Raw genomic sequence first — 72,089 nt, 5'->3', positions numbered from 1 at the left:
CTCTCCCTGGCTTTCGGCCCACTCTTTCTTTTCCCTCCCGTGTGGCCCAGCTTCCCTTCTCCTTCTCAGCCTGTTTGACCAGTTGGCCAATTCCCCACAGCTCGGCTCCGCTCTTCCTCTCTTGCAGCCCATTCCAACAGGCCATGTTATAGTAGGATGGCCCAGTCAAGCCACGTCGCCCGTGCTCTCCTCTCTCCCGCTTGGTTTCGCTGATGAGCCAGCCCCACATGTCAGCCGCATCATCTTCCATCTCGTGATCATCTCCTTCATGGACTTTCTCCACGCCGGGAGTTCACAACCGACCCGATGCCACCCCAACTCCGACTTGGCATGCGCTCCAAGCTATTTTGCTCCCATAAATACCAAGCCCAGTGTTCTGCTGCCTCCATCAAGTCACTGAAGCCACCTCGCCTCATCCCAGCTCGCAGCACTGCCACTAGCCCTAGCCGCTAACACCGAGTTCAATCCTGTGGGATTCCCTAGAATTGAACTTATACCTTGTCTCCTATGGGATATGCATTAGGTAGCTTTGCTAGTGCTCAACTAACCCATGATCTTGTAACTTGACTAATAGTATATGCAATAAACATTAAAATATGACTTTTTAGCAACTTGGAAACAGGGGACTTGAGTGTTTAACTGCTTTCTTAATGCTTCAAATTCCTCTCTCCAAGGACTTATCTGTAAGTGATCATTTGGGACTTATAGTACAACTATGAGGGACACATGGCTCTAGCTTTAGCTCAGTATGAGGACCTTTTATAGCTTTGTTAAAGGTTACCTTTATTGGTGTAAGAATGGCTTGACGAATCGGGTATAGTGCGGCCTCTATGCCCTTGAGTATAGGCTGCGCGTCATTGTGCCATCGAGAAGGGAGGCTCTACTTCTGTTTGCTGAGTGAATCTAATGGCCCTAACTTGTTAGACGAACCTTTGAAAGGCTTCATAGTGAACCCTGCCTGCTCACCTTGAAAGTGTTTTGGGAGTTATAAATCTAGGCATATGGGATCATGACTCACAGTGAAAGTGTACAACCTCTGCAGAGTGTAAAACTGATATATCAGTCATGCTCACGGTCATGAGCGGCTTTGGAACCCTTATAGAATAGATGATTACTAAGAATTATCCATTTATGCTATTCATTATTAATGTTTACATTGATCATGTGTTTTACTATGGGATTAAAACAACTTGTTGCTACTCTTATGCTAAAATTGTGACAATTAAAAGCTGAATGTTGTTAAACCTGTGTCAAGCCTTTTGAGCCTCATGAACCCATGTTACACTTGTTGAGTACGACACATACTTACGCTTGTTTATTTTTATTATTTGGATAAAAGTCCTGGATGGATAACAGATGGCTATGGTAATGACGACTTTCCTAAGGATTACTAGACTTGTGGTCAACCAGTTGTCGTCCCTGTGATATGGAGCTTCCACGAGAGATTTTTCTTTATACTTCCGCTATATTTATGTGAAGACTCTATCTTATTATACGTGATGTAATAAACACTTGTGATGAAACTATCTATAATTTGTCGATTTATGTGTGTGGCTGATCTCTGGGCGCACATAAGATTATGCATCCTATTTTATCCTTAAAATCGGGTGTAACAGATTGGTATCAGAGCCATGTTGACTGTAGGACGCAAGCCTAGTTAGCAATGGTCATTCTAGCCTCTTTTGCTTCACTCATTTCATGCTTACTACTCCAATCTTGTTATTTGCTAAATTTTATGCTTCTTTTGTCTCACTCTGTTATGAATTTTTTTGTTCTATTCTAACTAAATCTAATTCTGTAGATGCCTCGTTCCAACAAGACCACCCGCATTAGCTATAGAGGACCATGATTCACTGAAGGAAATCATCCACCAAGTGTGGGGTGGACCAAGGAGTTCTATTTCAAGCATGGGCATGACACGGCCTACTTCCATTCCCTACTCATGATAGTGCTTGTATGCTGCTACTTTGACTTGTGTCCCGCTGTGTAATATCATTGCACCAAGTACCGGCACCCCCATGAAGCTACATACTGGAAGACAGACTTGTTTGTCACTGCTTGGGATGAAGCTAGGAAGGCTCATAGGGTGGAAACCAGTCACACTCACCTTGTGAGTCGTGCTACTATAGAGGAAAGTATGAAGGATGTAGCTTATGAAGCTTGTATGATATACCGTGCCCGACAATTTGAGAAAATGAAGGAAGATCCATTCAGGTTCCTTCCTCATTGTGACCCTAAAAAAGAAGGATGGGAGATGAAGGAGCCTCAAGGTCATGATACGACTGCAAAGGCAATGGTCCATTTTGCTAGGGAGATACTCTAGAAGAATGATGTCCTTAAGGAAGAATTGGAAAAGGAAAAGAAGGCTCGCAAACGAGTTGCAAGGCAACTTGATGAGTATAGGACCCAACTCAAGATGCCCAAGATCAATGAGAAGCTACCCAGAGTTCGTCACCATAGGAGTTTAGAGTCCCTTATGTAATAAAGACGTTAGTAGCACGGGTCAAGTTGAGTCATGTTGAGTTTAGTAGTGTGGTGTGAACTTTGGTGTGCCTAGTTGATTTATTATTATGTTTATGTGTGAGTTGAATTTTGTAATGAGTGCTAGAACTTTGTGGGCATGTCTGCAAGTTCCATGGTGAAGAATATTAAAGTTTGAGTCAATAAAAAATAGTTGGGTTTGGTACATCTTGTTCTCTCAAATCTATTTTTGGAGCAGTCTGCCCTTATCTCAATTCCCATCTAAATCTAGTTGACCAAAAATTATGAAATTTTTATGGGAATAACTAGACTTAAGTATCTTTCTAATGCCTCTATAATCACCCCTATATCTGATCTGGTTTGAGAGATATGGCTGCTTTAAGTTAAAGTTTCTGCACAGTCTAGAATCTAGAATAGTTTCGGTTGTGTCCTATTTTTGATTAAACTAACGATAGAATCTAGGCATGTGATCTGAATTAAAGTTCTAGATAATTTCTTAAGCTTTCCATCCATGTAAATAATGCCTCTTTTGGATATCCGAAACTCAAGATATGACTTTTTACTGAGCTGCTAATGTTGGAACTCGTCCAGAAAATTTTCAGAATGTATTCTATATCTCTATAAGTGTATATAACATGGAAATCTCTAAATTCTAAATATTTGTGTTGGTTGTCAGATGGCTAGAAGAGGAATAGGCCGAGGTCATGGAGGTGTTCCCCCACATCCACCACCACCGCCACCACCGAATATTGAGCAACTCCTAGTAGTGCAGACACAGCTTATTCAAGCTCTGGTGTAGAATCAGCAGAATCAACCAATTGGTGAAGCACCGCATGACAAGCATGGTGAATTCTTGAATGGATGCCCCACGATGTTTTCTCATGTCATTGATCCATTGTAAGTAGATGATTAGCTTCGTGCAGGGGAAAAGCAACTCAACATAGCGTAGTACGACGACTAGCAGAAGGTGTTGTATGCGTCAAGACAACTCTAGGGAGAAGCTCAAGACTGGTGAGAGACATTTAAGTATGGACGTCCCACTAATGCTCCTCCTATCACCTGGTAGGAATTTAGAGAGAATTTTAGATCTTACCATATACCTAAAGGATTGATAGAGCTGAAGTAGGAGGAATTTAGGGCTCTAAAATAGGGATTTATGTCTGTAACTGAGTATCGTGACAAATTTGCTCAGTTGTCACATTACGCTCCGAAGGAGGTGGCTGATGATGCTAATAAGCAATGTCACTTTCTCAAGGGTTTGTATGATGGTCTGCAACTCCAGCTTATGTCCAATACATACCCTAATTTCCAAATGCTTGTGAATCGCGCTATTGTTGTTGACAATAAGCACAAAGAGATGGAGGCTAAGAAGAGCAAGCTTTAGGGATAGGCCTTTGGGAGTAATATTCGTCTACGCACTAATCCATAGCAAAGCTTCCAACAAAGGCACCCAAGGCCACCTAATCAGTGGAATCACAACCCGAACCAGTAGCGTCCTATGAAGAACAGTGCCCTCAATAGCAGAATGGCCAGAAGACACCACAACAGGGAGCGCCTAACAACACTCCTATGAAGAACAGTGCCCCGAGCACCCCCAACAAGTGTTTTTGTTGTGGAAAAGAGGGTCACCTATCATATAACTGCCCTGAGAAGCCAAACCAGTAGACCCCATAGAGGCAGAATAGTTATTAGAAGTCAGCACCCAACACAGGAAAGGTGAATCATGTGTCTACAGAGACGACACTTGTGGAACCAGAAGTCATGATTGGTATATTTGATATCAATTCCACTCCTACCACTGTTCTTTTTTATTCTAGAGCTTCGCATTCTTTTATATCACAAGCATTTGTTAAAACGCATAGCATACCCTAATGTGCCATAAAAGGTCCCATATTAGTAAACTCACTAGGAGGTAGTATCCAAGCTTCTTATCGTTGTCTTCCAACTATTCTATCCTTAAGGGGTGTAGAGTTCAAAGCGAGCCCCATTGTGTTGAGAACATCTGGCATTGATGTGATTTTAGGTATGGATTGGATGACGCAACAACAAGATTCTAGGTATGGATTGGATGATTCAATATCAGGAGAAGGTAGTTGTTGTAACCACACCAAATGGGGATAGAATCAATGTCGATGTTGTAGTGCAGAAGCAGCCGATAGCCATAGTGAACCAGCTTGATGACAGCACCAACAAGGAAGACCCAATAGTGGATGAGTTTCTAGATGTGTTTCTCGATGACTTGCCAGGTATGCCACCTGACTGTGACATAGTTTATTATTGAATTATTACCTGGAACTGCACCTATAGCTAAGCGTCCATATAGAATGGGGGTTAATGAATTAGAGGAACTTAAGAAATAAATAAAGGAGTTACAGGAGAAAGGTTTCATTCATCCTAGTTCGTCACATTGTGGAGCACCGGTTATATTTGTTGACAAGAAGGATGGTACCCAGAGGATGTGTGTTGATTATCGGTCACTAAATGAGGTTACTATCAAGAACAAGTACTTGCTACCTAGAATTGATGACCTATTTGATCAGTTGAGAGGTGCTTGTGTTTTCTCTAAGATTGATCTTCTTTCTGGTTATCATAAGCTGAAGATTCATGCAACTGACATACCCAAGATAGCTTTTACTACGAGGTATGATTTGTATGAGTACACTTGTCGACACAGAATTTTTGCCTCCGTGCCGAGGACACACATAGCAAGCCAGAAGGGTCCACTCGATGGAGCAGATTCGCCTAGCTTCAACACAAGGGTGGTTGATCCTATGCAATCCTCCCGAGATGTGCTAGTCAATTTGACCCTGCAATTGATAAGGAGAGAAAGCTTATCAGTAATTAATGGCAGAATGTGATGGTGTTGCTAGACAGTCCCGAATGTGTGGCTCTGAGAGCCGATATGAAAGGAAATCGACTAAATAGCTGATTCCAGCATGTTCACAAGAATAAATCGATTAAAGCTCATGGGGTTGTATAAGAAGGATTGGTTATCATTCAGGATAAATGTTATTTAGGTAAATATTAATCAATGACAATAAGATATCAATGATGATTGGTTTATACTGAGCCAATGATTACAAGTAATCGAACTCCTTTTATTTAAAGAAACAACTCAACACCTCTTAACCATTTAATAAAGTTAAATCTAATGAACATGTTAGATCTCATCTATCGCCATGACCAGTGGGGCATGAGGCAGAATCATGCAGGCCGTAGAAACAACAATAGACTCGATGACCCTAACTCATTACTAATATCAGTGGGGCATAAGGCAAAATTATGTAGGCCATAATACCATAACAAGATCATGGGGCTAACGCATCTTTCAACTTATCTCTACGTCAATAATCTCGTAGTGTGAACTATTCGTGAAAGCATTCGATATCGGCTAAACAGCCGATTCAGGCATAGCGCACAGTTAAGGTCATGCCTTCTCAGGAACAGGTCTACTAACTAACGATCCCCACTCCATGGTGCCAATAGTGGGGTGAGAGGCAGAATCCCACAGGCCATGATGACGGGCCATGGAACTGTTTTCATTAACTAATAGATCTACTCAAGATCGGACATGCCTTAACTGCATGCTATGCACGATTAAGATTGACGCAAAACAGCCGATAAAAACATAACTCATCGCTTAAGAGGTAGATTAGATTAGTTTTAGATTAGCAAATGATGAGTTAAACAAGATATAAGGCCAATCCAGATCAATCTCAATCGGGCAGAGTGATATTGCTGTAATTAGATAAACAATGAAAGCAATAAGCAATATCGGTAACTTAATGAATCTACCAAAGACTGCCACACTAAGGTAGAGCCGATAACTTGACCTTGATCTAATTCAAGCAGTGGGATGCGAGGTAGAATCACACAGGCCATACTTGAATTAGACAAGAATCGATAACTAGCCTATACTAGAGTCGCAGTGGGGGTTGGCCAGATCGATGCAGCCATACGAACAGAGGTATAAACCATGACGGTACTTATAGACAAGCAGTGGAGGTCGACCGGATCGATGCAGCCGTACTCGCTGAAGAAATCGTCAAGATCTACTCTACTCCTACTCCTAAGGGGTGGCCAGAGCCAAAAATAATAATCGACTTTGTATTTGATTGATTGTTGTCTTACAATAGTCGGGGTTTGGTATTTATACCCGGAGCCTAAAAATGAATCCTACTCGAGTATGACTTAATACAATTCTTTGGCATGAAGGAAATATTCCTATCTTAAGATAACCTAGACTCCAATCTTTCCCCTTTTGTAGAGTCTGATATCTATCTTCTTGGCGCCAATCATATCCTATCATCGTCATCTGCTGACATCATTCGAAGAGAATGGATCTAGTGTTGCATTCAATCTAGTAGATATCAATCTTTACTCTATCGATTCCTTGATTGACATAATTCTGGAAGCCTGCGAGTTCCTACGCTCTTCTCCAAAATTTTGGTGTAAACACATGCCCCCAATTTTGGGATAAAATGATTTTATCCCAAAAATTACGGTTCACTGGTTTACCACGCTGCAACTGCACCATCCGAAATATATGCGTGACTCCTGACTCCCTGACCTGAGTTCTATATAACATCCCTACATTATATTTTGTAACTTACTCGGCCTGTTCGCCCTCTTATTTCTTCTTAAGCCTACTTCAATAGCCGATGCCGTCATTGCCGAGGCCTCAAACCCTAGTAGATCATCTGTTCCAACGAGCCGTCGTCCAAGCAATCTTTGCTAGATCCAAACTAGTTTTTGAACACGATGGCGACCATTGACCACGTCCCTAAGGTATGTCCCCTAGTTCTCCAGTTTCCATGTATCAGCTGCCACCCCATATCTTCTTTCTTCTTGAATTTATTTTATCTGATTTCTAGGAAATGAGGAACGAGATCTTGATTCCATCAGCTGTTGTCCCTAATGCTTGCTTTCTCGGGCCTATAGATGATTTTGATCCATCTGATTTTATCCACTAAGAAACCAACCAGATACCTTTTAAACAATCTATAGTGGATTCATCCTCTTGGAACAAAACTTCCTTCAAAAACTAGCCTAATGCACCTAAAGGATGGAGAGATTGGTTCTATAGGGTATCTGTGAAAAAAGGCAGAGACTGGGAGCTTTATGATATGAATCAATGCTTAACACTTTCGTTGTCCGAAATGGAGAGGAATGATTCACTTTTGATCTTTGCTTCTTATTTTTGGTCTAATGCTCTGAATGCTTTCATTTTTTGTCACGGCCCAATGACCATCACTCTGGCCGACGTATACATGCTGACCGGCCTTAGGATTACTAGATTGGTACAACCTTATGAGTATTTAAGTGCCGGTTCCAAGAGATTGGCCAAAATTGCAGACTATACCGGATGGGCAAGTTACATTCTGAATCATATTGAAGATGGACCAGCCATCAGTGAAAGGGAATACGTGGCCTTTTTGAACATGTGGTTGGAAAGATTCATTTTCTATGGATCATCTTGTGGTCCAACCTATAATCACAAACTCATGGCGGAGCACCTAGCATTAGGCAAGAATAACCCTCTCAGAAAATATCTACTAGGAGCTGCTTATCATCTGATGTACCAGGTGGCTGTCCAATTACTGAAGAATGAGCTGATACAGACTATCAGCAGTACTTGGTGGCTGATACAATTATTGCTCAATTTGTCCATGCAAAAGACTATAAAGCCTAACCTCAGAGACTTGAGCTTTCCCTCCTCTAATTTTGGTGAGGAATATAGAGGCAAAGAAGGAAGAACTCAACGGTGTACAAACTATGGCGAGCTTGTATCGGCCATAATAATCAACTCCGATGCTGGCCACCTCTTCAAAAAAAATTACAAAGGGTTTGATATGGCCGTCCTGACCTGGCTACCTTATAATGAGGAGGATGAACTGATTTTTCCTTTCAGCTTCTGATTTGAATCTGGCTGTTCGGACAAAACAGCGGCTGCGATCTTCAATTCTTTTATTAAGCCCTGTGTCCTTCCAGCCAAATTTCATAACGGTTGTGGTAAAATGATTAAAGGCTCCTCCATCTTAGGCAATCCTCCAACCTATGAGTTTTACAATCCTTCATTTATGGCCCATCAGTTTAGCTTCAGTCAACTCCCCCCTTGTCTGTTCTTCAAGAACACTCTAAAGCCGAGGGAAGATATCGGTGATGTGCTAGAAACTTCCAGAGTCTTCCAATTGGGATCAGACCTTCCTTCTTTTTCCTTGCACGACTAGGTTAGGTCTAGCTTTTCTTCTAATCTCTTTGACTCCTGGTGGCAAGAATGGTATTCCCATCTATTCTGTGGGTCGGTCTATCCTCTGTGCATAGCCCTAGACGGGGAATTTGCTTCTGACAGTGAGGTAACCCCTTTATTCTCTTTTTGGAGAAATTACTTGGTGAATCTTCTTGCCAACTGTCCTAACCGATCCTTCTAGGATATTGAATTCGATCCTCCAAGCCAGGATAGGAGAGGGTGCCCGATAGATTACCAGCCATCAAGCCCAGTTTCAAGGATGGGATCAACTGCACCTTCTTTGAAGAAGTTGATGAAACCCATGCTGCTCCCATGATCATGACATGTCCATCTCCTAAGCGCAAAGTGGTTCCAAGGGCACCTCAGAAAGCCACTACTGGAAAAAGACTTCGTAGGACAAGACCATCAGCTGCTTAGGTGAACGATTCACACTTTCCTCAAACTGATGTTCAATTTTTTATCCCATTTTTCTTCACAGTTGTTGAGCATCACATCTCAGTCTACTTTGGGCGCGGGACAGCTATCTCAAGCACTTGATCCATCACCAACCAAACCTTCATCTCAGGAGAAGCTGATTTTAGTAGAGGCAACTAATGCTTTCATGATGGCAGAAAATGTGAGTTTTATCCTTGATATCCGTTGGAGTACTTTCCTTTTAATTTCTTGATTTGTCCGGCTTTCCAACCTTTATTTAATCATTTGTCACACTAGACATCTTCTGAGGAAATGCCCGTGCAAGAGTAGGGGTCTGGCAGTTCACCTATTGACAACGATCCCATTGACGTTGAGAATAGTCCCATTGTTGATACTCATACTACCGATTCTCCAACTCGGCACACATCTGATAGTAAGGAAATCATATTCTTGGCCTATTCTTCTGCAATAAACATGAATAAAAATCTCCTCTTGCCATTACTGATATCAGCGCCGAGAATCTAAAGCCAATTCAACTAGATGCTATTGGTGCATCACCAACTGTTTCCCCTCTTCTGATAGAGGCTACTATAGAGAAGGTACTGTATCTTTTCACCATCCATTTTTGCGACAAACTGATTCAAACCTCTTAATCAAGATTTCCCCTATATATAGGCACCCAATCCTCCAACACAGAGTTGTTCTTTCAATCTTGAAGAGTATTTTGATGAAGATGAAATCAGATCATTCGCCGCCTCTTCTGCTGAATCCTTGCCAGAGGAGACCAGAAATCAACTAAAAGATATACTGCCTATATTTGAGAAGAACATAGTCGATTTGGTCAAGGATACTGAATCAATGCAATGAGTCTTCTTGGCTATTCAGGGTGATCCATCCCCAGCTCTCTCCAAGGTCCTATCATATTTGCCTATTTTTGAAGATTAGGCCTTGAAGGTGAAAACAATCTAGAGGAACTTTCCAACCATGAAGCCTTGCTGGCTCAAAGGGACTCCAACAGGCAAGAGGTCAAAGAACTGACATAGTCGATTGATGCTTTGAAGAACTCTTCCCTCGGGACTGATCCAGAGTTGTCTCAATTGGAAGCCAAACGTGTAGAGCTTGAGAGGGAGCTAGAAAACGTGAAGGCCGCCATTGATCATCGCAAGTCTACTTTGGCTCAAATACCTGATGCCATCAAACAGAAAAAATAGGAATTGTTGGCCAAAGTGAAAGAAAGTAGAACTATCCATAGCAGCTTAGAGAACGCCCCTAGAAAAACTGAAGAACACGAGCACAAGATTGCAGAGGCTAATGTTGTCCGGCTTGCAATACTGAAAATCATTCAGGATGTTCTGAACATGTAATCCATAGGTCGACATATATATCTTATGTATGATAACTATATCTGTCTTGTTGTATTTCTTTCTTTGGCCGAGGAGCCGATGTGAAAACAGCCTATCCCAGATTTATGATCTTGATCTTAATTGAATCTGAAAACATGGCTTTTATTGAGAGAACCTCTCAACTTTCTATCTTCAGTCGCCTAACACCGCATTTTTATCGGTATTTAGCGAGGCGGTGCTTCGCTTTTTATTAATTGCGGTTGCCTTTTGTACTTCCTCGAGGCGTCCATCTCTTCGCTCCGTGGCTTCAAATATCAGCCGATGGCTCCGGCCTCGAACACATCTATACTTGCAACCACTCCTGTTCCTTTGCACTTCTCCGCCTTCGCAACCCTATAGCGGTTTTCTCCCTTTCCAATAGATCCAAGCAACTTCATTGCCGGTGAGGACAACCGTGGCAAGCGCGCGGCGGAGGAGACTCTAGAGGAGAACATGGCGGTGAGCCAGCGCCTCCGACACATGAGGTGAGATTGGTGCCTTCCGCTTATGGCGACAATTTGCAACTTTTTGTTCATAGGGGTGAACTCTTGTTCCTAGGTTTGTCATGAACGATAGGCTTCATCCTCTTCCTAGGGCTAGTGAACCTTCTGATGCCGTGTCCTCTGTGCCATCCTCATCGTCGGATTCCTCTGATTTGTACAACGGCAACGATGCTCGGCGTTTCCTCCGGGAGTGGAGGGTGGCTCAAAACCTCTACTCCGAGGCGACTTGAGAGAATGGCCAACTCGAGATCTGTCTTGGGGCTTCTCAGGCCGCTCTTCATGCAGCTGAGGAGGAGGCTAGTGTCGTCCGAGTGTGGCTAGCTAAGTCTGACGCCATGGTTGCGGGTAAGATAAATTCTAGGAATGCCTCATTCTGATTCCATTATTTCTATCTTGATAGTCCTTTGTTCCTATGACTGTCAGCCCTGACAGTGCTGTTAGAGTCCCTCCAACTGGCAGCGAACATAGCCATGGACATCATCAATGCGCGGGGTTCTCGTATTGACGCTCATCACCAAGACATCCCGGCCCATGTTCGGGAGATCGCCCTCCACGGTGTTCATCATGGTCCGGCGGTGGCGCTGACCGTGGCGCAAGTCCAAACTAGGTATGAGCTCTATGCCATGGAGACTGGTTTCCCAATGGGTGATGGCCCTGAGGAGCATGAAGACCTGCTCGAAGAATTCACCACGGCCGCAGAGGCCATAGTAGACATCACATCCGCTCAAGATGTAGTGAACAAGGTCTTTGATTAGTTTGTTCTTAGGGTAATCCATTGAACAAAGACCCCTATTCTTCTATGGATATGCTTCAATGCAATGCCTTCGTATATGATTGTGAATGTTTCTTGCTCTTTTTGTTTTTTGCTCTATAGGCGATACATATCATATCGGCTTTTACTGTCTTTGAAGATTTTTACTCTTTAAACTAGAGGCGATACCCTCCTGGTACCGGCTATTGGAGCCAAGAACGAATCGGCTATCAAATTCAGATGTCAGAATAACATCTCTTCATGCATTTTTCATTCCAAAGATCAAACGATCGATCAATCCGAGTCAAGCATCCTATTAAGTGAAATAGAACTTCTCTTAAGAAATCCATTAACTCTGAATCACACTTACACTTTAATTCAGCATTCACATACGTCGGCCTGAACCCATTTCCAAGACTCAATGTTTATTTTCCCTTAACTCAATGGCCGATGCAACGCCACGATTACTGATTAAAACAAACTTTCAGAGCCGATTGCTTGAACCGGCCGTTGGCCATCATTATTAATCCTGATGAAGCCTCCTTCCCATGTTTTGCCAGAAAGGCATTCGAAGTCTCCTAATTCCCAAAACACTGGATCAGCTGTTGTGATGCTCACAGTCTCATCAGCGCGAACCACCTCGACATCATCCCCATGCCATTGAATCAAACATTGATGCATGGTTGATGGCACGCAATAGTTTGCGTGAATCCAGTCACGACCGAGGAGTAAACTATATGAGCCTTTTCCATCAATGACAAAGAACGTGGTGAGCAGAGTTTTACTCCCGATTATTAACTCGACGTTTATTGCCCCCCCGGGTCTTAGATGTATTCCCTCCGAAGTCTCTAAGCATCATGTTGGTCTCAAGCAAATGTCCTGGTCCCTTGCCAAGCTTACAAAAAGTAGTGTAAGGCATAAGATTGACAGAAGCACCTCCGTCCACTAACATTTTGTTCATCGGCTTCCCATCAACAAAACCTTTCATGTATAAAGCCTTCAAGTGCCGATGTTTGACTAGCTTATCAAATATCGCTTGGTGTGTAACTATCAACTTGGCAACCATCTCTTCATACTCTGATTCATCGAAGTCTGAGTAAACTTCCTGATCCACCGAAGCTCTGAACTCTGATGGAAACAAAAAAGCCATTTGGATACTAGCTGATGGTTGTTTCTTATCAGCTATTTGTTTCGTACACCACACTTGAGTTTTACCGGATGGCTGAGCCTGTTCCATCTCCTTATTCCTTAGGTGTTGCACTCTTCTCTTCTGGCTTCTTGTTAAACCTCCAGGGCACCATTAGCCTTCCTATCAAACATGTTCCCTCTGGTTGTTTCCTTCTTCATGATCAGCCCAGTCTTGGTCAAAAACTCTCTTTCCCAGCTAATCTTGAATACTTTTATTTTTTAAGCGCCGATCCATGTTATTATGATGATATGCATTCTGAGCATGGATAGATAGGCGGTTGATTTGAGATTGCCTAAACTCCAAATATTGATTACTGCATTCTGGACAGTCATGTCTGGTAGACAATTTCAAACCTTCATTCCAGCAGTATCTGGAGAAAGGACAATTCCAGTGTGATTCAGCTTGCTTTCTTTCATACTTTTCTTCTTCTAGTTGACACTGGTATTCTTGATCCTCTAACCATTGCTAATGATCTTTTTCCTTCTGCCGCCGCCACTTATTCAATAAGATCCGAGATGTGACTCGCGGCCTCGTCGCTCCATCCTTTGATGTTCCCCCCTTGTCATATGGGTTCTTCTGCTGATCATGATGTTTTTAACCTCTTTGTATTCATCAGCCGATATTTGCATCTTTAGATCGACTGTTCCATCTTTTCTTGATTTGGCCGATGTTAGGACCTTAGTTTTTCATTTGAATATACCAACATCAACCATATTTTGATCTCCTGGGAAAGGATTATCATCAACTTTCATCTTCCGAGGTGTATCGAACTTGAGTCTCCCTTGCTGAATAGCCCTCTGTATAGCTGCCGGAAAATTCTGCACTCATTAGTGGAATGAGAAGTAGCATTATGGAACTTGCAGAACTTCTTATTCTTCAACTGTTCAGGGGGCAACACAACATAATTGTCCGACAATTTGATCTGGCCCTTTTCAAGTAAAAAGTCAAAGAGCTTGTCCGATTTTGTGACATCAAAGTCATAGCTTTTCTCGACTCCTCTTTCCCAAGGATTTGGCACCATTACCATCTTCTTGCTCCAATTCCATTCAGCTGCAGCAACCTCTTCTTCTTCATCTTCATAGCCGTCATCTGCTGAGTATGGATCATAAGCTTCAGCTACGGTGGTATTCTTCTGGAATCGAGTGTCTCTGCACATACTTTGGAATTGGCTGTTGAGCGCTGCTACTCGTTGAGCCAATTGACCCAAGTTGTCAAATTCTTATCCTAGCAGTTTTTTCTTCCACATTGGCAGCATTCCTTGGACAGCTAGAGCAGCTAGCTGATCATCGGCCCAATTCAATGAGAAGCACAAATTTCTAGTCTCTCCGAATCTCTGAAAAAACTCAGTGCCCGATTCATTAGTCCTCTATCTCATGGTTGTCAGATCGGTAATCTTCTTTTCTCCAGTCCCAGTGTAAAAATATGTATGAAACTTCTCCAGGTTAGCCCTCTCCACCAAATGATTTGAGACCAAAACCTTCCCCCTTAGTAGAGCAATTTTTGAGAGGTGTCCAAGGCCTCTCCACCTTTCTTTCACGGGTTGAAGTAAGTGATCCAAGGAGAAAGAAGGTGTTGTAGCTGTTTTACATGTGGGTCATTTGCAGGGGCGGCTGGTGATTAAGCCGCCCCTATAAATCGGAGCTATATATGGGGGCATTTGTAGGGGCGGCTGGTGATTGAGCCGCCCCTATAAATCGGAGCTATATATAGGGGGGATTTGTAGGGGCGGCTCAATCACCAGCCGCTCCTACAAATAGCAACTCCAGGGGCGGCTGGTGATTGAGCCGCCCCTACAAATCAGACCCCATTTGTAGGGGCGGCTTGTATCACCAGCCGCCCTTGCTATTCTATTTGTAGGGGTGGCTAGTGTCTGGGCACCCGAGCATGTCACTGTAGGGGCGGCTCTATCACCAGTACAAAAAATTCGAACCGTTGCTAAAAATTGTTTTTTACGTAGTGATCTGAGCATACATTTTAGCGTCAACGAAAAATCGAAGTGGGACTGCAAACTGAAAGATGGGCCGCCTACTCTTGATGTTTTTCTGGTGCTGAGAACTATTTGCTAACCACCAGCAGCTGGTGGTCGATCTGATTATATCATTTATGAAAGGTTTGGTAAACACTAATTTCAGCTGGTGGCAGCTAGTTGTCCCGGTCAGTCTCACATTAAGTACAGACTTGTTTCGGTGGAATCTCACAAAGAATGGCTTTTTCACGGTCCGGTCTATGTGTCTATGATTAAGCAAGGAGTTCTGCCGAAAAAAAACCCAATTTGGAAATTAAGGGTACAGTTGAAAATCAAGATTTTTCTGTGGTACTTAATAAAGGGAGTTACACTTATTAAAGATAATTTAGCAAAAAGAAATTGGCAAGCAGATATCAAATGTTGTTTCTGTAGTGCTGTTGAGACTATCCAGCATTTGTTTTTTGATTGCCATTTTGCGAGATTTGTTTGGAATGCGGTGCACACTACCTTTGGAATTCAAGCACCCGCTAGTTTAATATGTTTGGTTCTGAATGGCATTGGTCCTAGGCTTCGAAACGTGATTATGTTGGGGGCTGTGGCAATCTATTGGGCTTTATGATTGAATAGGAAAGTCTAATACATATTTAAAGATAATCTTTAGGGTGACTTACTGTATCCAACCATTGTCCCTGCTGCATTAAGAAGGAGGAGCATTCGTCGTGTTTGCGGAGACTTGGAGACAATGATAATGGTGGTCTTTGCAAAGTTTGGTTGGTGCTTCTGGAATCGAATTGAAGTGTAGCTATTAGTTCCTTTCTGGTCATTTGGTCGCTCATCTTAGATGGGCTTAAACTTTAATTTGTTGTTTTTTATTCCCCGCTTGGTTGTAAGCACTTGAGCCTTATGGCTTGGTTTTGTAGTTGATGCTCAGCCGTGCCAACGGCCGATTTCTGACAGAATGGTTCTAGTTTTTCATACATGTTCGAATTGAATAATTTCTTAGAAGAACATCACCAGTGATCCCCCAAATATAAGCAATGGACATTAATTTTCTCCGTGGCAACAAACTTTTTTGTTTACTAGCAGCCATGCTTGATATGAAGATTAGTCAATGGAAACTGATGATATGCCCAGATAGGAATATTACTATTTTGCCTACACCATTATATGGCAGATTTCGTGCATGCCTTAGGTTTTTATTTCAGTTTTCCTTATCTCCTCTGCGGTTCCACTCCGATTAGGAAACAAAAAAATTCCATATCAAGTTGCATCACAAAATCTTCAGGATAATGTACATTGTTTTCATCAAATAATTAGGTGACACAATATGATGTCACCACCCATCATATGTACAAACATATCATTAAATATTTCTATAAAGTTAATTCCATCTTACTAGCAATAGTATTTTTTATTTCATTTTTTTCACGTTCCTTTTATACCTATGATCCATGCAATGAAGAAATGCCCTGCAATGTAACTTTGATCCATGTCATGAAGCAACGCGCGGGGTATATAATTGATGACTGCCTTATGAGTTATGACCACCTCGTATGTAACTGGCATGAGAGTCATGATGGTACAGACGCCGGTACGATACCTTCCATATATATTTCTGATTTTGGCAACTACTTTAACTACACGCAAGGAGCACTATTGGAGCACGATATATTATACACATTTCCGATCCTACAGGTGCCTGAATGTGAAGATGAAGTGATGAACTAACATGTTGGAGAGCAGTGTTAGAGAGTAACTCTCGGCATGAGGCCTGCTATACTTAGCTCCCTCATAGCCTATATGTAAATACCGTCTATCACCGTTCAATGCATTAAGTATTACCCAAAATACTGTCTATCATGGTATCACGAGAAATTACGATCCCGTAACCTAGCTTCCGCAAAACTAGTGCTGCGCCGCCGCCGCTCCTCACGAGCGCGCCGCCGCCGGCCGTCCCCGCGAACGTGCGCGCCTCCAGCGCCTGCGCGACGTACCTGTACCCCGCCGTCGCAGAGGTCCCCTTGCCGGCTTCCCGTCCATAACTCCGCGTGACGCGCCGCAGTCTGCTCCGCTGCGTCGAAGGCGGCTGATCTGCTCCAGTCCGTTCGTACGTCGTCGACACCGCCCGTCCTCGACGCCTCGGTCCGCGCCTGATCCCGCCGGCTCACCCCCGACGCGCCTAATCCCGCCGGTTCCCGTGCCCCAGCCCGGTCCCTGCCTCTACATCGTCCATGGCAGAAACCGAGGCCGAGCGCCAGGCCTGCGAGGCGCGCGAGGAGCACGAGCGCGAGGCCGAGGCTGCCCGTCTCCGTCAGGTCACCGCCAAACGCGCCAAGGCCCTCGACGAGTTCGAGGCGAAGCACGCCGACTCCCACAGCGCCGCCATCGCCATCAACAACATCAAGGTCCTCGTCCCGGTCGTCTTGGATCGCGCCGCGAACAACTACAATCGCTGGCGCTCCCTCTTCCTCGTCGTCCTGGGCAAGTACATCCTCACCGATCACGTTCTCACCGATGTGGTGAACGCCGATCGGCCGGCCTGGCTGCAAATGGACTGCACCGTACTCACGTGGATCTACGGCACGATCAACGCCGATCTCCAGCAGTCCACCATGCTGAAGAACCCCAACGCCCGCGCCGCCTGGCTCCATCTCGAGGACGAATTCCTCGGCCAGCGCGAGTCGCGCGCGCTGCTACTGTCCGCCGAGTTCCGCACCGTGAAACAAGGCGCGTCCTCCATCACAGACTTTTGCCGCAAGCTGGAGGCCACGGCGGCCAACCTCAAGGACTTCGGCGATCCGGTAGGCGACCGGACCCTTGTCCTCACGCTACTGCGGGTCCTCAGCGACAAGTTTCGCCCCATGGTGACCAACATCAAGCTGCGCCAACCGTTCCCTACCTTCACCGAGGCCCGCACGCTACTTCTTCTGGAGGAGATCGACCTCGATGACGTCGCCGGCTCCGCCAACCCGCCAGCTCCGCCACTGCCGGCTCTCCTCACCGACTCCGGGTCCGGCGGTCGTGGCCCTCCCTGTGGCCGCGGCCCGACTGGTGGCGCGCCTGGCCAAGGCGGCAACCCCGGTGGTCACGGAAACCCTGGCGGTGGCTAGGGCAACCGCCAGCGCCGGTGCGGCCGCGGTGGCCGGCAGCAGCAGCAGCCCAAGCAGCCCGGCGGTCCACCATCTGGTGGCCAGCATCCACCCCTATTCCTCTACAACACGTTGGGGGGCACGGTTCAGTTCTGGCCGAACCCCCCACAACCCAGTGGCGGACATGGCGGTCACTATCGCCCGCCACAGCAGGCCCTCACGATGGTGCCCCAGCCGCAGCAGCAGCCCCACTTCCAGGCACCGTACGGGTACGGGACCGGATACGGGGCTCCCTCCCAACTCGGCCCTCCTCCAGGCTTTGGCTATGGGCAGCCGGTGCCTCCACCACAGCAGCAGCAGCCATGGAGCCCGATGCACGGCGGGTCCTTCGACACGTCGTCACTCGCCAGCAACTTCAGCACCATGACGCTGACACCGCCTGGCCCGAGCGATTGGTATGTTGACTCTGGTGCTGGCGCCCACATGGTCAACAATGCTGGTATAATTTCCTCCTCTCACCCTCCCTTGTCATCAAGTCCTTCCTCTATCATTGTCGGTAATGGAGCTACGCTTCCCGTTACCTCCGTAGGATCTCACTCTTTTATCACACTGCGACGTCCTTTAATTCTTTCTAATGTTCTAGTTTCCCCTAGCATTATTAAGAATTTAATTTCCATTCGTCGGTTTACCACTGATAACAACTGTTCCATCGAGTTTGATCCTTTCGGCCTTTCTGTGAAGGACCTCCAGACACGGAGCGTGATCGCCAGGTGCAATAGCACGGGAGATCTCTACCCATTCTTCTCGCCAGCATCCACCAGCACCACCACCCTCACTGCTACCGCCGGCTCCACCACCCTATGGCATCGCCGTCTCGGTCACGTCGGTCACGAGGCCTTGTCCAAGCTCATTAGTTCACATGCTATTTCATGTAATAAGCGCGATGACACTCATATTTGCCATGCCTGTCAGCTAGGCCGCCATGTGCGTCTTCCTTTTAGCATGTCAAATTCCCGTGCACCTCGCCCCTTTGATTTAATACACTGTGATCTTTGGACATCTCCAATTGTTAGTGTTTCTGGCTATAAATATTATCTTGTCATTCTTGATGATTGCACTCACTTCAGCTGGACTTTTCCTTTACGCCTCAAATCCGACACCTTTACTACTCTCACTAATTTCTTCTCGTATGTGCGCACGCAGTTCGACTCCTCCATCAAGGCAGTTCTGTGTGATAATGGCCGTGAATTCGACCATTCCTCGGCCCGCACGTTCTTCCTCACTCACGGGGTCGTTCTTCGCCTTTCGTGCCCATACACCTCCTAGCAGAATGGGCGGGCTGAGCGCATTCTACGCACCATTAACAACATTGTGCGCTCACTCCTGTTTCAGGCCAGTCTACCCTCAGTTTATTGGGCGGACTCACTCCACACTGCCACCTACCTCCTTAACCGCCACCCCACAAAAACCCTAGACGGCCGAACACCCTACCTCGCCCTCCATGGCACGCAGCCCTCTTACACTCACCTTTGTGTTTTTGGCTGTGCTTGCTATCCTAACCTGTCATCCACAGCTCCACATAAGCTCTCACCACGCTCCTCCATGTGTGTCTTCCTGGGGTACTCCTCCGATCACAAGGGCTATCGGTGTCTTGACCTCCATTCTAACCGCATTATCATCTCTAGACATGTCGTCTTCGATGAAGCGGTGTTTCCCTTCGCCGATATGTCCACCTCGCCCCAGGATCCCACCACACTTGATTTTTTGGACAGCGCTGATGATTCCTCTTTTCCCTATGGGTCAAGAGCTGTGTATGCAGGTTCACGCCTTCCTGGCGGCATAGATGCCACCCCTGGCAGTCTCGGCGGCAGTAGTGGCGCGCTGGCACACAGCCCCCCACCGGCTGGTGCCTCGGCAGCGCCCTCTCCCACGCCGGCCACGGCTGCCCCTGACAGCGTGCCTTCTACCGGGCCGGCCGGCACTGCTGCCCCTGCGGACGCCCCATCCCAGGTCGTTGCCAGCGGCGCCGGCCGCACCACCGCTATGGTGCCCCAGGCGATTATTCCTATCGCCAATGCGCATGGTATGCGCACACGTGGCAAGGACGGCATACGGCAACCTGTTGATCGCCTGAATCTTCAGGCGGGTATGCTATCTCCAGTGCCATCTTCGGTTCACTCTGCACTTGCGGATCCGGCGTGGCGCGCGGCTATGCAGAAGGAGTTTGATGCCCTGCAAGCAAATGACACTTGGTCCCTAGTTCCTCGGCCTCCTGGTGTCAACCTTGTTACAGGCAAGTGGATTTTTTGTCACAAGTTCAAGTCAGACGGCTCTCTTGACCGCTATAAGGCTCGATGGGTCATTCGTGGTTTCACACAGCGTCTGGGCATTGACTATGATGAAACTTTTAGTCCTGTGGTCAAGCCAGCAACAGTTCGGGCCGTTCTCACTCTGGCACTCTCTCATTCATGGCCTATTCACCAGCTCGATGTGAAGAATGCATTCCTCCATGGCACCTTGAATGAGACTGTCTACTGTGCACAGCCGACTGGTTTTGCTAACACCTCTAGACCTGACCTTGTATGCCGCCTGAACAAGTCCCTGTATGGATTGAAGCAAGCTCCCCGCGCCTGGCACCATCGATTTGCCTCTTACCTCTTCTCTCTTGGTTTTGTTGAGGCAAAGTCTGATACTTCAGTGTTCATATATCGTAATGGCTCCGATATGGCTATCTTGCTTCTCTATGTTGATGACATCGTCTTGACAGCTTCCTCTTTGAGTCTTCTTCAGTGGATCATTGCTGCTCTCCGCCGGGAATTCTCTATGACGGACATGGGACCTCTTCATCATTTCCTTGGAGTCAGTGTTCAGCGCCAACATGACAGTTTGTTCCTCTCACAGTGTCAGTATATGCTGGATATTCTGGACCGTGCTGGTATGCTCAACTGTAAGCCTTGCAGTACTCCTATGGATACTCAAGCCAAGCTGTCTGCTGATGGTGTTGCCGTGGCCGACCCCACCTTCTACCGCAGCATCGCCGGCGCCTTACAGTACCTCACCTTTACCCGTCCAGATATCGCCTACGCTGTTCAGCAGGTCTGCTTGTATATGCATGATCCTCGGGAGCCTCATCTTGGTGCTATGAAGCGGATTCTTCGCTATCTTTAGGGTACTTTGGACCTTGGTCTTCACCTTTACCGGACCTCACTGGCTGATCTTATTGTCTACACGGATGCTGATTGGGCGGGATGTCCTGACACGCGCAAGTCCACCTCTGGTTATGCCGTGTTCCTCGGGGACAATCTCATCTCCCGGTCATCCAAGCGTCAGCCCACTGTATCAAGGTCCAGTGCAGAGGCGGAGTATAGAGCCGTGGCGAATGGTGTTGCCGAAGCCTGCTGGTTGCGCCAACTTCTGCAGGAGCTCCATCATCCTCTTCGCCGCGCCACTGTGGTCTACTGTGATAATGTCAGTGCAGTCTACCTCTCCAATAACCTAGTCCAGCATTAGTGAACGAAGCATATTGAGATTGATCTACACTTCGTCAGAGAGCGAGTCACCCTCGGTGAGGTCCGCGTCCTGCATGTTCCCACTACGTCACAGTACGCCGATGTCTTCACCAAAGGTTTGCCGACATCAGTCTTCACAGAGTTTAGGTCCAGTCTCAATGTACGCGGTGCTCCAAGTTTCGACTGTGGGAGAGTGTTGGAGAGCAATGTTAGAGAGTAACTCTCGGCATGAGGCCTGCTATACTTAGCTCCCTCATAGCCTATATGTAAACACCGTCTATCACCGTTCAATGCATTAAGTATTACCCAAAATACTGTCTATCATAACAGAAAGAGAGAAGGTATTGGTTCTTAAGAATGAGGATGACTACGTGTATTTAGATTAGGTGGATGATGTTTATCGCCTGAAAAGAAATATATAAACGGGAGTACGGGACCGCATACTAGAAGATATGGGTTGTTCTGAGTATCCATTTAAGCGTCAACCAGAAATTGAAGTGGGACTGCAAACTGAAAGATGGGCCGCCTACCCTTGATGTTTTTGTGGGGCTGAGTATTTGCCAACCACCAACAGCTGGTTGTCGATCTGCTATATTGTATCTCTCCGCGCGCATTGCAGTTGTTTTTTTATGAGACAGGAGGGATTTCCCCCTACTGAGAAATTTTATTAAAATGAGATAGTACAAAGATTACAATTAAAGAAAGCCTTCTAGCCATGGTTCAAAAAGCGGTAAGAAAGCTCCATTCACTTCTTTGTATAATTAATATAACAAAGGCTACTATTTGACTGACAATGGCTTTACACTTTGCAGTGCAGGTTAGTTGGAGGTTCCGAAAGATATAATCATTTCAGAATGTCCAAATGCTCCGGCACATTAAGACGATTACTTCCATGTAAAAATGTACTGATAGCTGTTGTTTGAAGTAAACCAGTAAGGGTTATCAGTGCTTGGGATTTGGAGGCCCAGACGCGTGCATTGCTGTTGAACAAACAATGGATTAGCTTAGCCTCGTTCTTCGCGTGACACAGTGACTGGGAGGACTCTTTGATTTTCTCTTCTTAAGACAAACTTACGCCACTTGCCGCCGTCCTTTCAGTTCATTTCAAGTACACCTCTTGCAATATAAAAGGCGAAGACAGCAGGGGTGGAATGAGAACTGAACTGACCGAGAAGCAAACACAATGAAAGGAGACTCCATCATGAGTGAGGCGGAGGAGTCGAGCCTGCCTCTTCTTCCTCTTCTCCATGGCACGTCTTCACAGGTCACTGCTTAGCTTAATACTATCTCATCACTTTGTTGTCAATCTTTGTTACTTTGCTTGTGCCGTTTTGTATTTGTTTATTTTTGCATCGAGGTTACCGGTGTTTGACAAAGTGTGTACAAGCTTAACCTCGCTCTGTTTGTCTGTCATCGATAGATCCATACAGTTGTTTGGCAGTTCATGTTGACAAATAAACAAAACAGGTTTGGAACGATGAACAAAAGGTTGTACCCATTGTTCTAGAACAAGGAAAGACTCTTTGTTTTGTTCTATGGGTAACCACAGAAACTTCTTTCTTGAAAACTGATTTAGTATGCTGAATACCCCCAAAGAAAAGGAACATCCAATTTCCTTTTGATGCTCTCAAGAACAACAAAATTATCATGGCATGTTGCATCTGAGTGGAGTGCTTAACAAAGACCAGTTATCTTGAGCAAAATCACACACAAGAAACAGCTGTTCTATGGCCTCTTCAGCTCCTTGAGAGCAGATGACACAAGCATGTAAGAATGATCTAAACCATGTTCCTTTATTTAAGACTATTTTTAGTGGTGAGCCTGTGTTTCATAAGTAGCTGAAAGAACCAAATACAACCTTATGTTTATATTGACATGAGTATTTCCAAAACCACTTAGAACCCAAATGTGTCTCTGGATGCCATACCCTATCAAACAATTGTATATGCTCTAGTAGGGGAGTAAATTTGAGGCCCCTGACTGTATGTCCACCAATAATAATTATGTTGGTGTTATACCTCATAAAATGTTTTCAATATCCTTCAATTGAATAAATGTCTGTTTATAAAGGCAAATAAAACAAATTCAGAAGATCTATTCTTCCCTAGACTTCCTGAAGAGTAATGCGTTGATCGTTAGCGAAGTAAAAAGATATGGATGAGTTTGGTAGTGGACTCTATTCTCCCAAAGATCTCCACAGAACAGCATATTTTGCCATCTTGCAAAACCACCGAAACAATTCATTTTAGATTTATCCAAAAGCTTTAATAGGCCACGTAAAAAAAGAGAACCTTTTTTTACAGACTTGGTAGTTTACCATTCCTTTGTTGTTTTACCCATATACACTCAATCTAGGGAATCTCCTGTTTCAAAAAATGTATGTAACTGCTTCATTTGCAGAGCCTCATTTTATGGGTGCAAATCTAACACTTCTAAACCACATTGTCTTTTGGCTTGTAAATCATGGGCCATGCTGCCTTGGAGGATCTTTCGTTAATCTTTAGCTTTAGCGAAAGAAAAAGATGTGGACGAGTCTGGCCCAGCAGACTCTATTCTCCCAAAGATATTCCTAGAAAAGCATATGCAAAATCGTATTTCCAAACTTAATTATACTTTAAGTTCCATTTGAAAATGTATAACACTAAAATTTTGTGTAAATATGTATTTAGATGTTAGGAAGAAAATAAATTTTCTATACACAATACATACCAAACGAGACCCCTCCCCCGAGTGCTCCCTACGGGGGACTCAAGGGCTAGCTGGCGCCACCCAGCGCACCTCCCCATCACCACTTCCCCGGCCATCGTTGCCGCCCTCCAGAGCATGGCAGCGACGGCCAGCGGTGGCCGCAAAAACGGGTAACCATCGCAGCCCACTTCCTTCTCGCCCTACAATCACCCCCCCCCCCCACTCCTCCACCACCCCCTCTACCCTACCTTCTCCGGCGAGTCTCCGGCGGGTTGTTGGCCAGCCGGCGGGGCGGATCCAGGTCCCAAGAGGCCGGATCTACTCTTTCCCTCCACAGATCTACGCATTCGCGCAGGGACTCATCGAGTCCACCATGCGCCCGCAACCGGCCTCATGCTGGCCGACGTTGGCCTGCTGGCTGAGCCAGCTACAACGACTCTCCCCCTCATGCGCTAGTGTTGGCATGACAGCTCCGGCCTATCCTCTTTCGTGGAGCATGCGACCGACCTCGTGCTGGCCGGCGTGGGCCTACTGGTCGCTTCTGGCTGTGGCGGCTGGATCTGCTCATAGGGGTGCCAGGGCCGGCCAGCACCTACCGATGTCGCGGCTAGGATCCAGGCCCGCAACGGATTTGTTGGCAACCGGTCTCCCCTAGTCGTACGATGGTCGGAGTCCCCTCACCCTCTCTTAACTCCTGCCCATTGGCTGTTGTCCAGATCCGGCCGGCCAGAGGCTGGTGCGGCTAAGGCTGGCCTGGGCTACTTAGCGGCTATTGGAACTGTGGCCGCCTACCCACAGTAGGCAAGCAGAGTTGGACTCACCCCTTGTGGCTGTGGCTAGGGCCAGGGCGGTAGGAACTTCTGGGTCCCACGCATGCCAGCGCTATGGCGTTGCTGCGGTCATGGCGCCTGTGCCAACCTCTGATGGCGTGCATGGCGGTCGGGGCCTTTGGCTAGCTGTCTGTGGGGTGCCCCAGCGGCCATGCTCGAACAATTTCTTGGGTGAGAAGTCTGCACGGCTCCTTGCTTTGGGCCGGCGGCAGTGGTACAACATGTGCCATTTACCTTCTTGAAGGCGTCGTTGAAGTTCCTATTCGTCGCGCAAGTCATTGGGGGGTTCTAGGATTAAAGTCCTTCTCGTGCTATTCGATCAACGTTGTTGGCATCTATGGATGTCATCCCCTTCTTGGAGGCTTCGTTGGATCACTTCTGCTGCAGTCCTGTTTCGATCACCGGAGTTGCTCCTCGCTGCGTTGTGCCCGTGTGCGCTTTAGCTTTGTCTTTGCATTGGTCTGTCCAGCTAGGATGTTTGGTGTTGCCACAGTCATCTAGATCTTCGTAGCAGATTCTTGGCCGATTGCGCTCTTATCGGCAGATGCTTTGCCATCGTTTACTTGGGTGGACGCTTTGCCACCGAAGTCGCTCCCCTCTCGTGGATGCTTTGCCGCGTGGTCGTGGGCGGATGCTTTGCCGTCGTGCTACCGGTTGATCTTGTTCGGGCGGATACTTTGCCGCCATAGTTGTCTCTTCTCGATAGATACTTTTGCACCGTGGCTTCATCTCCCTTGCTGGTAGTCTTTTGTGTTGTTTTTTCCTTGCAGGTCCAGTTGGTTAGGTTGTGGCGGAGGGCCCTCTCCCTACCATGTTTGTTTCTTTTGGGTATTTTATTCTTAACCACTATCTCTGTGGTTCGTGTGATCCCATAGTTGCATTGTGTAAGCTGTTCTTTCGGCACTCTAACTTCTTTTTATGAAATACACATGAAGTTGTGTTCTCGAAAAAAAATTGTCTACAGACAAGTTGTTTGCTTTCTGGGGGCATCTTTGTTTATGTCATACTTTTGATGGCAATTAATAATAAGCACAGGGCATCTTTGTTTATGTCATACTTTTATGGCAATTAATAATAAGCACAAGTATGGTATTGCTTAGATATGTAGAAAAGACAAATCAACTATAGTATTCAAATATATTAAAAAATCTCAAACAGGAATTCCATAAAAAAAGTTATGTCTCTGTTTTCTGTTGCATAAAAAAGAAACCTAAGATGTCTACCGTTTTTCCTTTTTGACCATTAACAGAAAGAATGTATACCGATTCAGGTTTAAGTCCGAGTGTACAGTGTTTATGTTGGTAAAGCCATTTTAAGTCACTTCTAGATCAGTAGACAGGCATATCAACTTTTAAACCGGACCCGCTTAATGTCCTTGTGTAATGATTAAGGCCCCATTCGCGTGCACTTAAACCTGGCTTGATCCACTTATTTTTTTATCCGGAACAATGTTTTTCTCTCACAAATTTCTCCAGCATTCCTCCAAACCATCCAGATTCCTCCAGAATTTAGACAAGCGAATAGGCCCTAAGTCATGATATGTTGTCAGTATTGCATTGGTCCGAGTCATTTCAGCTCTCAGGGCGTGATTGATTGCTTTGGTGAGTGGGAGCTGGGATGGAGAGCCGGTCTAGAATGGTGAGATGCATGCTCAAACCGTGCACTCAGTCATGTTTGGTTGTCTTTGTTGTTGGTCCAGTATGAGATAAGATCTTATTTGGTTGCATGCATGGATGAGAGTGAGTGTATGACACATGGGTCTCTGCACCATGCCTAAATCAAGCCATCCTGTATGGAGAGGGAAGTGGAAATTGAGAAGATGAAGTCGTGTGGGATGGAGGAGGGTAGATGAATGAAAGGATACAGGTGAAAGGTGCGAGGAGGACAACCAAACATACTGCATGAATGAGCTCAGACATCAAAACGGTGCGGAGACGGTCCGATTCGGCCTACCAATCACACCCTCAGTGTTCGGTTCTACTAGCTTCCAGCTGAGCATGGATGCACGTAGGGCGTAGGCTCAGTTGATTGAGAAAGGACCGGAGAAGTGACGAGCCATCGGACAGCCTGAGACCCTAGAGAGTAGAGACAAAGGCAACTTTGATTTGCCCTACCAATATCTTACAATTACTATAAATAGAGGTTCCACCACTGTCACATAGGGTTTGTAGGGGTGGCTCAAGATCATTTATAGGGACGGTTTGGCCAGCCGCCCCTACCAAACCGTCTTTACAAATCATGCATTCATAGGGGCGGTTCCCAGACCGCCCCTATAAATCGATTTGTAGGGTGTTTGAAGGGCGGTTCAGTTTAGAACCGCCCCTACAGTATATTTTTCCGCAAAAAAATAAATTTATAATTCAAATTCGACCAGAACATTGCGAGTGAGCCCTGTTTGTTTCCGCGTATTCCCGCGTTCGCGTTGCGAGTGAGCGAGGAAAGCGAGATAATCCCGCCGAATGCCCCGCGACCAATGCGCGACTAGGAATCGCCCGCGGCATGGAACACGCGAAACTTAACTACGACCCATGATTCCAAATGTGCCAATGGGGAAGCATGCTTGTATGAGGTCTATGCTCGTTGGGAGAACACGCGAGTACCAATCATGAAACCTTCTCATTCCAAGTGGTAGGCGCTGGATGTCCCGGTTTGGTAGGAAGGGCTTGCCTCTTTCATATGTTTTCGAGCAATCCTTTGACCATTTTATGGCATCGATATTTGGATACTACTTTGCTGTTTGGTGGAGTTTGCTAGTGATGGCCTCCTTAGAAGCCCATGATGGGACTTTTTTTAACTTGGTTCTCAGGCTTGAACTGGTCATGGGCATACCACTTGTGCACCGACAAGACGTCTTTCATCAGAACATAAATTGACCTTATAGTGATTGGATGCTTCTTTTGAAGTTCCCATTAAGGCACGTCCTCATCTTCTTGTGCATCACCTTATTTAGGAGGCACTCGTTATTCATGCATCGGCTGCGCTTGTTGAGAAGATTGTGGCATCTCATCATGCACTTGCTTGGTATGAGCTGGAGAAGGTTGTGGCTTATCAGGCACATGCTCGCTAGGAGGCGGGGAAGAATATGGCATCTCAGGAATGTGGTGGTAATGAGATAGTGAAAATATCTCCCTGTCCTCAACAACTCGCTCCAAATTTGGGAGAGGGGGAGGTGGCGAAGAAGTAGTCCATATAATGCCCCATTTGTGCCAGAGGGTGAACTGCACCATAATGTCTCCGCGTAACACCAACCCCTCGGGAGTTGCGTAGTCTATTCTCCACTGCATGAACTCGGGCTTCACGGTATGCACCTCGACCCTAGTGTAGTCCGGCAGTATCTTATTATTGTGGTGTAAGCCACCGGGAGGATATGCCACACCCGTTGCCACCTCCATCACAATGTTCTGCCGTCCTCTGAGAAGCACCAAGGTGCAACTAGTTGGTTCTCGTATGCGATCGATGAGGGTTGTGGCTGTAGTGGAACCTTGGCTGCTAGGAACTTTTGGAGGGCTGCAAACTAATGCCAGTTCTCTCGGCGACATCATTAATGTTCATGGCTCCGTAGACAGTCCTTGCTCCTCCAGCACCTTCGCAACTAGAGCCTTTACTTGGAGCTCAAGATTAGTCTCCCGGTCTCTGCCATGTTTCTTGTACATGTGCCTGTCCTCTTCGAATCTGTGCTTCCAAGTCATCCTTTTCCCTAGCCCCGTGGTGCAACCTGTGAGCTCCTTGTTTCCTAAGCCAAGGCTAAGCTCGTCCCTCTCTCTGGAAGGATTGAATGAGCCCTTCTCCTTGTCTTCAACATATTTCAGTATCCTTGATACTGCCTCTTGGGTCTCTGGCTTATCGAACTTAAGATTACCGCCGGATGATTTTGTACTCCTTGCATATATCCAATTCCTTGAGTGTACCTTCAAATTTGTCACATCGATAATCCCAGCAGCTGTGGCCTCTTCATCCATCTTCCTAAACTGTTCTTCCTTGGCATAGTAGCCACCGAGGCCTAGATGATGGTGGTGTTTGTTCCTTTTTGCCGGCTCGGTGTTATGGGCACTGAGCTCCAATGCCTTCGATGAAGTTTTCTAAGCCACGAGCTCTTCCCATTGACTAGGAGTTATGTTGCCAAACTCGTTGAAGGGAGTTAACCCCTTTTGGATATACTTCTTGTTGAGCTTCGACCTCCAACGTCAGAATGACTCTCCTATGATCCTAAAAGCATTTTTTACCAGTTCGTGCTTACCCTCCGAAAATCTAAAATTAAGCTTCAGCTGCCTATCCCATAGTTCATCCTTTTTCTTCTCTGGTACCCCTTTCTAGTTAGGGATTGTTAGGTTCAATTTATCTCTTACTAGGGCCCTAATGGCATTACAAAATCGTCCTCTTAAGTCCTTTGGCTCAAGGATCTCCCCAGCGGGCCCGACCTCCATTATCACATAGCATGCCTTATCTGGATATTGATTTGCTTTTCTATCCCCTTGTTTCCTCTTAGGCTTAGTAGTCGTGGTTGTGTCTTGAAGTTGTGGAGCAGAGGCCTCAATGTCCGTCTCTGTGGCTGTTGCCTCTACTCTCCTTTCCTCTACTCTGTCTTGTCCAGTGAGATGTCACGGACGTCAACATCATCTTTTCTGAGTTTTAGGAGGGACCTATATATATGATAGGTCAAAGTGTTAGCCGAGGTAACGCAACTAAAGCTTTAGCAAAATTTACAAGCTAACGCTTTTTCCCTACCTCCTCGTTCAGGTCAAAATCCTTGTCCAAATATTCCTCCGTTGGCCTCCTTCTGGCTTCACGTGGGAAAGGATCCTCGGGACTTACATATCCCTCTTTTGAGTCCTCCTTCTCATCATCTTCTTCTTCGCCTTTAGTAGCCTCTCCTGCTCTTCCTTCTGTTTCCCCTTCCTCCTCGTCACACTGCTCTTGAGTAAGCATCACTTCTAGATCCTTTTCTAACTTGTTATTGAACTACTCCTGAGTAAGCTGGTCCTCTAGTGCTTGCTCCTCATAGGTTGGCTGCTCATCATGCTCGAGGCATCAGGTTGCACTGTCTGGTGTCTGCGACATTATTTCACGCTTTGTTCTAATAGATGCAAGAAAGTGTGCTTTAGGTACGCAAGAAGGTATAAGAAATCAAAAAGGTCTTAGAAACGAGTAGTAGCAGTAGTAGAGGCCTCAGAAACATGTCAATCATCATCTGATCTTGAACTTGGAGCATCAAGGCATCATAACAGAGAAGAGAGGAGAAGGTAATGTAGGGGCGGCTACTAATGATGCCAAGTTCTTCACAAGTTCTTGATCATCAGCTCATATTCTATATAATGTATGGACTTGGACAATTTCATCATCGGCAAAACAAAGGAGAGGAGAGGAGAGGGGAGATTTTGGAAAAAACATCTACTTAGCAAACATAGAGCAGCATCTGATGGCAAAAGATAGGACAGCAAGTCCTGGGCGAGTTTTGGGAGATTTGGCAAAAAAAACAACAGCTACTTAGCAAACATAGAGCAAGTTAATACATAGGGATGCATAGTAATGCATAGTACTAGTAGTAGGACAACAGTAGTATTAATAGTAGGACAACAATAGTAAATAAAATAACTCAAACAGAAATGAACATATTTCTACTCTAATGCAATATATTTGAAGAAGAAAGTTCAGCAACAGCACTGGTTAATGTTTTATGCTGACATAGGTTTATAGTCATTTAATCTATAAAGCAATTACAAGATGTAACTAAAACTAAAACAACCTAATCTAGGAAGGCAGTTAAGTACAGAGGAAGGGATGTCCTATGACACATGTGACATTTTTAGCAGTGGTCCATTTAACTATTTTTTACGGTTCACATGTGACATTTTGAGTTCACATGTGACATTTTGACTGTTAAAAAATATTTTTAGTAGTGATCCATTTAACTATTTTTTATAGTTCACACTAATAGTTTAACTGTTCAAATCAGCTAGTGAGGTTCTTATAGAGAAAAGGATTAAATTAGATTCTACAAACATTAATGACATAGGTGGTGCAATGCCCACCAGCAAAAGAGGCGGGACCATAAAAACAAGTGATAAGAGATAATCAACATTCATTGTGAAATAACGTTATGCGAATGAAAACTTTAGGTTTCCAAGGAAGGCAAAGTAGACATAACAAGATTCATAAAGGTTAAGTAGCATGTCTTATCTGAACATAAGAGAACCATCAATCTTGGAAAAAGGTAATAGGAACCATCTATATGTTATATATGATTGGTCAGCAACCTAGGTACTAAACTTAGACTATATCAGTCTTTAAAAAATTCTACCCCATGGATTAAAATTCTACTCCATCGATTTACATGCTTATATCAATGTGAAGATAAATAGTGCAGACTTGCTAGTTCAAGATGACATGTAACGAGCTTTCCCTAGCAGTACACAGTTGTGGCACTTGATGAACAGAATTCACAATTTAGAATGAGCTTCTAGAAGGGGGCAGAATATATCTAGAGTAGTAGAGTAGTAGAGTAGAGTAGGCGTAGGAGTAAGTGTAGCAGTAGGAGTAGAGTAGTAGAGTAGAGTAGAGTAGAGTAGTAGAGAGCATCACCAGCACTAGCAGTATAAGAAAAATTTGACAGCACCAGCACCAGTAGCTAGTAGTACTAGTAGAGTAGGAGGAGGAGGAGAAGACAGTAGGAGTAGTGTAGAGTAGTAGAAGTAGAGTAGCAGTACAATAGATAGTAGGAGTAGTGTAGAGTAGGATTAGCAGTAGAGTACTAGTAAAGGTCATTTAAAAACAATAGTAGTAAAGAAGTAGTAAGATAGTAATATTAAAGGTTAGATTTGATCAACAAAGCAACCAATAGTTGGAAGGAATAATATGACAGTAGACAGTATTAGTAAGATTGTAGTAGAGACAGTAGGAGTAGTGTAGAGTAGCATGCAGCAGGTAGCAGCCATGGCCCATGATATATATGTGGAAGGAATAATATGATAGACAAGTGTACCAGCAGCAAAAGAGCTAGTTAGCAGTGAATGAAGAGCATATATGAACATGATGATGCAGAGCAGTAGCATCCATCTCATATCATTTGCAAACATGAGCGGTGGTAGTTCATGATGAAGGAAGGAACCAGTGCTAGATGGATGGATCGAAGATAGATAGATAGATAGATAGATGTAGATCGATGGAAGCAAGTATAAGATGTTTATAAGATGAGGGTTAGTTCAATCGATTTGCCTCAGATTTAATTGCCTTTTCATTTGACTTTGAACTTGGAGCTTAAGAAACATAGATAGCAACAAACCTCAAACAGATAGTAGAAAATCAAGATCATGACAAGCATGAAACCATGAGAGACATCTAGCCTAGCCATCAGATTATCACAACCGCCCAGCTGTTGCTTGGGCATGGATGTCTCACATGGTTTGATGATAGTCATGAGAAGCATAAGTAGAAGATAGAAGAAACAATGCTCTAGTACCTCACAAGTCCAAGGTCATCAATGTGCATAATCCATTACTCAACTGGCACTATTATCTTCATAGGCATGAAAAGGATCTCACAATTGTAATAGCCTCAGTCAAAAAAATGGTGGACATCATAGGCACAAAAAATGCAGGCCTCAGCTAACTTCAAACTAACTTATGATCATCTTGCAAGCTAACTAAAATCATCCCAGGTGGCAAATAAGAACACAAATTGCTAAGGCAAGTTCATGGATCCCATGGAAGCATGGGACACGTCCATCCCAACCATCGGGTAGGCATGCCTACAACAGTTGCTTGGGAATGGACGTATCCCACGGTTTGATAAAAGACATGAGATAACACAAGAAGACAAAAAAGCACCAACAGGAAGAATACCCACAGCCACCTCAGATTGCTATAGTTTGCATCATCGTCCGATGGAACCAGAGATGCAACAATGGAGGACGAACCAGATGGGTGCGTGGAAGCAAGCGAGTCATACTATGTGTTTGCTAATGCATGCGCAATCTAGAAAATGCACTACAAATATATCAATGTTACCTACTAGTGCTAGCCTGCTGGGGCACTACAAAAGAAATGAAAAAGAATCATGAAAAAAGAAATTAATAGGTGTGATTAGAATCATAGCAACCAGCTAGAATCATCTCTCCGGTCTTTCTGATATTATATACGATATCTAGCTACTAGCTAGTAATCAATTTTTGTTAAACTAATTAAGCTGGTGATGCCTTTAAACCAACTAAAGTGACACTGTTGGAAGACAACAATAAATTGAGATTTCTCTATTTTCAATTTCATTATCATGAAGAAGAATGTAACATGACCCGATCTTGGAATTTTGATAAAATTTGGAACTTCTATTTTAGGAACTTTAAAGTTTGCTAGTGGACTGATTCGGGTGAAGAAATGATGCTTGAAACATCTACAAAATATCTAACATGAATTAATAAAGGAAAGTTCCTATGTTCTAATTAAGTAACATAAGTGTATTTTGCCGCCTAGAGCAAACTCCATTAGTCTCTTTCATTTCAAAGAAAAAGAAAGGATGCAATTGTCATCTATATATTGTTCAAACTAAATAGCATTCAAAAGCAGAAGAGAGACAATATGATTGTCGCCTTTTTGCTCTCCCATTTCATCCAACCAAATAATGTTGTGGCCATGATGCAACAAGAATGATGGAGCCATTAGCTAACAAGATCGTCTTCTATATTCTATCAAAGCATGAAATTAAAGCCAAATGGCCAGACAACTACTAATCTAGTAGTATCAAAGTATAGCTATTAGCCAGTGCTGCATTTCATGCATGCATGGCCCTCTTTGAGAGAGCTAGGTGCCAATGAACACGGCATGCAAGGAAAGATCCCAATGCAAGTCAAGATATGCCAGATCCTAATGTTCAGATGTACTTACTATTAGCGTGCTAGTTCCCCTAGCTAGCTAGCTATTCAGTTTTGGCATACGTAATGTCCATGAAGATACACACAAGATGGAATACACCCAAGCAGACACCGAACACCTCACAAAGTTTACTACAACCTAACAAAGCTGCTAGCAGCTCATACCTAGAGCATGCACTTTCAGTGCTTGTTAGCACTGGTGATTCTAAGAAATATGAAACATAACAAGCAACTATCGTACTGTCTAGATTTTTTAAAGTGCCAATAACAATCACTTCCTTATGGTCCATGTCTTAAGTTACCAATTTATGACTTAATTCATTAACACCGAAGACCACATTGCAATCTTGATGAATGTCAACCACAACAATCAAATCAATTACTGCCACCGCAACAATCAAATAAAAAAACAAAACATGAAACTATCAGAGCCAAAAAAGGGTGGTGGACACCGGATCGAATGGGTACTAGAGCCATCGGGGGAGGAAGTAGGGATGCTGGGGCAAACCGGCACTAGGGCCAACAATGGGTGGAGAGTGCACGGGCACCAGGGCCACCGAGGGGAGGGAGCACGGGCAACAGCAGCGGAAACCATAGCTGCCATGGGAAGGGGGACGATGACGGAAACCCTAGCCACCATGGGGAACGGCGGCGCATAGGGCAGGAGATGGACTGGGGTTTGAGATGGATCGGGGGAGGTACGACGCGACGGAGGTAGGGCACAGAGGCAGCGGAGGTAGGGCACAAAGCCAGTAGCCTACCAGCGTCGGGGAGGAGAATAGTGCCCAGACTTAGAAAAAATTCTACCTACCCGTGGGCTCTGATTTATATACCAGAGTTTATTTATAGGGGTGGCTCCTGAGTTAGCCACCCCTACAAATCGATTTATAGGGGTGGTTCCTGAGTTAGCCGCCCCTACAAATATTTTTCAATTTATTTTAATTACTAATTCTGTAATTCATTCATATATAAAGAACACAATGTAAATTTATATATTAGTTTTTGGATTATTTGATATATATAAATATATATATATATATAAACAATTTTATTATATATATAGTTATAATTCTATACTTTCTTCTTTACAAAAACAATATTTTAAAATTTGAAAATTTAAATTTCAAAACAACTAATATAATTTTAGCACACGAAATGACTTCAAATGAAAATTTTGTAAACATCAAAGTTGTAGAACTCATCAAGATGTACAACTTATATTTTGGTCATCTTTTCATTTGACAAAATTTGAAAAGTTTAAATTTTGAATTTCAATAAATGGCAACTTCAAACAAGATTTTGAAACCTTAAATGATTTTAAATAAGAAAGTCATGAACATAAAAGTTGTTGAACACAACACTATCTACAACTTTTATTTTGGTCATCTTTTTAGTTGACTAAATTTGAATAGTTCAAATTTTAAATTTTAATAAATAGTAACTTCAAACAAGATTTTGAAACCATAAATGATTTCAACTAGAAAAGTCATGAACATAAAAGTTGTTGAACTCATCACTATCTACAACTTTTATTTTGATTATTTCTTTATTTAACAAAGTGTTAGTAAACATTATTCATAAATCCACATATGACTAAGTTTCATGAACTATACGAGAGACATGTTGATTTGTGAACAATGTTTACTATCACTTTGTCAGATAAAGAAATGACCAACATAAAAGTTATAGATCTTGATGAGTTATACTACTTTGGTATTCATCACTTTTTTAGCTAAAATCATTTGGTGTTTCAAAATCTTGTTAGAACTGGTCATTTTTTTAAATTTGAAAATTTGAATTATTCAAACTTTGTCAAACGAAAAGAATGACCAGATCAACACAGTAACTTGATAGGGCATGATTTTAGAAAATTTTAAAAAACAATCATCACATTTGGAGTTAGTATGAGGGAGAAAGACTAGTTACAAATTTTACCCAGAGATTAAAAAGAAAAATCATAACTGTTCATGATGATCAATGATGAACAAGTATAATTTCTCTTTTTAATCTATGGCTAAAACTTGTAACTAGTTTTTCTCCCTCATACTAACTCCAAATGTTATGGTTTCTTTTCCTAAAACTTTCTAAAATCATGCTCTATCATTTTAGTCTAGTCATCTATCTTTGTCACTAATTTTGAACAATTCAAATTTTGAATTTTAGAAAATGACAACTTCAAACCTAATTTTCAACCAATAAATGATTTCAGCTGTAAAGGTGAAGAATATAAAAGTTGTTGAACACATCACTATCTACAACTTTTATTTTGGTCATCTTTTTATTTGACAAAATTTGAATAGTTCAAATTTTGAATTTCAGAAAATAACAACTTCAAACCTGATTTTGAACCACTAAATAATTTCCGCTGTAAAGGTGATGAATATAAAAGTTGTTGAACACATCACTATCTACAACTTTTATTTTGGTCATCTTTTTATTTGACAAAAATTGAATAGTTCAAATTTTGAATTTTAGAAAATGACAGCTTCAAACCTGATTTTCAACCACTAAATGATTTCAGCTGTAAAGATAATGAGTATAAAAGTTGTATAATTCGTCAAGATCTTCTACTTTTATTTTGGCCATTTTTTCATTTCATAAAGTGTTAAGTGATTTCATAAAGTTTTAGTAGTAATAGAGTGGATGTTGAAATAGATTCATCTAGATGTTGCAAAGGGTAGTCTCACACACATGCATAAATGTAGTCTCACACACATACATAAATATATAGTCTTACACACATACATAAATATATAGTCTCACATGCGTGCATAAATGAAGTCTTACAAACACACACTAATACAAACACTCCACGTTCAACAACTAGCTAGCCCGCTGTAACGACTTTCCCCTTGACACCTTTTTATTCCCATGGCAATATGTCTTTGGGCAGGTTCTTTTGCACAACATTGATCTTCTTAGGAAAGTCTGTGAATAGCGGCATCTCATCATAGTTATTGTAAGCTTCAACATCATCCACGCCATCAACTCCGATAATGTGCTATTTCTCGGAGGCAACCATGTGCTTTGTCTTCTTCTTCGGGGGAAGGTTACTTTGTGGGTTAGACATATAGAAAACTTGTGCGACACGTGAAAGCGAGCACCCAAGGGTCATCTTGGTAGCCTAGATTCTTGAGGTCCAGGACTCTCAATTCGATCTCATTCAGTTGGTGTTGTTTGATCCAGCGACATCAAAATAGGGCCACCGTTATATCCCTTTCATAGTCAAGTTCCCATATCTCTTCAATGATGCCAAAGTATTAGATCTTTTGCCCTAATCCATCGAGAGCCTCTATTCGAACGCCGCTATTTTGGTTCACATATTTACTTTCCTTTGTGTGGGTATAGTACGTATACCCATTGATGTCATAAGCATTCCAAGATGTCACTTATCTCGATGGCCCCTCCACCAACCTACTGATGGTAATAGAGTCTATGGTTTATCTAGGCTGCATGTTTTGGTCCTTTAACCATGTAGTTAGTAGTTGCTTGTGCTGTTTCATGACCCAATCATCCGAACGACCATTTCTCTCCACCGTAATGATAGCCAAGTGTTCATCAATGTACGGTTGCAACAGTTGTGTACTCTACAAGACACTATAATGCGCTCGACTCACCTCTTTGTATTTATGGTCGATGAACACTTTTCTACCACTGGTGCCCTTCCTAGTTAGCCTACCCTTGTGATGAGAATCGGGTTTACCAATCTCTTTCTGTACTTTTAGGTACTCTTGACAGCACTCGATGACTTCTTAAGTACTGTAACCCTATATCATGGAGCCCTCTAGTTATGCTCGATTATGCATGTATCGACTTAGAACCGATATGAACCGCTCGTAGGACCACATTTCATGCAAGTAGCAAGGGCCCAACACCTGTATTTGATGAACCATGTGAATCATGAGATGTGGCATTATATAAAAAAAGTAGGAGGTAAATACATCTCTAGTTCGTTTTGTGTCTCCACCACAAATTCATGTAGGTCACTCAGCTCTTTCTTGCTAATCGTCTTCTATGAGATCTTCAAAAAGAAGTAGCACATGTGGGTGATGACCATTTTCAAGAACTCTAGCTTTATAGCCCTGATTGCAATAGGTAGAAACACTGTCATCATCACATAACAATAGTGAGCCTTGCAGTGTGTTATTGACAAGTCCTTCATTAACACTGACTTCTTCACATTCGTTGAAAACCTAGTCGGGACTTTGACCCCCCTCAAAAAAGTGCATATAGCTCTCTTCTCTTTTGGTGTTAGGTTGAAGCACGCCGCAGGCAGAGTATATTTTCCATTAGCCTCAGGTACCGGGTGAAGCTGTGGCATCACGTTTAGCTGCACCATGTCTTTTCGTGATTTCAGACCATCCTTTGACTTGCCTGTGTCCATCAAGGTAGCAATGAGACTCTCAAAGACATTCTTCTATATGTGCATAGCATCAATGGCATGGGGGACCTCCAAGTATGGCCAATAAGGCAGATACTGAAAGAAGATCGATTGTTTCTTAAAAGGTACGCCTTCGATAGGAGGTGTGCTTCTATCTCTATTCGTCCCATCTAGATTCTTCTTTCCATAGATGACGCGTATGTTTTTCACCATTCTGTACATGTGTTCTCCATTATGACGTCTCTTGGGAGGGTGTTCAATCTCCATGGTGTTGTCATAAAATCTAAAGAATAATTTGATGCGGTACTTGTGACTTGTCTTTAAAAAGCGTTGTTCCTTAGGTAAACTATCTTTTTGGATGCATCCAGGAACACCCATGTAGTACCATATAAGCAAACTAAGCATCCCATCTTTCCTTTGATCTATCTAGACAAAGCAAACAGCACAGGGTAATCATTGGTAGTAACAAATATTATTGCTCTACATATGAAGTCCTCCTTTCGGAACGCATCGTACATCGGCTCCCTATGCCTCCATAGCCTCTCCATTTCTTGCATCAAAGGCTCAAGGAACACATCTATATCAATGCCTGGTTGTTTAGGGCTAGAAATAAGAATAGTGAGGAGAAGGTACTTTCTCTTCTAACACAACCACGTTGGGATATGGTACATGGTCAAGATCACTGGCCAAGTGCTATGGTTGCTCATCCTCTCATTGAACCATGTGAATTATAAGATGTGGCATGATATCAAAAAAGTAGGAGGTAAATACATCTCTAGTTGGTTTTGTGTCTGCACTACAAATTCATGTAGGTCACTCAGCTCTTGCTTGCCAATTGTCTTCTGTGTGATCTTCGAAAAGAAGTAGCACATGCGGGTGATGGCCATTTTCAAGAACTCTGGCTTTATAGCCCTAATTGCAATAGGTAGAAACACTATCAGCATCACATGACAATCGTGAGCCTTGCAGTGTGTTATTGACAAGTCCTTCATCGACACTAGCTTCTTCACATTCGCTGAAAACCTAGTCGGGACTTTGACCCCCCTCAAGAAAGTGCATATAGCTCTTTTCTCGTCTGGTGTTAGGTTGAAGCACATAGCAGGTAGAGTGTATTTTCCATTAGCCTCAGGTACCGGGTGAAGCTGTGGCATCACGTTTAGTTGCACCATGTATTTTCATAATTTCAGACCATCCGTTGACTTGCTTGTGTCCATCAAGGTAGCAAGGAGACTCTCAAAGATATTCTTCTGCACGTGCATAGCATCAATGGCATGGGGGACCTCCAAGTCTGGCCAATAAGGCAGATACTGAAAGAAGATCAATTGTTTCTTGAAAGGTACGCCTTCGATAGGAGGTGTGCTCCTATCTCTGTCCATCCCATCCGGATTCTTTTTTCCATAGACGACGCGTATGTTTTTCACCATTCTATACACGTGTTTTCTGTTATGACGTCTCTCCGGAGGGGGTTCAATCTTTGGGGTGCTGTCATAAAATCTAAAGAACAATTTGCTACGGTACTTGTGACTTGTCTTTAACAAGCGTCAGTTCCTTAGATAAACTATCTTCTTGGATGCATCCAGGTACAACCATGTAGTACCATCCAAGCAAACCAGGCATCCCGTCTTCTCTTTGATCTGTCTAGACAAAGCAAACAATGTGGGATAATCATTGGTAGTAACAAATATTATTGCTCTACATATGAAGTCCTCCTTTCGGAATGCATCATACATCGGCTCCCCATGCCTCCATAGCCTCTCCATTTCTTGCATCAAAGGCTTGAGGAACATGACTATATCAATGCCTGGTTGTTTAGGACCAGAAATAAGAATAGTGAGGAGAAGGTACTTTCTCTTTTAACACAACCACGTTGGGATGTTGTACATGGTCAAGATCACTGGCCAAGTGCTGTGGTCACTCATCCTCTCATTGAAGGGATTCATTCCATCGGTGCTCAAGCCAAACCGTACATTCCTTGGGTCATCACTGAATTCTTTGTGCTTCTCATCGAACCTTTGCCACTGACTACAATCAGTCGGGTGTGCAATATTATCATCATTCACCTTGCACTCATCATCCCACCATGTCATGAGTGCGGCTTCTTTAGGGTTTAGGAAGATACGTCTCAAGCGGTCGGTCACTGGCAGGTACCACATTACCAAGGTAGGAATTCTTCTCTGTTTTGCATCATTGCCTAATGGAGTATCCTTTGGGGGCTAAGATTCTTGTACCACCTTTTTTGTACCCTTCTTTTTCCTCGTGGAGGCTTCGTCCCCACCGTAAAGGTCATTGTTCTTGTACCGGCTGGCTCCACACTAGGGACATTTATTCAGTGACTTGAACATTTCGCCATAAAAAAGTATAAAGTGGTTGGGGCATGCATGGATTTTTTTAACCCCATTATCAATGGACTATGACCTTCTTCGCTTGGTATGTGTTGTCGGGAACTGAGTTTGGTTGTGGCAGCACCCATGATAGTAGACGTAATAGATCATTGAAACTGCAGTCTGACTAGCCGTACTTAGCCTTCAGGATTAGTTGCTCAAGCACAAATCATAGCAATGTCCAATGTGTCGGACAACCCTTTTGAACACCATACACAGTCTCCTTTGATACTTTTATCACCCTTTCAAATCTTCTAGACCTTTTGGGCTCTTTAATAAAATCTCTAGTCCAAGGGCTCGAATCATGTCCTCCAAATCATCTTCATCCCCGACACGTGCTCCACCATCATTATTGGCACCACCTTCGTCGTTACCATCCCAACCACTAGCATCATCACCTTATTCATTACCAAACTCGGGATCCATTCATGCATCAAGCTCTGCTGAATATTGGGGCAGGGATTCTAGGGTTTCGTCGTCGTATTCCTCCTCATCCTCGTCGTTAACAATAACCGTTTCACCATGATGAATCCACACTATATAGTCCTCAATAAATCCTTGTATAATCAAATATGATCCAATGATAGTCACATCTGTCCATGCTATACGATTCTTGCAATCTTTACAGGGACAAATAATTGTATCCTTATTCTCTGTGAACATCGTTGCATGCTTCTTTGCGGCTTCAATAAATTTATCCACCTCTTCACGAAAATATGCCTTGAACCTTAACGAACCATACATCCAAGAGTTCTTGTACTCCATCTTTTACAACAACAACAAAACAAACATTAAAGGACTACTTATTCATATATATATATATATATATAAATGAATCAAATTAATTATTACTTGAGAATAATTGTATATACTTTAGATATATATATGAATATAAATCAAATATAATTATATGAGCATACAAACACACCATGGTAGAGAAAAATTAATTAACGGCCTATTTATCCACAAATATTTAAAATACATATTTGTTGATTACAATAAACAATTTCAAAGACAACAATTAGCAATAATTATATTTTACCCAATATCTTTCATGCAAACCCTAGTCCAATTTCATCAAACATAAATTTACAAAAATAAAAATAATAAAGAAACCAAACCCTAGATCTAGATCTACATGCACATGAAACATCCATAAAACTAACTAATTGTTCACTAAAATCAAGAAACATGGACCAAATAAGAGTATGATCTTGTTCCCCTACCTAATTTATCCAAGTATATTCAAAACTTGGGTCTAATTTGCTTTATAAGTAGCTCAAGCACCATAGAAGAGAGATAAAAGCAAAACTCTAATTACTCACTAACCAACCATCAAAACTTGAAAAAAGTGTGGAATAGCATTTTCTTACCTCCAACAACCTCTCCACCAAACGATTTGAGACCAAAACCTTCCCCCCTTAGTAGAGTAATTTTTGGGATGTGACCAAGGCCTCTGCATCTTTCTTTCACGGGTTGGAGTGAGTGACCCGAGAAGAAAGAAGGTGCTGTAGTTTATTTTATATGTTGGTCTTAATCACCAGCCGCCCCTACAAATAGCAACACTAGGGGCGGCTGATGAGTGAGCCGCCCCTACAAATCCGATCTATTTGTAGGGGCAGCTCGTATCACCAACCGCCCCTGCTGTTCCATTTGTAGGGGCGGCTGGTCTCTGGGCTCCCAAGCACACCATTATAGGGGTGGCCCCTTCACCAGTCTCTCCTACAAAAAATTTGTCCCGTTGCTACAAACCGTTTTTCACGTAGTGCATGTTAATTAATTATCATCAGATGCATAATAAAATTTCTCACAAAAATTAGGAACATTTTACCCTTATTAACTTGGTAGACTCAAATTATAATTGCTAAAATACCCATTGGATCTATTTTACTGTATAAAAAATTATCCACATATATCATTATGAAAATATATAAAGACACCCCTAGATCTAAATTACCCACCTCTTTAAAATAACACTCAAAATTTGCATCTAAATTTCCCAGCCCACATATGTTGTTACAAAAGGTAATACTCCCACCGTCTCATCAAGATATAAGGCTCGATTTGATTGGGTGCCACTACAAGGATTGTGTTGATACATGACGGTTTCATTGGGTCATAGACACTCAAAAAATCGTCATAGGTTGCTCTCTGTGAGGGTCTCCGAGACTGTCATAAAATCCACGTCATAACTGGAAAAAAGCTAAAAACCGTCACAGAATTCAGTCGATGAGGAATGTGGCTGTCATGGAATAGCTATTCAACAGGTTACAAGCATGCAGTCTTTAAGATCATACTTTAACCATTAATTTATACTATTGTATGTAATTTATGGCAACAACAAAAGTATCCTTAGAAAGTATTTGTAAAGACAAATATAATGTTACCACTATTGTATTATAATTTTTTATATTATTAGACTGATTATTGGTCAAAGATAACAAAGTTTGAATTTTGAAATACGTGCTTGCCTCCTAATTTTTTATCTAAATTATCCATGTATGCTATTAGAAAAGATAATGCAAATTAACATCTAGTTTGTTTTAAAATTACTCACATATGCCATTATGAAAGATAATGCACGGTTACATCTAATTTATCATTAAATAACTCACATGCGCTATTATAAATATAATATAAAATAACATCTTTAATTGGTATCTAAGTTAACACCTCCTCATGGTGTTTGTTGGGGGTAGGGTATCTGCGCCTACCCTCTTCCATATAGAAAGGCATAACGTCTAATAAGTCTGAGGATCTCCATGTAATTCGCAAATCAAAGGGGTAGGAAGCAAGATTGCCTCCTTCCACCTCTCTTATAAATAGAACCCATGGGCAAGGGCAAAGGGATCCCCCCTCATTCTCAGAGCCCTAATCTTTAGCTCTTCCTCTCCTTTCTATGCGGGCCAAGTACCTGAGCTTACCGCTCACCCCCGATGAAGGTATACCCTTACCATGGTGAAGGTATGAGCAAAGGGCTATAACCCCACAGTGTTATAGAAAACAAACTAAAATATCTCTCAATTCCATGTCTTAATACCAATACCATCTACAATGGAACATAATTCAAAAACCACTATTATGATATATAATTAAGTTTATAAACCATACATTTATATCATTGTTATTAAATTAAAAATAAGCATTAAATGTTGAAAAATGTTCCGTTAACAAATAGATTAACAATGACATTTCAATTTCACTTCAAATTATATTAGTGCTCTATGATAAAAAAAATCAATAAGCTGCCACACTAGAAAAGATTGTAAAACATTATGACATAGCAATAGCCCTCTATATCTTTTTACAAAACAATACATCTTCGCATATATTTTTTGATATAGCAAATAAATTAAATTGAACATCAAATCTATGTCGAAACTACCAATATAATATATTATAAAAGATTAAATAACCATAATGTACACTATATAGGTTTCTGAAGTACCCAATTCTATCCATGTTGAATTCAATGTTAGCATAAGTGCTATGTGTCATCAAGTATAACCAGCATACACAAACACATTCACGATAAATACATATGTTTATAGTTTATCAATAGTAAATGAAAGTTTCTCTTGACAAACCATATTCCAATGATAATACAACTGAATAGAGATCACAGAATATCCAAACAATTATTTATGTAATAGTAAATAAATGAGAAGAGACAGATAATCAATTCATATTAGTTGTCACGGACTCACAGTAGAAAAAGGTGGCAGTACCAGTGAGCACAGGGGCACGGAGTTTGCATCGATTTATTGTTCACCAAATACAGTTCGGCCGGTATCATGTAAAGTCAGGCATGCCATGTATATATGTATATATGCTTCAATGTGGTTCTGATTGGAGTCGAAAACCCACAAAAATTTGGTATCAAAAGACAACTCGCAATTTGGATTTGGCTGACAAAACCAACCTGACCGGTTATGAAAATCTAACTTGACCTGTTTCCTTGAGCAATAATTTTTAAAATGGCCATAAGTCCTGCATTTGGACAATTGGACTTCAAATTGATTGTTTCACATGTGCATTGTCTCAATGAGAGCTATGCAACGGCGAAGTCATTCTAAAGTTTGACAAGGTTAAACCGCCCATACTGATTTGCCTAGATTTTCTAGTACTCACCACTTTTAGTTGTCAACCTGCTAGATGTATTTACTAAAGGGATGGATTGAATGGAGCAGGGGATAATGGTAATTTGAAAACATTTCTCTAATCCATCCACTGCAGGACTATGAACAATATACTTGCAATGGATCTGTTGATATCAGAGGCAACCGAGCGTCCAAAAGGCATACGGGAAACTGGAGAGCCTGCTACTCAATTCTTGGTAATGACACAGCATTATTACTATATATTCCACTACGCCGTTCCTGGATGCTGTGTGCATAAGCATTTCCAATTAATATGTGGGGGGTGAATTTTGTACTACTTGCAGGGGGTGAATTTTGTGGCGCTATGGCATACTACGGAGTTGGGACAAACCTGGTGAGCTTCCTGACCAAGGTGCAGAAGCAAAGCAATGTCGCTGCAGCCAGCAACATCGCTTTCTGGCAGGGCACGTGCTACCTGACTCCCCTTCTTGGAGCTTTCTTGGCAGATTCATATCTGGGAAGGCACAGAACAATCGTGGTGTCCCTCATGATATTTACCATGGTAGGTGTAGCCATGTTCTTGCGATTTCTGTTTTCAGTTCAGCTGTTGGCCCATGGTTTACGGTTCCTTGTGGTTGCAGGGAATGCTCCTATTGACAGTTTCAGCAATCGTTCCAGGAAGCATTCGTGTAGTGGCGAACTCTCACTCTCAGGATGCCTTGTCTTCTCTGGGCCTCTTCCTGACAGCTCTGGGCTTAGGTGGAATCTGGCCATGTGTTCCCACATTCGGAGCCGATCAGTTCGACGATACCGACGCGCTCGAGAAGGAGCAGAAGAAGCTCTACTACAACTGGTACTACTTTGCTGTCAACGGAGGTTTCTTCTTCGCCAGCACGGTCCTCGTGTGGGTTCAGGACAACAATGGCTGGGGTTTGGGTTTTGGCATCCCTACTGTGGTTTCCGCGGTTGGAATTACCGGATTCCTTGCCTGTATGAAGCTGTACAGGTATCAGAAACCCGGAGGCAGCGCGCTGACTAGGATTTGCCAGGTTGTGGTGGCGGCCACCCGCAAGGTGAACGTAGATGTGCCGACGGACAGCTCTCTTCTGTATGAGATGCCGCCAGGGAAGGAGTCGGCTATTGTCGGGAGCCGGAAGCTGATGCACACTGATGGACTAAAGTAAGCTGCATTTCGTTTCATATGGTGTCTTCTCTTCAGTCTTTTTTTAACAATAACTTCTCTTCTCTTCAGTCTTCACTCGCTCCACGTTACTATTCTCGACATTGTTGAAATTGCGAAATTTAAATACTAAGACAAGACTCCAACACCCCATTTATTAGGTTCTTTGATCGAGCTGCCACCATAACCACCTCTGAAGATGTATCTACTGGCACGACTAACCCATGGAAGATTTGCACGGTGACCCAAGTGGAGGAGCTCAAGATCTTGGCAAGAATGCTTCCTGTCTTTCTAACAGGCATAGTCTTCAACACTGCCGAAGCTTTCTTTCCGTTATTCATAGAGCAAGGACAGGTCATGGACAGCCACATCATTGAGCAGTTCTGGATACCTCCAGCCACTCTGACGACCTTCAACTGCCTCTGCGTCATCATCCTGGCACCAGCGTATAACAGAGTTGTGATGCCCATGGTGAGTAGGATCACCGGCAAGAAGCGAGGGTTGTCCGAACTGCAACGCATCGGCGTCGGCATGGTCTTTGCTATGTTTTCAATGGCTTCGGCTGCACTGGTTGAGATGGTGCGCCTTAACATCGCCAAGAACAGGGTCCTGATGAATATCCTGTGGCAGGCTCCGCAGTATATATTTGTCGGAATAGCCAAGGTTTTCAGTGTGGTTGGTTTTATTGAGTTCGCTTATGAACAATCGCCGGATGCCATGAGGAGCTTGTGCCAGGCTTGCTCTCTCCTCATGGTCACGCTAGGAAGCTACCTTGTCTCTATCATGTTGAAGATGATCGATTCAGTGACAGCCGGAAGGGGGAGCCATGGCTGGATACCAGAGAACCTCAACGAAGGGCGCCTTGATCAGTTCTTCTGGTTGATGGCAGGATTGCACCTGCTGAACCTGCTTGCGTTCGCATATTGCGCTACGAGGTACAAGTGCAAACTAGCTACGTGAGTTTTTTTCTCATAGTTTGAGGCTCGGAGGAGTGCGTTAGTAAAGTTGATGAGCATTTACCATTTGTATATTATTATGTGCTACCAACTCAAGTTTTGGAAGATATTTTGTTAACATCTTTAGTGGAGTATTGGAACAAGTTGTTGGGATAAAAGAAAGGAACAATGCACAATTAATCTTTCATCTTGTGATGAATCATGAGGAGAACATCTACTATCAACAGTGGAGTTAACAATTACCTGCACAATAGATACAACGATATACGTAGAAAACCTCCTCAAGATGAGGACTAAAAACCACAAGACCAACATGTCCGCTCCAAGCTTCCACTATAATCAATAGTGGATATAAGGAATCTTCTCTAGAGCATCAAGAGGATTACACTAGCATCAATCCATTCATCAAGTTATAAACTTGGCATCAACTACAACCATAACCTTCTAACAAGAGGAATAACAACAGCTAGACAGAAAAGTCACGAATTCTATCCTCTTGGGTAATCAGTTCATTTCTCATAAACTACAGCTCCACCGTGCACAAATTTTGATAGGAAAGTAGATCCACGAGTCTCCTAACCATTGACCAAATTTCAGCTCAATCGGCACAGTTTCACAAACCAAATAAATCATCTACAAAAATTGCTCTATCATGAAATTGCAGTACCCTGAATTGACAAACTCCTTAAATATGGTTCTCTAGTCAACCAATCCTCAAAACAACTTGATAGATTAAAGTACTCTGAATGAGGAACGAGATAACCATGTTTGGTGCGAGCCCAACCATGTTTGAGCCTCCAATCACTGGCTTGAAGATGACCGGTTCAGAGCCACAAATCTACACAGATTTCCCCCTTCTTCCTCTTCCTCTCTTTTCACGTTGTGGTTCTTGTGTTTTGCTCTCTCCTCCCTCTCTCACAACAGCAACATCTAAAGCAAAAAGGAGGCTAGAGGTTTTGCTTTTATCCTTCCCAAGAAGTGATCTCAATCGTTGATTTGGGCACCAAATCAACAGTGCACAAACCACTAGGCTTGTGAGCTGCATTTGGGCTGATTTGTTGGACTCAAAATCATCCTCCATGTGAAGGGATAGCCCAACAGACCCCCCCCCCCCCCCCCCCCCCCCCCCCCCTCCCATCATCATGGAGGGTCTCACTGCCTTTCTACAGTTATGCCAGCGAGTCGGCAACAAACATTGAGCTTTGAGAAGGCATTTGATAAAGTTGAGCATGAGTACATGTTACAGATAATGGAGGCAAAAGGTTTCCCACATAGATGGCTACATTGGATGAGGGCAATTTTCTGTTCAGGCACCTCTTCAGTTCTTCTTAATGATGTCCCTGGCAAGGTTTTTCACTGTCTCAGGGGTGTCAGGCAAGGGGACCCCCTTTCTCCTTTGCGTTTTGTCTTAGCAGCTGATTTCTTGCAGACCTTACTTAATGACTCAAAGCACAATGGATAGCTTCAACTTCCCATCCCTTTTCAAGGAGACCCTGATTTTCCAATTCTGCAATATGCAGATGATACTTTGGTTTTCATGCAAGCTGATTTGCCCCAATTGCTTCATTTGAATGACATCCTCCATTCCTTTGATAAATCCTTCATGGTACCAGTTAATGTCCCCTAGGAAAAGCTTGACTTGTTAGCCACTGCTTTTGGCTGTTCCAAGGCTTCACTTCACTTTACTTACTTGGGATTACCCCTAAGCACCTCCAAACCTTCAATAGCTGACTTTTGGCCATTGGTTTCCAAATGTGAGAGGATACTGGGTTCCTTCTCATCTTATTGGTCAGAGGCTGGTCGATTGGAGATGACAAATGTTGTACTCTCTGCTCTCCCCACCTATGCTATGAGTACCTTCCTGCTCCCCAAAACTGTGATCAAGCGAATAGACAAGTTTCAAAAGCACTGTCTTTGGAGGGGATCAAACCCTAATAACAGAAAGCCATCCAAGGCAGCCTGGCCAATGGCTTGCTTACCCAAAGTGAAAGGAGGTTTGGGGGTTCTTGACCTCCAAACTCAAAATGAATGCCTTCTAATGAAAACCCTACACAAGTTCTTCAAAAGATCACATATTCCATGGGTGCAATTAATTTGGAGCTGCCACTATAATGCCAACCGGTTGCCACATGCTGCTGGCCCTGCTAGAGGTTCCTTTTGGTGGTGTGATGTTCTGAAGATGCTAAGAAAATTTAAGAGTTTTGCTATTTTGTTAGTCAGGGATGGAGCAACCTGTTTCCTTTGGCATGCTTCTTGGAACCCTGTCATCTAGACTCAGCATTTTCCTGAATTGTACTCTTTTTGTCGAGATAGATTCATCACTCTCAAGTCAGCTGTTGCTCAGCCTTTGCCTCAGGATTTGTTCCACTTACCACTGTCAACTGAAGCCTACCATCAGTTCCAGCAGCTTGTTCACTCTTTTCAGAACTTTCAGTTACAGCAAGCCTCTGATCTGTGGTCATATATTTGGAGCTTGTCAATTTACTCTTCAAGCAGAGCTTATCAGTTCCTTGTTGGTCATCAACATGTTCACCGCTGTTACTCCTGGCTATGGCGCTCTGCTTGCCAGCCAAAACGAAAAGTTTTCTTTTGGCTCCTGCTAAAGGACAGGATCAGCACCAGTTAGTCACTCCGACGAAGATCTATGTTTTTGGATGACTATAACTGTTTTTTTTTTTCATCTCTGCTGTGGAGGAGGATTTGCCCCACCTTTTCTTTCATTGGCCTTTTGCAAGCACTCGCCGGTCCAGTTTACAACTCCAGGTACCTAACGCTGTGGAGGTGGAGGCCATCATTGAAGCCTTCAGGGTACAGCTTTAACTTCCTTTCTTTATGGAAATTGTTGCCACCATGTGCTGGGCGATTTTGATGGTGCGAAATAATGCTATCTTTTAGGGCGAGGCGCCGTCAGTGCTTGCCTGCAAGACTACCTTCAAGAAAGAATTTGCTTTCGTAGTGCTGTGAGCAAAGTCCATATTTCAACCACGAATAGATCAATGGCTGCAAGCTTATGTGTAATCTTCTTAATTTTCTTTGTAACCTTTTTTTCTCGTGAGACCATCTGTACTGCTTGACTTGTATTTTATTTGCCTTAATAAAGTTCAGTAGGGGGCTTGTACCCCTCTTGTTTCATAAAAAAAACATCGAGCTTTTCTGTTGTCATCCACAACTACAGTAAGCATTTATAAGGCCGGCTAACGATGGTATTAGAGGCGGTTTTGCTAGCTGCCCCTTTCACATCGTCTCTACAAATGAAGGGTTTGTAGGGGCGGTTCTCAAGACGCCCCTACAAATCGATTTGTAGAGGCGTCGTCTGTACAAAAAATGGTTTGTAGGGGCAGCTATAACACTAGCCGCCCCTATAATTTCTATTTGTAGGGGTGGTTCAATATTTTTCCATCGAAAAAAATTTAAATTAAACCACCCCTACAGTATATTTTTCTATCAAAAAATTTCAAATTTTAAAATTCAAATCTGACCAGAACATATATACGCATATATAATTCAAACATTTCATTCACAAGCACAAGAATATTATATAAACTCAACATTACAAGTCCAATTTATAAGAACATATATAATTCATCATTACATAGACATAATTCATAAGTTTAATCCGTTCCACAATTCCAAACCATTCCATAAGGTAAGACCAATATCATATTCCATACACATTGTTATCAACGGCCTAGAGCTAGCATTTCCATCTCACGAAGATGTTGGTATTGAGGATGCCTTCCTAACTCGGATTTTCGGTCATGATAATTGCCTCTTACATGTATAATCTGGTCCAATAGAAAGGTGTAAAGGTCGCCGACAAACTCCAAGAGCATGTCATCTTTGTGTGAATCAACTCTCATTCCTTTCTCTTCTTGCCACTACAATTAAACAAGTGAGCATATATAAAAACAGTGAGGATATATAAACACAATTAAAGAGGTTGAAGAGGTTCAAACTTACCCCTACGGGGCTGTCTCCTATAGGCACCGGTGTTACTCATCATAGTGAATACGTAATGTCCATAGTGTAGAACCCTGGGCTTCTACTTGGCGCACTGTGTGTTTCGCATATAAAAATGTTAAGTAATGCTTTCGACACTAACATAATGGAGTACTAAAGTAAGTTACACTTAACGGACATAGTGTTTTGACACACAGGCTAGGCCCTCTTTCTAGAGTATGCCTCCCTTTATGTTCGTTAACGTAGAACCTGTACGCCCTGTTCGAATGAATTTAACAAATGCAACTTGTTAGTATCCAAAACTGAACGTTACAAGTATGTATACAAACATGTTAGCTAATGAGGATTGTCGATATGTATACATCTAGAGAATCGATACAAAGTCTTTGTATGTCGCCGGGTCCTTATCTATTGAATCAAAGACCCACGCCATGCCATGGCCAACATCGACGCGTATGCAAATCCAGTGGTTGTTGTATGAATTTAATCATAAAAATGGATAAGCTCTTTTGCATCAAACAAAATATATCGAACAAAGCTTTAAGTATAGAGTTGAACTTACTCGAAGTTGTATGGTAGCCATATAACAGAACAATTTTGAAGATTTTTAAAAGCTAGGGCAATGTATGCCGCAACCTGAAGGTCGCTTGATGTATTCCCTTGTTTTAGATTTTCTCTTTCTCCTCAACAGTCTTTCCAGCAGCTAGCTCAATGCCATCCAATTTCCAATCCTTAGTGTAATTAAAACACGTTGCTGCTATACATTGAGGGTCTACGTACCCGACTCACACACTTGGCATTTGTTTTGAAAGGTACACTTGCGTTCTACAAAGGTAGGCGTGGGTTAGTATCAACAAAATTCAAAGATTACAATAGTATCATATCAAGAGGGCAAGGACTTACAGGCACCACGTGCGAATTAGATTTGTTTCCATTGCTCTAAGGTGAAAGCATGCCTGGACGTCATTGAAGTCAAAGACAATTTTCCCGGTTGGGCCTCCAAATGTGCCGGCAGGGAAGCGTGCTTGTATGAGATCTATGGTCATTGGGATAACACATAAGTACCAATCATAGAACCTTCTCATTCTAAGTGGTAGGCGCTAGATGTCCCGATTTGGTAGGAAGGGCTTGCCTCTTTCATATGTTTTCGGGCAATCATTTGACCATTTGATGGCATCAACATTTGGATACTTCTTTGCCGGTTGTTGATTGTTGGTGATGGCCTCCTTAGAAGCCCGTGCTGGAACTTCTTTAACTTGGTTCTCAGGCTTGAACTAGTCATGGGCGTACCACTTGCTCGTCGATGTGATGTCTCTCATCGACATAAAAATTAGCCTTATGGTGATTGGATGCAATTTTCGAATTGGTGGCTCCTTATCACAATCCTCTTGTGCATGCACTTCTTCAGGAGGCCCTTGTTGTTCATGTATCGAGTCCATATGAGGCCCTTGCTCCTTACGAGGTGGAGAAGGTTGTGGCATCTCAGGCGCATGCTTGGTAGGAGGCGGGGAAGACTGTGGCATAGGCTATGGCATCTCATGCACGTGCTCGCTTGGAGGCGGGGAAGAATGTGGTTGCTCAAGCAAGTGGTGGTCATGAGATAGTGAAAGTACCTCCCCCTCAACAACTCCCTCCAAACATTGAACAGGCACCGAAGAAGTAGTCAATACACTACTAGAAATATCCACTTTTATGAAGAATAGATTTTGTCACTTAAGTAGCCAAATTTGTCATAATTTTAGTTTTATGACAAATTTATGATGAAAATCGGTTCATCATAGAAGTCGCGTCACTCTTGCATATCTATGACGGATCTGACAAAATCGCCATAGAAGTGCCTTGATCTGTGATGAAAAACAGATTGTCATAGAACTATTTTGGTAGGCGTGGTAGAGGGCTGCCACACTAGTGGGCGCTTCCGTTGGAGATGCTTTCCACATGTACATGCTATAGCCCATGTGTACATGCTATAGCCGGTTCCACTGGAGATGGTTAGGGTACATGTCACCTTCTTATTGCACAACGTGGCCATCTCTGGCTCTTGCACGTTTTATGTTTTTATTGGACCACATGTCATTTCCCTGTTGTTCCACATGTCAATTTTCTACTAGCACACGTGTCGTGTTGCCGTTGGATCACGTGTCACTTCTTCATTGGACAATGTCGTATTTTTATTGGTCCATGTGTCTGTTTCTTATTTGACCACACGTCACTATGCTGTCCGTCCACGTGTCGTATTTTTATACATCCACGTGGCTTGATGATTTCCTTCCATGTGTCAGATTTTTAATAGCCATGTGTCGTGCCTTGGCCAATTCACATGTCGTGCACTGGTGCGTCCACGTGTCGCCTTTTTATTTGATCATGTGGCCTATCCTGGTTCTACCGTGTGGAGTACAATCAATTTGTTATAGAAGTAATTCGAGATCGTCACTACTACACAAACTGACTACATAACTATTTAACCTAGCAATCAAGTAACAACAATTTACATTTCACACATCAGCAACGAACCACTGACATAGTATCACCACATTAAACTGGCATACGAGTCCACATCAAACCGGCACTTGAGTCCACACATCAAATCACAAATGTTCACCACATCAAGCTATAGGAGTTGAAGACTGAGAGTTACCAGAAGAGCTGAAGCGCGTGCATAGCTCATGGAGATTGTTGTACTCCTCCTGTTGTTGTTTCTTGTATTCCTCAACCTCCCTTTCAGTCTTTTTTGTCTTCCTCCTTAGTTCATCCACTTGATCGATGAGGGCAGCAGAACTTTGCTATTCAGCAGCAAGCTATTCCTGAAGCATTCTCTCTACCGATGTCTCTGTTCTAGAGGAGCATGTTTGGATACCAACATTCTTCAAAAAAAGGTTGTTGCTGCTTCCCTGGGAGGGGGCCTTGCCCTAGTGGACATAGAGGACCCTGCAAACAACATCTGCACTAGTAATTAGTTGCTGCCCATCAGCAACAGGTTCTGCTTGCATAGTTTCCATAGCTTCCTATGAAATTCAATCAGTAAAATATTAGGTTATAGATAGTGTAAGTGGACTTCAATTGAAAACCCAAGAGATTGAATCATAACAAGTAATGCATAGGTCTTCCTTAGCCTAATACTAATAGAGATTTCATAAGCTTTAGTAGATTTTAGTAGATTTCTATAACACTAGGCTCCTGCTACGTTTTCTTCTTTTATGACAATGGCTTCAGTAGATTTCAAGGGAAGTAAAAGAAGGTACTTACAACTGCTGCTCTTGCAGCATCGCTCAGGCCATTTTTCATACTGATATGGAAGTCCCTGAAGACTTCCATAACATTAACATCTTCATTAGGTGGACCATTTTCTTCTTCAAGTCCTTGATGTTGGTCTGCTGCATTCCTCTTGTTCTCCTTCTGTTCACATTGCACATGAGTTTTGGTTTATATTTATACAAAGGCGCAAGAGTAAAAATAAAACACAACCATCACTTATAAATTTTTTGCATCTAGACAACATAAGAATGAGATACTATAGCCCAATGGTACTTCACTTTTGCACGGTTTCGCTTGTTCTTCTCAGATGTTTACTATAGCTTCATTTGTGTTAGACTCCAGCACAAGTAGACCATAGCAAGACTAGACAGAAAATCAATGGGTTCACACACCTTGTTCTTAGCACTAGACCAAATCTTGACAAGTTCACACCACTGTGTATCATTCATGGACGAGACAGGAGAGGTCATACGGATCTTATTAGCAGGGACGCCATTGAAGTATGTTCTCTTTAACCTGTAGCGTTCCTGTCGTAGCACAGACTACATTACATTCCAGCAAGTTTTTTTTGTTGGTGAGTGAGCACCGTTAATGCATAGCCTTCCCTACACACAGTAGTGTGAATGAAAAGTGAATCCATTAAAGTTGCTCAAAGCAGAGTTGAATGTCAAGAGGGGATACCCATACATACATTTTGCCTTTCCACAAATCTTGTGCAATAGATGGCGTCGGGCTTCTCCCCCTTGTATTCTTTCCAATATGTCAAAATTGGTACTTCCCTCCTGACTACTACACCTGCTTCTGAGGCAAACTTGGTAGCTTGCACTGGATCATGTGGCCTTCTATTCCCCTCGGCAACAGAGATGCGCATCCTCACTCCTCCTAGGGATTTGCTCATTTTGTCAAGCATAATTCCACGAGTTCGAGGCCTCGGCTTCCTCGCTCTTCTCGACAATGGTACTACATAGTTTTCATACATTCAGATTATTATAAAAGTTACATGGATATCAAATAGCTAGTGCAAATTGATTGATAGACATCTGTAAGGTAATACCAAGCTAGGCAACTTTCATTGTTCTGCGAGTGGGGGGAGACGGGAGTTTGCTGAGAGGGCTCCTCGTCAGCAGGGCTATCATCATCTGGCTATAAGGAGTTTCTCTTAGGGCTAGGTAGGGTGCCGTCCCGACCAATGTCTCTAGGCAATTGATGAACTTGGAATTGATCCCTAGGTCCGGGTGTCGGTCGTGATGGAGAATTATGTTCACCTACTACTACTACCTCCACCCTTTTGCCAGCAGAAGACCTCTGAGTACAAAATCTAGGAGCAGCCTCTTCTGGTGGTGTTGACCTCACTCACTTGGAGAGCCTTCGCCTAGGACTCATGGCAGCGCTGCCTTTTGTCCTGTTGGTAGAGCCTCCTCTAGGCTTCCTCAACTCAGACACTGAAATTGGAGATACAAACCTAAGCAGCTAGCATGTACAAATTCCATTGATATCCAAATAGTAAAGCATTGCATGGATACCTAAACCCCCCTACCCCCTCCCCCTCCCCCTTTGAACTAAATACAAGATAGAATAAGCGCCTCATCAATTGATAGGGGCACTGGCTCATCTTCTAAATCTGAATCTATTTCATCTGTATCATCAAATCCCTCAACTACCTCCCCTGGTTTAGGGATATATTCCAAATCTTCACCATGTCTACCCTTTGTGCTTGACTTTTTTGCCTTTGGAGACACATGTTTTGGGCCCACATGTTGTATTCCAAGTTCTTCCATCTTTCTATGATTCCTTGAGATTTGTGCATCCTGTGCTCGTTCATAAGTAGTTAGTGGCTGTTCATCTAGATTACAATGACATTTATTAACTAAATCTTCTATGGAATGTCAACACAATAGAGCAAGAGTATGCAAATAAGCACCTAACTAGTAACTACAGCTTATATGGAAGTCATTAATTCAATAAAGCACATGTTAGCTACACTCAACTATAGTTAATATGTAACCCCATCGCTATCTACATATCCTTGGTTCAACCACTATAGTAGAGCACACATCATACAAGGAATTTGGGTACCTCTTCCTCCATGTTCCTTGGCTTTGCTTTGTCGTCAGCATCGCCATCCTATCATCGCGGTCGTGGAGCTGGTGCGGCCGGCATTGACGAAGGGGCACCAGACCTATCTCCGGCTAGGCATTAGATATAGTTGGTCATGACAGGTGCCGAGCTAGGTAGGGGATCTCGATTCGGTTTGTACCATCATCGAGGCGGTCCTTCTGCCATTAGCTGATCACCTGCTGTCGATGAATTTAAGGGCGTCCGGCTCCGACTATGGTTCGGAAATGTATGAGGGTGTGGCTAGAGAGTAGAGAGAGAGTCAAGCTACTGTTTCGATGACACCAAGGGTTCGAAGTGAGGTGGCAGAATGGGTAGTAGGAGAGTGGAAAGTGATGCCATGGGACTAGGATTTGGAGCTAGACGAGAGATGGTGCGGCATGAGAATGGAGATGGAGGCGGAGACGGTGACTCTTTGCACTTTTATGTGGCAATCACATTACCACAAATGCCCTTGTCTGAAATCGATGGAGTGGTAAACCTATTTTCCACGCAGAGGGCAAAAGAGAGACATCTAATTTTTGGTGCGTGTTGGCGGGACTGCTCGGCGCAGTGCGAAATCAAATTTTTTGGGCGGGTAGACCGCCCCGTCTGCTCAATAGAGATCGAAATTTTAGGCAGCCTTAGTTGTTGCCTTTTTGGTTTTTTCATAATATAAATAAACATAAAACTAAAAGAGGATGATAATAAACAATTAAAAGATCCATGGATTTGACACCTAAAGATTACCAAAAAAAGAAAAAATAAACCTGCTCGCTGCAGCTTATTGCTTTGCAACTAGCGATTTTTTTGTGTGTGTGTGACTGCATCTGCGACTGTTTGAACTAAGGCCTATAATTATGAAGCAAGGGGAAGGAACGTCTAGGGATGGAAAACCCTCCAAAAAACTAAATGAGTTATTCTAATGATATCCCTATGGATATTCACACCCTGGAAAAAGTAGTCATGGAGTCTGAGGTGCTTTGAGTTTCCAGAGAAGAGAAAAAATTATAGCATCCTCCTCCTGGCTAGCACTCTTGCGATTCACCAACTCGCCAGTACTCTAGATCATCCTCCTCCTCGTTGGAGTCGCAGTCGGTGCTGTACTTTCCATCGCTCGAGTATGTCCCCATTGTTCATGAGCCTCGAGCCGGTCGTCAATGCCGTCTTAGCGAAGGTGAACGTGGATGACAACATCCTACACACCCGCCTCGACCCTTGATCCGTGGGACATATTTGTAGTATAAGTCATGACTAGGCTTGGTCTATGGAACAACCATATGTGGAGTCTTATTTGCATGCATGTCTATGTTAACTTTTGTTGAACTTTGTATTAGGTCGGGTAAACTCTGTTGAGCATTGTGTAGCTCAGGTCCTTTGATCATTTGGTAACTAGTTATACTAATGATGTTTGCCCTTTCTGATCGAAGGACGTGGGTGTATAGATGTTGAAATTTTTTGGACCCTAAGACAGTCCGACCCTACAAAATATAGATGATCCAGATCACTACGAAATACAGGGGCCATCCAAGTAGTCCATAGAACCTGACTACCAAGGGCTAACAACTAGTTCTAATCTATAGAACCCAACAATTAGTTGAGGATACAAACATGTATGGACTAATAACACAACTAATTGGCTGATTCTTAGTTGGCTATTTTTTAGCCATGGCTAACTAGTCGCAGTCCATCCAAACAGGGCCTAAGACAATCCGATACTAAAGAAATCATGATAGGCCGGATCATAGTTTTGATGAAACAACAAAATATAGATCATGTCAACTCTTGCGCCGTATATGTGGGCTCATGGGCGCACAACCACATGCGCATGGGTCATGGGGTGGTCCATGACCTGTGAACTATATAATAGCAGAGATAAGGGGTGAGAGGAAGGCTCTCCAGAGCTCCTGCTTTAGTTCCATCCCAAAGCTTTTGCCCTCCTCCCTACTACTGGGCATCTTTGTTCTTTGTTTTTTTTTCTACATATTGTTTTCTTTTTTACACAGATCATGGATAACTATGATCATTCTTGGTATATGTCTATGTATCGCTATGTCTTCTATGAGCTTTGTGTTCACCATGGCCTACAAACAAGGGTTGTAGTGCTTGTAGTGCATTCTAACTTTTACAGTAGGTGGTGCATTACTTTTGTAGTTGTTCATCAAGTTCTTGGCCATCAAAACTACCGTCTTGCTGAGGATCATCTAGGACCTTATGTGTTTGTTGTGGTTCGTTCAAATGCAGATTTTCAGATTTTGCTTTCATACCACTATGAGTTCCGTGGTGTAGAAGTATTTTCTCATTATATCCATTATCTTACAATCCGTTCGAATGATCTAGAGATTGGTGGAGTTCATGCGGTTCCTCTCAACTGAGTAGTAGCAACATGGTCAGATGATGTTAATGTTTAGTATCTCATAACACTGATGTTTTGATTTGTGTTTTCAATGTTCACTGGAGACAATTGTGATGTTCTTTAGTTTATCTTATTGTAATAATATCCATGTAAATGGACTTTTGTTGAACTTTGTATTAGGTGGGTTAAACTTTGTTGACCAAATATATATAGACAAGTACAGTATTGATGAAATACTGTTTACCTATTTCTTGTAAATTGTATGCACGCCTCATAGTCCAAGTCATGTAACTTTGACCAGCCCAGACATTTTACTCTGCTACTGAGCTATGACTAGAACTTTTGCTAGATCGGCTGTGCTACAAAGAATAGCTGCACCGGCTGTGGCTGCATGCATGAAGTACTAGTAAGGTAGTTGGATTTGAAGTAGCATCTTTAGCCATAGCCGAGCGAGTGCAGACGATCAGGACCTATGAAACCATGTAACCATCTCTAGCTAGCTGCTGCTCTACAAAACCAAGCAAGAGAAATTGCTTATGGAAGCAAGAGCAACTCATCTTCACTCTTTAGTCTACCCCTCAACTGCTGTGAATGCTTGGAGTGAAATAACTATAGAGGCTTTCCTCATGCATTCAATTCACTCATCGCAACCACGCAAGGGTTGCTTTGTGCCTCGGTTTGTTGAACCAAACATGTATAAGTAGTACTAGTAGTCATGAGTGGCTTTGATCTTACAAAAACCAAACACGTATCAGTAGTCATCGATAAAATTTGTTGAACTTGCAAGAACTATGCATCAAGGAGTTCATCTTAACAAGTATCGCCTTAGATCTAATGCATAACGGATGAGACATAGCTGTTGAATTTTACTGTGGACGCAAGAAAGGCCGATCGCTGTATATTTGATCTCGTAGGACACAGTATAAAGGGTCATCAGTTTTAAATGTCATAGCAACCAGTCTGCCCCATGACTATTGTGACTGTTTGGATTGGAATAAAAAAGTATAGAAAAGACCCATCACAACCGCACCAAGCATTCAAGTCTCAAGCGTGTCATGGTGGTCAAAAGCTCCTTTTCTTGATTCCTTCTTATGTCTAGCTTTCCTGCCGCATTCATAGCTAGGTGTGGAGCCAGGAGAACAGAACAGGTTGCTTGTGACTTGGGGGCATCGTGTACATGACCGAGCTATGTGATGCCTAATCATTGAAGCTGCTGTTTGTGTGGTTGTTGGGCAACAACGCATTACCAGAGTTGTGATTCTAGAGAAATCTTTGTGCTTTGCAGTACTGTTGCAGGTGCCCATCGTCTCTCTAACTACAGTGTCAATGTTAGTGGAGACTACGTCATTTTCAAGATAGTTCACCATCTCAACTTGATCAGAAGTCCTTATGACCTCAACTATCTCAACAAGACCAAACCGATTCGACGACATTGAGATTCTGTCTGCTGTGGGTACTGTTTGTTGTCCTATATCAGTAGTACTAGTAGTAGTAGTAGCCATGACTGGCTTTGATCTATGGGATAGCATGAAGTCATGTAGTGTATGCGTTGAGCTCATGTAGTAGGAACCATTACTAATATATTATGTTGTGTTATATGCATGTCTATGTCAAACTTTGTTAAACTTGCTAGAACCTTGAACCAAGGAGCAAGTTTGGCCTTAATCTAATGTAGAAAAGAAGAGCCATTGGTGTTGAAATGTTATTGAACAAGCAAGAAAGTCCGCCTGGCATTTTTTGAATGCCTCAGATAGTGAAGATGTTGTAGTGGATGAAGTTTCCTCAGTTGGTTTCTATTTGTTTTTTGTTGCCTTGGGTGTCTGGCCTGATGGAACATGTGTTGAGCACATGTTTGAGAAGGCAACTGCATGTTCCTCACGGTTTAGATCTGCAGAGGGAATAGGAGAGCTCTAGGAAGGTAGGAAATAAAACAAGCGGAGTTATGGATGAGATCACGGCGGTTAGAGCGACGGAGCGAAGATTTACTCAAAGATTCTGAATTTTGACCAAATGTATATATAGGGGTATGATGCATAATAAGTATTTTATGCAACATAAAACAATGAGCTTAATCAATAATCCTCTTCGGTGAAGTACGAGAGGAATCACTACACTACCGGGTCAAGATACATAGACAAATCTTGTCGGCACATCGGGCAGGTGGATCTTTGGCCGAACCACTTGGTGATGTACTTATGGTGAAAAGCATGGCCATAGCCAGGCATTTTCACAGCATGGCCAGATGTAGGATTGGATGTTTCATCCTCTAGATAGATGCTATAGTCCTGACACCCGCTGGCGCCGCCTCTGCCACCACGTAGAGCATCAAGAGCGCCTTGTATGCGATGAACTTCAACTATTCATCGACCCAAAGCTCAAGTGTGGCATTGGCAATGCAGCCATCCTAGTAGGACTCATGCACTAGGGCTATGAGTTCAAGAACCTTAGGCCCGACAAGGATGTCCTCCCACTGCTCGTCGGTGAGATTGAGCTACTACAGCTGTGTGAATGTCCTCATCAAGCCACGAAGGACATCACGGACACCTTCCTAGTCATCGGGGATGCCCACAGCTTGATTCACCTTCAAGATCCTCATGGCGCTACCTCCTTCATATAGGAGGTACACTGGCTACAAGTGACTACTGGCTTTGAGGGTCTTGGTCACCATGCATTCCAGGGTCATAGAGAACAATGCTTCAAGGATGCTCCCATCAGATGGATCCTTGGTGGTGAAGATGTTCTTCGACGTCATTCTACACTTGACGCAGTGTTTGAAAGTGGAAAACTAGGTAGTAGGATCTCCAGTGGAGCTCATGGTGATGGATACTCTATGGGTCTAGTAGCTTAGTTTGTAGCTATGATTTGAAATGGTTTGGAGTTGGAGCAAGGATGATTTAAAGGGAACCCAGTGTTAAATAGCTGCGGGGTGAATGGGGGGACAGTTACGGGATGGAATTTGAAGTGAATCGCTTCGAATGTGGAGGACCTTAGATGGCTTCTAGTAAATGCTATCCTAGATTCAAGGGGTTGGTCAAATAGTTTCCAATATTGGACGTGTTGGGAATATTCTAGTATGACGTGAGATGTGTCTGGCCTGGTTAGATTTACAATGCTCGGACTTTCTTGCATGTGCTATATAATTTGAATAGCTATGTGGCTCCTCCATTAGGCATTACATCGACGCGAGACTTGATCCGATGAACTCCATTATGCATGTTTACCATTCTACAGATCAGAAAGAGAACCGCACCAGGGATTCAAGTCTCAAGCGTATCATGGTGGTCAAAAGCTCCTTTTCTCTAGTATGAAGTCATGTTAATCATCTGTAGTTAGAACTAGTATGTATTGGTAGTAGTTGGATGACATTGAGCAGTGGGATTGCACTGCTTTCCTCTTATTTGTATGTATTAGATAAAATTTGTTGAACTTACAAGAACCATGCAGTGACGAGTTCATACGAGCAAGTCTCATTTTTCCTCATTTTCCTATGATGCTTGTTACCGTGTCATTTACAATTTTAAGTTTGGGCCCTATTTTTAAATCTAGGTTGGCACGTAGGTTTGTCTAGCCGCTAAGAAACAACACGGGCCGGACTTTAGTGCACCATGCAACTTGAAATACATCGAATGGAACTTTGTTTACTACTCTGCTAATTTTCTAAGAACAAGGGAACATGGAGCCCCTGAACGAGCACCTCGCAAACTTGAAGCACACCAATCAAGTATGGAGCACCTAAACAGGAGCGAACAAGGGAACAAGATTTGCTATGATTCACTTTCCGAAGACACGTTTACATGAACGCCTAGAACTCGAGCGAGGCACCGTTTGGTTCCTCGAGAAAGAACTGTCACATTGGACGATTCACTTCCCTAAGACACGTTTACATGGTATACGTGATCCTTGAAGAATGCGGAGTCTCTGCCTACATAAACCACTGGCCCTATTTCCCGAATGCTCTCTGCCTCATCATAGTCGGGCATTCATACTCTGCTCTAATGCCGCATCCATCATCGTTCATCGTGTGCGCGCTCTGACTCTGCTTCTTCTTCAGCTACATCATGATGGATCAGCTCCTGATGGAGTTGGCCACAGACATCGTAGGCCATGTCACTGAACAGTCATATGCCCACATGGATGACCTTGCCAGCCTTAGGGAAACCTGCTCGTTCATGCGCAGGGTGTGCGGCACAGCCAAAGTTGGCCAATACATACCGCTGCGCTAGGTGCTATAGCATCAAGGTTTCTACGAGAGCCACTACTATGATGACGACTATTGCACCCTCCTCACCACTAGGCTGGCCAGCATGGGCAACCTAGGGGCCTGCTTCCTCACCGGTTTTTGTCCTATCTTCATGGAAGCCCGCAGGTCATTGACGCCATTGATGGAATGACTTTAGCACTCCGCTAAGGCAGGCTATAAACTTGGTATGTACATCTACACCCTCATGCTCAACAGGTCCAATACTGGCAGTGGTAATGACGACATTGCCCGACGCCTATTGAGGTAGCTCGAAGGTGCTGATGAAGTGAGGCTAGCTGCACTGCCGTGGAAGAACCAGACATTTCTGCATTTCCACCGAGACATGTACTGGCGGTTGTAGGACATGGTGCCACATGATGTAGTGCCTAGTCTTTGCCCCGTTCATCACCAGGACAGGCATCATCAGTGCATAGGCGGTGGCTGCGGCGAGCCCATTGGGTTTGAAGTATATGAGTTGTGGTCTAGGTTCTACAACATGGAGTGTAGGATTTCATGGGAGTGCAATAAGTTATTCACATCAATGTGGTAGATTAATTCTGAATTAGTGCATGTTAAGTTATGTTAAACATCTATACATGTATTTCTGTGGTTGGTGACTTTATTTTAATTTGGCAACAACATCAACTATATGTGTATCTTGTTGTTCAAAGTCTGCTGGTGATGATCATATTTTTTTCCATACGAGCATGCACCCCTACACTCATAAGAAAGCTGGGCCTCAGTACATTTGAATGCGTCAGACAGTATCATCCATAGTTTTTCCTCTTTTTACTATGATGCTTGTTACTATGTCTTTTATAATTTTAAGTTTGACTAACTTTATAGGAAATAGTAATAACATCTATGACATAAACGATCACACCAATTTGAACATAATCTTTTCTAATTTGCGTGAATGCAATCACACGAGTACAATCCAAAACATCACAAAAGATCTCGCCGAATCATGCAAATAGAACAACATTTTATACCAAACCTAACAATGAGCTTAATCTAGAATCTTGATCCGTGAAGTGCCGCCTAGTGTATACAAAAAGCATGTATACTTCACAGCATACAGAAGGTCCACCCTTTGTATACATAAAGGCTAGCCTCGTTCCCATTGTTTCATTTCACCTTGCATTGTGCAAAAAACCCTCGCCTTGCCTCACAAAGTCCTGAACTCTGCCTCCCTGTCGCTTCCAACTAAGGCCGTGCCCATGAAGCGCTACTCAAGGAAGGGTCATCCGGCTCTGGCCCCACTTCCTCTAGTGTACTGGCTCTCCTCGCTTTGAAGGAGGTGGGTCCAATGGTGTGCCCTACTTCAGTGTCGGCGGAGGTGGCGTCGACGTCCAATCACGGGAGACCGGTGTTCCTGTAGCGCTCCCGCCCACCGTCTCCTAGACTGCCATTGCTCTCCCTATCTCCCTTGATGACGACGTTGGCACCAACAACACCGATGGTTCCCTCACCACTGCCACTCCTAGTGTGCTACACTTCACCATCGTCATAGGCTGCATGGACTCCTCTGTTCTTGCTGGCCCACATCATGAGCGGGTCTCATGTATCCTTGCGCTCCCGCTCAGCGTCCACTGAGGACATGTTCGAGCGCTCTCTAACCTACATTACGATGGACTTAGAGGATGATCGTCGGCATGGGTATGCAACTCCTGTCCCTGAGAGCTAGAAGCTAATGATACACGCTAGCTGCTATGGCTTGCTAGTCTGCCCCCTTTGCCCAGAGAGTGCGCCCCATGGTTGGACATAGTCCATCATCAAGGAGCATGTCCTCGCTTGGGCCAACCTCCGCCCACACAGGATGTACGTCGTCGACAAGAATATTTCCCGACATTGCGTGCTTGTGATGAACCAGGGCTGGATCACAGATGGGAGCAGCCACTGGTGATTCCGTCCCTTGTGGCACCAGTTAGATTGGATAATTGTTTGCCTTATAAATCTATTTGCTCTCCCCCTTATCATCTGGGCTTGAACTTGTCTTGCATTGTGCAGTGATACCTCCATGGTGGTGCCACCCCCATCATGGGGCTTCCCACCTATGGTGCCAGAGAGTCGTCCCATCACCGTTCACCGCCGCCGAGCCCGTCTGTCCCCACACAACCCTCTGGTTCTAAAGTGGGCGAATCTTCAGGCGACGAAAAATATTGTAAGTTGTTGAAGCATTACCATGAGGTCTAAGCAGTGTTGTGTGTGTCCAGGCTACACACCGACATGCTGCGTGGTGACTTGGAGGCCACGTGCACCACACTTGTCGTGGCCCTATAGGAAGTCGCCCAGGCACGAGAAGACAAGGCAGCTATGGTGTCTGAAGCTATTCATCAAGCGGCTGCTACGACGCTGGCCGCTGTCCAACTTTAGTTTGGCGAGGCAGTGAATGTCCGGGTGGTAGAGCATGGTTTTTCATTGGGATCGAATGATAATGAGATCAATGATCTCATCGAGAACCTCCAACCAGCCGCCAATGGCTTCTTAGCGAAGCTGAACGTGGAGCAGCTCCTACACGCCTGCCTTGACCCTTGATCTATGGGACGTATCAATAGTACTAGTAGTCATGACTAGGTTTGATCTGTGGGACGCCCTTGCAAATATGTGAGCTCTTATTTGCATGTCTGTGTGAACTTTTGCTGCACTTAAGTATTAGGTGGGTTAAACTCTGTTGAGCATGGTCTAGCCCCTGTTGGTTGCTTTTTGCTACAAATTTCTTTCTGCAGAGTTCATACGAGCAAGTCTCATTTTTCCTCATTTTCCTATGATGCTTGTTACTGTGTCGTTTACAATTTTAAGTTTGGACCCTATTTTTAAATCTGGGTCACGTAGGATTGTCCGGCTGCTGAGAAACAACACGAGCTGGACTTTAGTGCACCATGCAATGTGACATACATCACATGGACATTGTTAACTCCTCTGCTAATTTTTCAAGAATAAGGGAACATAGGGAAGGTAGTAAGGTCTGCTGATGAACTCTGGCAGGACGCTACGTCTACCATACAAACAGGTATGGACTAATAACACAAATAATTGGATTGGCTAATTATTAGAAACTCTTAGAGATTGCCTTCTTTATTCCTTCCAATACTTTATTAGGAGCTATAAAACTTCATGTTTTTGGGAAGAAAATATTGTGTACTATTGGAGATGCTCTAAGCACCCAATCTTGAAGAACGAGCACCTAGCAAACTTGAAGTACCCCTAATCGAGTATGGAGCCCTAGAATAAGAGAGAATCAGATGATTATAGATCTTCTGTTAACACAAGATCTGCAATCATCAAGGTCAAGCTCCTATTCAACGGTAGCACCTCGCAAATGATGGAGAAGGAGCACCTCGTAAAACTTGCACTAGCATCTCAGTGAGGTGCTTTATATTCCATAATCTTGCTACCTCTAAAGATCGAGGGATGTAGATCTGTATCTCGATGCTCAAATGCAACAAGATTATGGAATGTAAAGCACCCAATCTTGAAGGCCTTCTCTAAACACTAGCATCCATGTGAGGTGCTTTATCTCCATCTTGAACCTCTCTCAGGCTCTAGGCTGTGAGAGGTGCAAGGAGGAAGACAAAGCACCTCTAGGCGATGAAGAAAGATGATTGCCTCATGAGTGTGTGGATTCAAGAGTGTGTGGATTGAGCCCAATAGGTGCATACAGGCCTAGGTTAAATAGGCCAGCCAAAGATGGAGAAGTGGAAGTAATAGTGATGCAAGTAGTTGGGAATTAACTCACGGTGACTTTACCACTGATAGACCAAATCTGACCGAGCCGATAGACCAAATCTAACCGAGCCAAACACATCTCACTCTTTACTATTTAGTCTACCCCTTGACTACTATGACTGCTTGTATTGGAATCAAATAAGTACAGAAAAGACCTATCACAACTGCACCAGGCATTCAAGTCTCAAGCGTGTCATGGTGGTCAAAAGCTCTTTTTCTTGATTCACTTCTTGTGTCCAGCTTTCCTGCCGCACTCGCTTCATTCTCATATTTTATTGCACTTGCAAGAAAGTCCGAATGCGGCACATTTGATCTCGTCGAACACTATATAGTATAGAGCTATGAGTAAAACTATTATGTACTGATTGCACTTGGTCACAACATCTGTATTAGTAGTAGTAGTAGTCATAAGTGGCTTTCCCCTTTCATCAATTGACACTAACCGAAATCATTCTTACAGATGGCAACTAGTTACCATACCATGGATGTGTACTCTACAACAAATGATCACAACTTTTCCACCAACCATGTCTCTCTAGTATATTCGATGAAATGACATTTACCTCTTTCTTGTAAACCGTTTGCTCGCCTGATAGTCCAAGCAGCATAAATTTGAATGGGCCGGACATGTAACTAATTTCAATTTTATTTTTTCCTTTATAGATTCAACAAATGTATTCGTATGAAATAGGTTTCCCTATATAACGTGAGATGTGTCCAGCCTAGTTAGATTTACGATGCTTGGACTTTCTTGCATGTGCTGTAAATTTTGAATAGCTATGTCGCTCCTCCGTTAGGCATTATATCAATGCGAGACTTGATCGAATGAATTCGGTTATGCATGTTTACCATACTATAGATCAAAAAGAGTACCAAAAAGAAACTTGTAGGCAAAACCAACCAACAGGGGCTAGAAACTGGCTACCAATTGACCAATGGACCTAATCTACACCATGGTCAAAAGAGTTTATGTAGGACACGTGGACGCCTAAGAGGGGGGGGGGTGAATTAGGCAACTTAAAAATCTAACTCTAAACTATGGCCTCTTTTTCTACCTCTAGCAAAACCTATGCAAAAGATAATCTATCTAGATGTGCAACTACGGTTTTGCTAGTGTGTTGCTTATCTCTACCACAAATGATAATAAAATGATCAATGTAAATGCGGAAGCTTAAAGAGCAAGGTAGAGATATGCAAACTCCCGTCAACGACTCCGGTATTTTTACCGAGGTATCGAGAAGCGCGCAAGCTTCCCCCTAGTCCTCGTTGGAGCCCCTCGTAAGGAATCCCTCGCAAGGGCCAAGCTCCCGGTCGGGTAACTCCGTGGATAGCCTCGGGCCTTCCCCACGCGCAAGTGGGTCTCCGATGTGCCTTCCGGCAAGCCTTTCCCGGATGCTCCCCGCCGTCTTCACTATCAAGCTTTCGGCCGAAACACCGTGGGCCTTGTTCCCTTCGGTACACGGTGGCGGCCGCACCACAAACGCGGTTGGTGCAATCTTGCAAGACTTCAAGCCCCTCCGATGTACAACTCTTGTGCTCGCAAGCACGGGGTGGCAAGAGGTATGCAAACCTCACTAAACACTAGGCATACACCTAGAGCAAGTGCATAAGCGGTGGTCTAATCAACCTAAGCACTTCGCAAAGCACCTACGCTAATCACCTGATGAAACACTAAGCACTTAGTAAGTGGAGATCACTAAAATGGTGTATCAACACCCTTGGTATGTTTCCTCAGCTCCACACTACTCAAATGGCCGGTTGGGGTTGTATTTATAAGCCCCACTGAGAAAGTAGCCGTTGGGGTCGAACTCCCGCAATTCTGCTACTGACCGGACGCTGAAATTGTCCTGACCGGACGCGTCCGGTTGTCCCGACCGTTGCAGCCATGAACTACCGATCGGACGCTGCCAGCGTCCGGTCGCCTGCCACCGGACGCGTCCGGTCGCAGTTTCGCGCGCCTGGAACCTCTCTGTACCGCATCCAGTCGGTCCAGTCGGTTGCCGCCAGCGTCCGGTCCTCGCGTCCGGTCGCCTGTCTGCCGAGCCACCGGTCCAGCGTCCGGTCGCGCTTTCAGCGTCCGGTCGCCTCTACGAGCTCGTTTCTTCGCGATCTTGCGTACGGCTTGGTTCCTATCTTCATGCTTGGACTTTGCTTGATATCTTGGGTCTTTTCTTGTGCTTCTAATGTCTTGCTTGAGGTGTTGATCATCGGATCATCACGTCGCCATCGTCCAAGTCATGTCTTGTACCCTATTGGACTACAAAACAAACACTTACAAATTCATTAGTCCAATTTGGTTGTGTTGGTCATCAAACACCAAAATCCAAAGTAAATGGGCCAAGGGTCCATTTTCCTTACAATCTCCCCCTTTTTGGTGATTGATGCCAACACGACCAAAGCAAGCAAATAACAAATTTTTTAATTTAAAAAACTATCTACTTGCTAGGATGCAATGCAAGGGGCAAGGTTTTATGATGCTAAGAGATACTACATGAAAGACTATGATACCAATTGAAGACCTAGCTTGCCCTTGCAAATGTCCCCATGTGGCATTATGGATTAAGGTTTTGCTTCTTATAAATTATCCCCATTACTTAAACTAATCCATAATCCACTATCCTCCCTTTCTTGGACCATTACCATTTGTAAACATTAACTTAATGCTTGCCTTTGGTCCTCCAAATTCTCCCCCTTTGGCATCAAACACCAAAAAGGAAGACATTAGTAGCACAAGGGAGGGTCAAACTTTGTGATCCTTTGTATGTAGAATTGGATAGATCACAAAATTTGACTCTCACATTATATAGACTAAGCTCCCCCTACATAAATGCATACATATGATAGAAAGCAAAGCATATGCATAATTGGCAAATTATTGCACAAAGGAGTTTAATCTATATAATGCATGGAGAAAGCATATAAATATCAAAATAAAGTCAACATGATGATACTAAATGAAGAATGATGCTTAACTTTGGGGACTCCAATTTCCTTACAATGAGACTACTACACATGTGATAGGTTTGAGAAGTTGATACCATTTAAAAAGTGTTAGTCTCAAAGCATCCAAGTTGTAAAAATACTCCCCCTAAATTTGTGCACACAAATATAGAATACATTGTAGAAATCATGCACATTGATTTTAGAATTAAAAAATACCACTTGAAAGATGACATCTCATGAATGTGAGAATCATTTTCAAAAAGATATCCAGGAGAGATTATCTACAATTTGGACTTTGGCACATATTTAATAAACAATTGTAAGATAAGCTATGTGCCTTGCTTCTAAACAATTTTAAACCATGTAGGTTTGCTCCAAGAGTTAAAAATGAAACCGAGCAATCCTACCATAAGATATACCTATTGTATGCATGGCAAATGATTTAAACATGTAAATGCAAACATAGGCATGAAGAGTAACTAGATGCTTAAAGATACCAATTGTAGGAAAATCTAATTGCAAGATGTACCAATTAAAAAGTAATGACATCTAGTTACCTAACATGGTGTTGACACCGTTTTTTGTACGTGACAAAATGATCGGAGTGGACTAATCGGCAAGGGGAAAGTTACTGTGTACTTTGATAGCCGATGAAAACCAGCTTGTAAAGATGGTTGCCGATAGCTGGTGATGGTCGATGGAAAGGTTGGTTTAGACCCGGGCGTTGCCGATGAGGTTGGAGGTGTTATTGTCGATGCCGATGAAGGGAGGTTTGAAGACTACTGCCGATGCAACAGTGAGTATGACGATGAAGGAAGGCTTGAAGACTACTGCCGATGCAGCAGTGAGTATGCCGATGAAGGAAGACTTGAAGACTACTGCCGATGAAACAGGGGATATGCCGATGGGAAGGAAGATGGCGAGATTTTCATCGTAATGGAGGCGGACAGGGAAATAGATAGGAGTTGATTTCCTTTTCTATATTTGTTAGAGTATGGTTCATGTAAGAGTCACGTGTTTCCTTAGATATGGGCTTGGTGTCCTAGTTGTATTCGGTTGTGTCTCTTTAGATCAGGGTATAAATATGGAGTGAGGGGCAATGTAAAAAATATATCAATCAATATCAAAAACCAATTTTTACTCCTATTTGCATCTACTTACTTTTCGGCGACTTCGTCAATTTGCATATTTTTCCTTTTTACGAGTTCTCATTGATTCGGCGAGCTGCATCGCTTCAGTGCGACCTTCGGCGATTCTTGAGTTCCGTGTGAGCACCTCTTGGCCGTGACTTCCGGGCGTATCGCTGTTGTTAGGACCAAAGTACTCGTATCTTCATCCTTGTCGATTAACAGGTCAAATCGACTGGCACACTTTGGATATCGATTCGGGTATTAGCCCTTTGTGTTTGCAGATCCACTTTTGCATCAACACATCTTTTGGCACGCCCAGTGGGACAAATCAATCCGATCAATATGTTCAATTCTGAGATCGATGCGGGGAACATTATCGCGGTATCAGAAGAAGATCTTAAGGAAGAACAGAGGCAGGCTATGGAAAAGGCTGTAGAAGAATACAGGCAGCTTTGTCTGAAATCGTTTAGCCTGAATAAGAGTAGACAAGTCATCCAGAAGCAAGATTTGCCGTTGCCTCGGCAGGTTACCTTTGACTCCAATCCTGGTAAACTTCAAGAGATGGTTAATTCTGCAGTAAATCATGCTTTGATTAATCATTCCAATGTGTTGTCCAATACTGTTCATAATGCTGTGGTTCGAACTCTCAAAGAAGGACAAGCATCACCTCATTACGTTGGGCCTGCCTATCACCAACCAGAGCCGACATCTGTCAATACTCCATCGGCTCCCTCGGCTGTTGTGGGTACAGAAGTTACTTCTTCTCCAGTATCGGCAGGCTTACCTAATATTCAATCTACACCGATACGATCAGGAGGACGAATTCAGCTTAGTACAGATCTATCGGCATCAGCTATGTCAGGCCCTGTGTCTCAGAATAGCCAGGTTCCTACTAATTGGTGGGGATATGGTATGCCTCTGGAGTCATCTGCTTTCAATCCTGGATTACCTCAAGTGTTTGATGCAGTAGGAAAAGCTCCTATACCATCGGCTGTTTCACTGATGGTTCAAGTGCCTCAATATGCCACTGCAACTACTGTGCAATCAACTCCAGGAGGTTTCCAGATGCCTTTGGTTCAAGCACCCAATTCAAGTCCATCGGCAAGCCTACTGCCGATACAGTAGAAAGCCCCTGTTATGAGTCAAACTGGGGTTCAGTTCATGCCTCAAGCTGGTTATAATTATCCAACAATTTCAGCAAATTACCAGCCATCGGCAAGTTTTATACCGATGAGTTCTTGTAATGGTTGGTCAGGACAGTTACCTGTTCAACATACAGTTCAGCAAAATCAACAGATTGCAGGGATTCAACAAGGTCATATGCAAGCTGGTTTTCAGAATCAAGCATCGGCAGCTCAGCCGATCAATCCTTTCCAACAGGTTAATAGACCACAAGAAACGGCAAATATGCCGATTGTTGGAGATCGTGGGCCACAAAGATATGTGGAGGTATATCAGCAGGTACCCCC

The 72,089-nt window shown here is 43.4% G+C and overlaps 2 protein-coding genes across 4 annotated transcripts; both read left to right on the top strand.

Annotated features, from left to right (window-relative positions):
- The first annotated feature begins 17,167 nt into the window (after positions 1 to 17,167).
- LOC136461823 (uncharacterized) lies at positions 17,168 to 18,046 on the top strand. Its single transcript, XM_066461143.1, has one exon. It carries the CDS (start codon positions 17,168 to 17,170, stop codon positions 18,044 to 18,046), a length of 879 nt encoding a protein of 292 aa, XP_066317240.1.
- A 4,300-nt stretch (positions 18,047 to 22,346) lies between these two features.
- Positions 22,347 to 47,077, top strand: LOC136491454 (protein NRT1/ PTR FAMILY 8.1-like). 3 transcript variants are annotated; one of them, XM_066487771.1, is made up of 6 exons: positions 22,710 to 22,798; positions 39,515 to 39,632; positions 44,914 to 45,013; positions 45,122 to 45,339; positions 45,419 to 45,957; positions 46,119 to 47,077. In XM_066487771.1, the coding sequence occupies exons 4-6, from the start codon at positions 45,142 to 45,144 to the stop codon at positions 46,915 to 46,917; spliced, it is 1,536 nt and encodes a 511-aa protein (XP_066343868.1). In that variant the 5' UTR covers positions 22,710 to 22,798; positions 39,515 to 39,632; positions 44,914 to 45,013; positions 45,122 to 45,141; the 3' UTR covers positions 46,918 to 47,077. The 3 variants fall into 3 exon arrangements, with proteins under 3 accessions (XP_066343859.1, XP_066343868.1, XP_066343875.1); XM_066487778.1 differs by lacking the exon at positions 22,710 to 22,798 and adding an exon at positions 38,404 to 38,421 and having other exon boundaries at positions 39,519 to 39,632; XM_066487762.1 differs by lacking the exon at positions 39,515 to 39,632 and having other exon boundaries at positions 22,347 to 22,798.
- Positions 47,078 to 72,089: the final 25,012 nt, after the last annotated feature.

Source organism: Miscanthus floridulus, chromosome 1 (genome assembly GCF_019320115.1).
Source record: "Miscanthus floridulus cultivar M001 chromosome 1, ASM1932011v1, whole genome shotgun sequence".
In the NCBI taxonomy this organism is placed as follows: Eukaryota; Viridiplantae; Streptophyta; class Magnoliopsida; order Poales; family Poaceae; genus Miscanthus; species Miscanthus floridulus.
Note: the sequence above shows the minus strand (reverse complement) of the source record. Positions and strands in the feature narration are given on the sequence as shown.

What these genes read in the sequence shown, in the direction of transcription:
- LOC136461823 (XM_066461143.1), top strand. Translation starts at nt 17,168, where the DNA reads ATGGCAGAAACCGAGGCCGAGCGCCAGGCCTGCGAGGCGCGCGAGGAG.
- LOC136491454 (XM_066487762.1), top strand. Translation starts at nt 22,718, where the DNA reads ATGAAAGGAGACTCCATCATGAGTGAGGCGGAGGAGTCGAGCCTGCCT. An exon ending in CCCTCATGATATTTACCATG is followed by an intron (nt 45,340 to 45,418) that starts GTAGGTGTAGCC and finishes TTGTGGTTGCAG; the next exon opens with GGAATGCTCCTATTGACAGT. An exon ending in ATGCACACTGATGGACTAAA is followed by an intron (nt 45,958 to 46,118) that starts GTAAGCTGCATT and finishes CCCATTTATTAG; the next exon opens with GTTCTTTGATCGAGCTGCCA.